Genomic DNA, 72089 nt, shown 5'->3' on the forward strand with positions numbered 1-72089 from the left:
CGTATGTTCCAGTCCAAAAAAGCGTGTGAGAAACCTGTGCAATTCATCCATCAAGACCAAAAGAAAACCCCCCGCTGTTAATTTAGCATCGCATTGTAAACAGCTGTGCCTCGTTATAGCCACACACGTTTCTAACTTGCGGTCACAGTCGCGATACTTTTCAGTTGTGTGGTACTTTTATATGGATTTAACTGTAACAGAAAGTTCTATCCAGACTATCCACAGTCCCATCTCCCACTCCCAGTCATGGAGCTGGGACTGACACACAAAGAGACGAGTCCCAGACGAGAACCCAGACAAGACTGAGCTTCTTGAACCCAGACAAGACTGAGCTTCTCTTCTTCCCAGCTATGTCCTGCCCTATGCGGGAACTAACTATTTCCGTAGACAACGCCCTGGTAACGTCTGTCCCAACAGCCAGGAATCTTGGTGTTGTCCTGGACAGTCAGCTCTCGTTCAAAACTCACATCACAGCTGTCACTCGATCCTGTAGGTTCACACTCTATAACATACGACGAATTAGACCGTTCCTCACCCAGGAATCAGCCCAGCTCCTAATCCAGACAACAGTCTTGTCAAAACTCGACTATTGTAACTCCCTCCTTACTGGCCTACCAGCATGTGCACTTAAGCCTCTCCAGCTGATCCAAAATGCCGCAGCTCGCTTGGTCTTCAACCAGCCAAAATTCTCACATGTCTCCCCCCTGCTCCGCTCCCTCCACTGGCTCCCGGTCGCTGCCCGCACAGAATACAAAATTCTGATGCTGGCATTCAAAGCAACCAAAGGTATGGCTCCCCCATATCTTGCAAGTATGATCGAACCCTACAAACCCTCCCGCTCACTCAGATCAGCCAACGCAGGGAAGCTGGAAGTACCCTCACTAAAAACACCGGGACAACGCTCCACACGTCCCAAACTCTTCTCCCTTCTGGCTCCAAAACTGTGGAATGCACTTCCCATCGCAGTCAGAACTGCAGCATCACTCCCAATCTTCTGCCGTAGTTTGAAAACCCACCTTTTCAGACTCCATCATGGCCCATAGCACTTACCCCACCCCCTTAGATAGCAATTCTGTAGACTTAGATAGTATTTGATACAGACTTATAGCATGTTATGTAAACAGCATAAGTGCATTGTATGTAGTCATAGCACGTCATAGTACATAATGTATATCATAGTAGTATAGATGTATAGCTTATATGTATAGTTTCATTATAGATATTCCACTGTTACTTTCTTAGCTTACGCATGTTTCATGATAAATGTTTTTATGTGATGTATTCCCCATGCTTTTTGGTCGCTCTGGATTAAGAGCGTCTGCTAAATGCCTAAATTGTAAATTGTAAATTGAGTCCACATATCCAGACAAGCTAGAAGCCAGAGGTGTTGCCAGTATAACTCTATGGCAGAAACAAGCCACCCAGGTCTAAAATAAGACAAAAAGAAGCATCACTGGACCTTTCTGGCCAGTGTTGCCAAATAAGTGATTAATAAGTAGTTTAATTTAATTTTTAAGCTATTTTGGGATTATTTTTGTAGATTGAAAGAATATTGGGGGTCCTTTGCTCTTGGCATGAAAATGTTTGAGAACCACTGCTCTAAAACAATATTAGACAAAGTTTGAGCCACAAACACATTGCTCTCTCTCTCTTATCCTTTTGTATAAATTAAATAGGCCTATTCATGATTCTGCTTATAGAGAAGTAGCCTATGTTAGGTTGTTTTATGGAAACAGTTGTTTGTGTTGAATGTGCTAATTACACAGCATTATTCAAAAGAGAGAAAATGGGCAAGCCATAAAATAATGCACATTGCACTCGTCTTTTCATACGTCATGTGGAAAAAAAGGTAAATATTGTTTTGTATCAACCGGCCCCTGGCCCCTTGCCATTTTCATAATGTGGCCCACATGTTCAGCTATTTGAGTATCCCATGGTTTACTGTGTCAGAAAAGGACACCAAACTCGCAGTTTGCAAGGTGTGTGATTTCACGACGCTGTGATCGGTATCGGCAATATCGGTATCGGCCTATACTGTTTCCAGTGATCGGTGATCGGCCCCAAAGAACATGATCGGAGCATCTCTAATATATATATATATATATATATATATATATATTTCAAATATTATCTTTTCGTTTCAGCTGTTCCCTTCAGGGGTCGCCACAGCAAATCATTTGCCTTATATCTCAACCCTGCCTGCAGCCTCTTCTTTCACACCAACTAAGTTCATGTCTACATCCATACATACATCTTTGGTCTTCCTCTATAGGCCTCCTGACTGGTAGTTCCAACCTCAACATCCTTCCACCGATATACTCAGTGCACCGTGCTCACTACCCTACGTAACATATATCCAAAGTTCCAAACCATCTCAGTCTGGCCTCTGTGGCTTTTATCTCCAAAACATCTAACATGCGCTGTCCCTCTGATGTACTTGTTCCTGATCCCATCACATCCTTGTTACTCCCAGAGAGAACACATTTTAGTCTCCGCTGCCTCCAGCTCTGCTTCCTGTCTTTTCCTCAGTGCCACTGCATGTCTCTATAGTCTAAAACCTCAAATGCACTGATGTTAGATTTTTGAACGTCATTTTTTCTCCAAATGTTGCTTTTGGATGACCAAACCGACAGTCCAATCTCCACTCGTCAAAATGCAGCAGCTTCATTAAAGGCCCGAGGAGTCACTTTCGGCACCCTCCGTGGCTCTCTCTTGCGGTCCATAATTTCCCAGACACACCAAACAGGTTTGCCTTTGAAGCCAATGGCATTATGTAAATGTTTTTACATTGTCACAGTATTGGCACCAAAGATCAGTGACTGTGTCAGTCTCAAAGGAACAGTAAAATCACAGAGGCCATTACATTATGGTTTGTAGCACTGAAGAACAATCGGCAACAAAAGCCTTCATAAATAAATTCAGCCTTATTTTATGCTCTCTTTTACGAATACTAAAATTGTCAGATCATCATAACACCAAAGGTGAACATCACAAGAACACAGTAGGGTCGACCCTAACAGTGAATCAACTCATTTAGGCATAAGCATAATCATAAGAAATTAGGATAAAACAGCTTGTCCAAAATGCAGCAGCCAGAGTTTTAACTAGAACTAAGATGAGAGAACATATTACTTCAGTTTTGGCTTCACTGCACTGGCTTCCGGTTGTTTTTAGGATTGATTTTAAAATTATTTTACACGTGTATAAAGCTCTCAATGGTCTCGCACCTTCCTACCTACATGACTGCCTGCCTAAATATGTCCCAAACCGCCCCCCTAAGGTCTTCCACTGCTGGCCTGCTCGCTTTGCCTAAAGAAATGGCAACTAAAAAATACGGGGAAGCAGCTTTTTGCTTCTACGGGCCGTCGGCATGGAACAAGCTCCCACTGTATACCTTCGTCAGGCAGCCTCTGTAGACATTTTTAAAGCTCAGCTCAAGACCCACTTCTACAACATTGCTTTTAATTGATCTTTTATTTTTTGTTATTCATGTATCACTCACTGTATTGCATTACTGCTTGTTTTTTAATGTCGTTGCCTTGCTTTTCTTTTTTATTCTCCATTGTTCTGTAAAGCACTTTGAGCTGCATTTCATGTCATGAAAGGTGCTATATACAAATAAAGTTTTATTATTATTATTATAAAATCTGAAGGACTAATATAAAAAAAGAGTGTTGGACATGAATGGGCCTCCTGGTGGTGGTCGAAAAGGCAGAATTGAAAAATGTAGGCCAGATGTTTTTCCTAGCGAGTGTGCACACGTTTTGTGCATACAAAGTTGTATGCAGATCGGTAGATGTAAAGACGTGACTTGGCATACTATAGCGCCACCATGAGGCTGATTTAAATAATGTCAAGTGGCATTGCTTCCTCGGCCTATAGAGCGTCGCAGTCCCTCCCCCTTTCAGAACGACGAGTGGCCCAGGAAATGATTCTCCGTTCATTTTCTCCATAGGCTTTTCCTAAAGTATTTATTTAAAGACGGTTACGCCGTGGACAAAGCCAACTCGGATCGTGACAAATCATGACAACTGAACACAATGTTTTGGGCCGATCAAAACATTTATAAGAAGAAAACAAAAAAAGTGTTGTAAACTGCCTGCAATCTTATAGCCAATCAGTGTAGAATCTGAGAAATCAATCAGATTCGTCTTGATCACATGACTACAGAGATCATGTGTACCAATTTGCATGAAATTTGGATGAAATCTGTGCGACTAATATATAAACAAATGTGTTTTACAGAAACGGTTGAGAAATGACAGAGTTACCGTGTGGGGGTCCCTCTACTGTAGCCTCTACTGTACTGTACTGTCACTGTACTGTACCGGCACACCCAAAATCACCATAGTTAATAAGTGCGTGTGTGTGTTTGTGTGTGTGTTAGGTTGCACCTAACGCACACACAAACACTCAGACCCAGCACCCACCCAGCTACCCACACACATAGCTCCGTAAGGGAGTGGTTGCACCACTCAATAAGTTGCCACTGTATCCACTATGCCATCATCACTAATGTTTAGCTCCATCCATGCAGATGCACGCTTGTCAGGGGATATACCATCATTTGTATGTGTATATTTGTATGTCTTTAAATGTTTTGATGAATCGAAAATGGGAGGATCCTGACGTAAACAAGACTTATAGTGCTTTTTCTGGTTTTATATAGTTTTTGTATTGACCTGCTGAACTCAGCCTATACCCATTCTGCAATCTGTTAATACAATTTTCAATAAATCAATCAATCCAGGGAGTCCTGCAGGGTCCAGTAGTGTTGGCAGCCCTGGCTTTTTCAATAATAATAATAATAATAATAATAATAATAATAATAATAATAATAATAATAATAATAATAATAATAATAATAATAATAATAATAATAACACCCTTGGGGGCGCGTGTGGGGGTCCTTGCATTTCAAAAGGTTGAAAATCAGTGGGTTTGGTTATATAACCAACAACACTGGCTGGATTGGTCCACGAGCCTCTCTACGCGGTTAAGCCGAGCAATGAGCATGCGCGCTGGCCAGACCAGCACAAAGCAACACATAACACCAAGAGATATGTTTACTGATTTTTAAACAGCCTAAATAGAAAAGCACCGTTGTTTCACCTAGGGGGGATATATTCGCCATAAAAAGGTGAGTTTTTCTTTATTTCTGGTTATTTCCCCACGAACTGCGGTTCCCTTCTATGCGCGGAAAGGTTTGGTTTGTTTTCATTTGCGCCTTCTGTGGATTCCCATTTCCAAGCAGAAAGAGTTAAGGACGCAAACGCAGGAGAAAGTACACACCGACGCGCGGATTATAGAGATTGGATGAACCAATGACTATTCTGTCATTTAACATTGCAGTCCGAGGCTTTATTTGGAACAACAGCATCCCGTCCACGGCGGTTTGGGACGTTTGAGAGCAAATCTACAATGTTGCATATGCCTGGAACAAAATGTTCTTAACTGCCCAACGTTGGAACCTGCCGACTTTATATGGGTACGATTTGCGCGCCCATGCAATTCAGTTCCATCATAATTATAAGGCAATGCCTGGGGAAATTAAAATGCAGAAATCTAATGTTTTATAAACCAGAGCAATGGTCCTGGATTGGAAATCGTTCACTATTTTGATTGTTTAAATAAAAAAACCGTTTCCGATCTTCAGTGTGGCACCTATAAAGCTTATTAGTCAAATAAATAAATGAAAACAATGTAATTGCGTATATATCTCTTATAATAGACTCCTTTGTCTACTTGTGTATTGCCTTTATTGACTTGCATTTATTCTCCGTTTTGTGATAGGCCTATAAATATACCCTATAGCCTACAAAGTTGAAAACAAAACAATATAGCTTTTTTTTTTAAAGCGTGCGTTTTTTGTTCAGCTAATGTCACTGAACAAAAGGATGCGTTCTGCAGTCTTATAGCAGCCTTCCAAAGAAAAGGGGTACATTGTTATTGTGCGCTAAGAGGGGCCCACTTCTCTCCGGGGCCCACTTGTTTGTTTTGGTTGGGTTGATGTCCGCGTGGATTCATCTCCTTGACCTTATAATGTATCGATTAAATCAATCACAGACAGATATTATCCCGTCCGTCGACTGCAGCTTCGATCGACATTGTCAGCCGACATATTGTCGGCAAGCGACAGAATCATAGCTTGCGATGGAATAGGCTATCATATCTTTCATGTTGATGTTTTTTCTTTTTTTTTTGCATTCTTTTGGTTTCAGGTCTTGGAGCGCTCTCCCGCTCGCTCCTCCTTTGTGCGAGTGCACGCACGCGCGCGTACACACACACACACACACACACACACACACACACACACACACTCGCTCGCGCACACACAGACAGGCGGCCCATCCCCCTTCACTCACTCTCACACACACACACACACACACACACACACGCACGCACGCGGGGCGGACCTCCCCCCTCTCTCTCTCTCTCTCTCTCCAAGGCGCTTTCCGCGAATTGAGAACTTTTTGTACCCGAGCACAAAATAGTAGCGCCAGTTTTGAGTAGGCACTGGCACTGGGGCGTATACTTGCAGAATGATGGTGGTGTCTTTAAGAAGTCCTTCAGGTTGTAAACAAACGTCTGAAGACTGACGACAGACGAGAACGTGCATGCTGTTGCGCGCACATCGCCCCGTCAATATGGCATAAATGCGCACTCAGCACATTTCTGCAGAAATGTATAGCCTAGACACAGATTTATTCTGGGGGGGAATTTGATTAATATATAAGTGTATTTTAATTAAATTAAAAGCACCGTTTTACTTTGTTTGATACGTGCTCTATGAATAAAGATTAGGCCTATTATTATTATTATTATTATTATTATTATTGTTGTTGTTGTGTTATTTATCCCACTGTGGTGGAGGCTTAGGGCCGATTCATACTCCTGTTTCGGCGCTGTAGTGCCGAAATGATTTCGGCTCGTCAGAAAATTTCAGTAGCACCGAAGAGCCGACTTTAGGACGGTACCCCCCCCCCCCCCCGAACCTCAAATGACGTCAAATTGTAGGCTCTACAGCGCCGAACCGACTTTTATTCGGCTCTAAAATAGGAGTATGAATCGACCCTTAGCCCCCCACCCCCCCCCCCCACCCCTCCAATAGCCAGCACCCCTATAGCACCCCCAGTCAAAACATTCTGGAGCCGAAAATAGCAGATCTACAAGCCGCGCTACTACGAGCTTGTAGATCTGCTATTTCCCAATAGCTAAAGCATAACATACTGCTTAAAAAATATTTCCCCCCAAAAATCTGAAAACTTTTAGACAATCTTGAGTACCGGTATTTTTACATTGGCAGTCTGATGCCAACACTCTTGTACGTTTTTAAATACAACCTTTTTGTTGTTGTTATTGTAACATTCCTGGTTTTACACTCGAGTAACAAAAAGAAAGAAAAAACCATTGACTTGAGTATAGCCTACACTTCTTCCTTCCAACCACTATAACTGTCGAACAGATTGCGTTTCTATGTCATGCTGTGTTGTCACTTGTCACATGCAAGTCGCATGTGCACATGCGACCACACGCATGTGCACATGCAACCGCATCCACGTGCTATATCTGTGTGCGCCTGCAGAGCGGCCTGTAAACCTATACGTTCCTGTTGAGTATAAATGTGTCAAACTGCTGCAAGCTATTTCTGGACAAAAAGCCTAGTGTTTTCTTCTGCTTTTCTTTTCTTTCCTTTTTGGGGAACAGGAACAACATATAATTTAAACCAGTTTACAGACACAGGCGTGGAGAGGGAACTGAACCATTATACGTCCCTAGAGTACATGCGGCCATGATTGTGGACATTCTTACTCGGTTATTCATTAGCCATTGTTTCACTATACACGGGTTGGTTCTCAACGTCTGGCTCGGGGGCCATCCAGCGTCCAAATGGACGCTTAACGGGGGTCTGTGACTCTGAGATTTTTTAACCCCTTTTGGTGTTTTTTAAAGCATTATGTTATAGCTTTTAGCTATTGGAAAATAGCAGATCTGCAAGCTCATAGTACCCTGTGCCGTGCTACGAGCGTGTAGATCTGCTATGTCTTTTAAATTGTGAAAATGTGGCGCGAGTCTTTGAATATATTCTTTCAGAGCGGACGTTTTTAACTCAAATCTTTGCTTCTGGGAGGTCAGGTCACTACTATGGAACAAGATATTTTCAGATGGGGATCGGCGGCCAAATATCATTCTGGGGGTCCTTGACATGAAAAACGATGAGCACCGACTGACATAGAAACATGGGTTTTTTCAGAAAACTGCGAGAGGCGCTCTAGTGTCCTGCTCACGCCTGTAATCTCATGCTAAACCTGCCATTGAGTTCACACGGGGGGATGACCGCATCCAAAATAGAGCTGTAATCTGGTGGGATTATAACCACTTTAACCCCCTGGCAGTGTCCCAATATTGGGGATGTCGCTATACAGACAAGCCCATATAGCTGAAGTGCATGAGTCCGATACAGGGAAGGTCCCCAGTTCGCTTCCCGGGGGGGGGCTTTAGCTATACGAGTTTGTAGATCTGCTATTTTTCAACATACATATGTCTAAATGCTTAAAAACACCAAAAAGGGTTCCCGCCCTGAATGAATGGGTCAAATAGCCGCAGTGTACCATATCTCCCAGTATAGTATAGTTGCAGTCTAGAGTTGTTTCTCAACGCGCTTTCACAATGACACCTTCACTCAAGTCTGTGCAAACAGAACTGCTCTGTTTGTATATACTGTGACATCACGTGAGCCGCTGGTTGAGAAACAGTGTAGTAGCTGCAGAAAGTAGGTGGGGTATGGCAAAATGTAGGCCAGCGCGCGGCGAGTGTATATCTGAGAAGAATGTATAGAGGTATTCACTATACTCTCCCTGCCCTGGGGTTGTTGTTGTGCTGCTGAGAAAAAGAACAGGAGTCGTTTTCAAGAGAGCTCTGCACTGTATGCATTTGGCGCAAATAAATACACAGTAGTACATGCATATACGCAGATTATACGCACACTCAGGCGCACGCGCGCACCCACACGCAAACTGGGGTGCGGTACTTATTTTAGACAGTTTTTGGTTTAGACTAGTCATTGGTTAGACCAGTCATTAGTCCTATACAACTACAACCTATCTCAAACCCTCACCCTAAACCTATAACCTCCCACGGGGGGCAGCACACCTAAACCATATAACCTTAACCCATGTCTAACCAATGACTAGTCTAAACTAAGTATATATGCACCCCGCAAACTGTCCCTTTCAGAATTAATCCAGAGAGGTTTTTTGTGAATGGATCTCCTTTTACATAATTATTCTCTCATACACCCATATCCCCCCCCCCCTCTCTCTCTCTCTGTCTCTCTCTCTCTCTCACTCTCCCTCGCTTTCCCCTCCCCCACTCATACATAAAACAAACAGAAACCAGACACTGTGCATGGCTGCTGATGCTCAGTGACAGAGGTGTTTGTCTGTGTGAGTGCGTGCGTGCGTGCGTGCGTGCGTGCGAGGCAGAGGGAAACGATTGCGGTGCGATATAGGCAGGGGATGTTCCAGAGCAGAAGTGGTCTGCATTTTATCTAGTGGCGTTATCTGAAGTCTATATACACCGACCGTATACACACGATACAATAACATGCTGTATGTACAGTATATGTACAGTACTCCGCTCGTATGGACACGCATGGCCCGGGGGGGCATGCGGGGCGTCGCCCTCACCGCCCGGGAGCAGTTATAGGGGGTCCGCGGGCTTGTGCGAGAGATAACACAGATTGGGATCTGATGACAGTTCCAGCAGCTGCACCCCAAACAGTTGTCGACTCCCAATGTATGGAGCTATACGCAGTTACGCACAGTCGCGCACGCACACACACACACACACACACACACACACACACACAACGACACACATGCACACACACACATGCGCCACACACACTCGATAAGGTTCAATACGTTTACAGTGTAAACGTATTGAACCTTATTGAGTGTGTGTGCTGCAACCTTTTTTGAACTGTGTAAACTTTACACGGTTCAAAAAAGGTTGCAGCTGCCTCAAGCAGTCACACACTTAACCTTTTTTCATACTGTAGAATAGATAGATAGATAGATAGATAGATAGATAGATAGATAGATAGATAGATAGATAGATAGATAGATAGATAGATAGATAGATAGATAGATAGATAGAAAGAGTTCAGTGAAAACGAATGGTTTTAGAGTGGAGGTAACGGGGGTTTCCAGTGAGAAAACCAGTCTGTCGGCTCGTTGGGAGTGGTGGGGGGGCAGGGGCGAGGAAGCCATGGAATCTGTACCACTGACGTGTGTGTTGTTGGCCTTAGAATGTGTCCAGCGTCTATATGTGTACACTGTAGGCTACTAACTCTGAGAGTGTAGAAACAGAAGAACAGTTTCTGTACGGGTGACCCGTTTGGTTCCACACGTCTTGCGTCAAGCGGCTGGTGACGAGTTGGGGCAGGATTTAAGCACATGGCACCGTTTGACGCAACGGGGCTCCCCCAATGCGTCAGACACGTTGGTTGTGACAGGACCTGGTCCCGTTGCGTTGCGTTGCGTTGCATGCCGATCAGGATGGATGACTGACTGATCCTCTGCCTGTCAGAGTATACGCAACTCGAGAGGCGCCGAGTCGACTGAAGCGGACACCGCTTCGGGTGCGGGGGCTCACTCTGCTCAAGTTGCTTTTCGATGTTTTTCCAGCGGAAGCGGCGGCATCAACCCGTTCCAAATTCCGCCGCGCGCGGCACGGCCCGAGAGTGTTGGAAAAAGGGTCCCGTCGCGTCAAACCTGGCGATGCGTGGTCAGATTTGACCCCAACCCACCACTATAGTTTGGCTCAGTAGTAGAGAATAAAGTAGTAGACTTTGTATTGGTCCACTACCTGAAACCTTCAGTTTCTGAAACTATAAACATTCAGTTTCAGCTTCACCCAGCGGATGGCTGCTCAGATGTCCGATGTTGGCATGCGTGCATACATTCACATATACTGTCTGATACACCCATACAGAAACTGCATGGATGTGAGTGAGTGGGTGTGAGTGAATGGGTGTACACCAACATGGGTGTACACATACCGTACTCCGTAATGTATGTGGATGACTTATATTGTATACAGTATGTGCATACATACATACATACATACATACATACATACATACATACATACATTATGTATGTGTGTATAAAGAGGAACTGTGCAGACAACCAACTGCACTGGGAACAATTGTCAATAGATTCATGTGTCAGGGAACACGGGGGAGGGAAGAACAACGCGTGTGTTTTCAAACACACGTGTCCTGGCCTCTCCCCCCCATGGCTCAATTCAATTCAAAGGATCTTCATTGGCATAAGAAAACATGTATTGCAAACAAAACGTACAGTGTTTGTAATCTGCAGGAAGTGTACTCTATAGTGTCTATGATCATGTCTCGATATAATGGTGCAGGTGGTTAGAAAGTGTAGCTTGGTTTGTGCAGTGGGTGGGTCGCAGAGAGTCTCGCTCTGGCAAACCAGGTCTACCTGTGGTGGCCTTTCTCTGTTGCAAGGCAGTCAAAGCTATGCATATATTATAGTCAAAACAGTCACCGTGCTCAGGTATTCTGCCACTGTATAGCCTACGCTCTTTTTGGGGCCAAATAGCATTCCATTTTGCTCTGGTTTTGGATTGACTTTCAAAGTGTCATAGGTAGATTTCTGTTTTGTTTTCTTATCTTAGACATGAGACCTTGTATTGAACTGTACTTTCCTGTTTTTTTTCTCCTTTTCTTCCTGGCTAACCATTGTTCAATCAATCAATCTGGTTTAGTCCAGTGGGTTTACTGTCTTGTGGCTGTGCTTCTTGTGATTGAATCCCCAAACCAGCTGACTATATACAGGGGTATCCCTGTATGTTTTCACTGTAAGTGAGGGCATGTCTGGGTAGGGTCGCTTTATTCTAGCTGGTTATAACATTTAAATGCCGTCTTCTTAATTTTGATAATGAGTGGGTATCGTCCTAATTCTGCTCTGCGTGCACCATTTGTTATTTTCCGTTGGGGACGCGCAGAATGAAATTGCAGGGTTCTGCATGCAGACTGTGGAGTCTCAACTTTGGTGTTTGTACCATCTGTAAGTTATTGGTTGGCAAAGGGGGACCCCAGACTTCACGACCATAAAGGCTCCCTCACAGACCTTGGGGCCCATGGGGTCCCATGCAGGGGCCAGAGCCAGGGGGGGGGGGGGGGGCTCATGGTTTACTAGATCTGGGAAGATTAACTCCGGACCAGAGGGCTTCCTGTCAGTGCTACTTGTACAGAGACCTATACAGACTGCACTTATTATGTAACTCTGCCTTGCCGCCAAGCGGGGAACGCTTACAAAACTTGTTAGGGTGCTTTTACGGGTTGGCTCCAACGACTTGAGGGGTAGAAGCAATATTATAGCCGGGCCTGGGGCGCTGGTTTGCATTTTCACTAGTTCTAGGATTCTTTTTTTTTTTTTTACTTACCGTAAGTAAGAGTATAGCATGGACTCATTATGACCCGAGGCCAATTCTACTTTGCATTCTAAATCAGTTATAGTTCTCAAACCTTTTCATAATTCAAAATTATTCAAGATGTTTTATTATTTATTAAAAAATTGCAGATGTAATGGCCAACGCACACAAAAAAAAAAAAAAAGTAAAATGACACAGATGCTTTCCTGGTTTTAATGGGTTAACACAATGTAGAAATAATAGTCACTGTGCAGAATGTTTGTTTTTCAAACTAACTAAAAAAATAGCAGATCTACAGATAGATTGACTATTTTCAAAAGAAAAAAAAAAGAGACATATTATACAACAGTGCTCAGGCCAATTGGATATTGTTTTGTAATTATATTCGGAATCTACAAAGACATCACTTGTAAGTAAAGTGTTCAAACTATTTTAGTGGACTTAGTTTACTGCATGTCCACCTCTGCAAACACAGTTACAGATCTTAACGTGTTCATGCACATGGCTCCAATCAGGTTAGATACAATTATGTGCCAAACACACCACCCCTAAAACCCACTAAACCAAACCACAAGCTGGGAGCTGGCCATGTGCATACCAGACGTGGTATAAATTGGCATATTATAGATACAGGTATGTCCAATTGTCCATATAAGAAACTAAGAATTGTATGCACACTTTGCATGTATGTACTGTGTTACGTGTCACCAGTGCTGCCCACATGTCACACCCTCACGCCACGGCCACAATGGGCCAAACAACCCCCCCCCCCCCCCCACACACACACACACACACATAACCCTAAAACCCATGCAGTGAGCCAAGCCACACAGTGAGACACACACACACACACACACACACACACACACACACACACACACACACACACACACACACACACACACACACACACACACACACATACATGCAGTGAGACATGCCCCCTTGGAGGCACAACCCCTACTTTTATTGAAACTTTTACACTTGCAAGCACGCACGCACGCACAGTCGCACACACACACGCACACACACACACACACACACACACACACACACACACACACACACACACACACACACACACACACACACACACACACACACACACATACATGCAGTGAGACATGCCCCCTTGGAGGCACAACCCCTACTTTTATTGAAACTTTTACACTTGCAAGCACGCACGCACAGTCGCACACACACACGCACACACACACACACACACACACACACACACACACACACACACACACACACACCTTGAGTCATCGAAATATGACTTGTATCATAATGACTTATACACTTACCGCAATGAGAGTGGAAATATAGATAATGCGCATGTGACATCTTGTTTAAAAGGAGGGAAACACTCATGGTTCGCACACAACCTGTTGCACAATGACACACATTGATTCAGCGAGATCCACGAGCTATAACGACGTGTCGCACGACAACACGCCCGGCGTACGACAGAGTATATAAGGTGTTTAACCCATTCTGACCTGAGATCAGATTCATACGAGGTTTCCACTGGACACACACTGGTCTGATGAACCCATTCTGACCGGAGATCAGATTCTAAAAATGTCAGTCGTTCTTCGATTTTTTTCAAAAAATAGCAGACCTACAAGCTCGTAGCGCGCCACTCGGTGGCGCGCTATGAGCTTGTAGATCTGCTATTTTTCAATAGCTATAAAGCATAACATGATGCTAACACAGATTTAGCAGAGTGAGAGCCTCAGCATGGGGACTTCATGCTGACTCGCTACTTTCACTGTCTTGGCAGAACTCAGAGCAGTTTTGGGAAAGGCAAGGTTTTAAAGTATAACCACTTTAACCCCAGCATCTGTATTGTGGGGGAAAGTTTTCCCATATACAATAACACGCATATCACATTCTGAAAACGCATTTTGCTTTATCTGAAAATGACACATTTGTCGCAGCAACGCGTCATTTTCATGCTATAAAGCTTTCTGGACAATAACAGAAAACGGAGAATATACGCTAGTATAGTGTATAGACTCCGGTCAAGCGCATATAGGCAGGGTTTGAGTGGTTGTATTGTGTCTCCCTGCTCTTCTATTTCTATTTAGATCATGTCAAAGGTCATGACATGGAGTTTGACCTGATGGTCAAGATTCAATTTGTCTCCTGAGAGACCAATGGGACATGTCAGCACTTGTCAGCGCAGGAAACCAGGTTCAAATCCGCGGTAGAAGAGGAAAGTTACATACTAGTACTTAAACTTATATCCCCCCCCCCCACACACACACACACACACAAACACACACACACACACACACACACACACACACACACACACACACACACACACACACACACACACACACACACACACACACACACACACTAGTACTCACACTGTCACACACTCTCTGTTGACCGAGTCAAAAGCATGCATGAGCTTTCACATAGGCCTATTGGTAATTTTTTTTACAGCCTCAGGATGTTAGTGTGTTAATGTCACCGTGACGACATATTCTGGGCTTAACGTGGTGTGGTAGCGTCATAAAGATGAGGCTCGAGGGCTCAAATTACATCTCAGAATATATGTATGTGTCTCACATTATTGGCAGAAGCTCAGAAAACCTTGGTCCATAATGTCAATATTGTCACTGATTACACCACCATTGTACTAAGTTGTACTAAGTATTAATACGAGGTAAATAAGACTAATCGATTTGTATGGCTCCTATAGCAGTGATTCTCAACCCGTTTCATTTCAAGTTTCCCAGAGTCCGAGAGAAAGCGTTAATTAATATAATTGCACAGAATAATGACATGAAAGGAATGCTAAATCTTAGTGGATATAATTGGTTGAAGCAAACGCACAGAACCAACACAAATTAAGACAGGCCCGTCAAGTGTAAAAAAAAATCAATGTTAATTTAATTTGGTCAGAGTTCCATTTGTGCACTCTCAGAGTCCATTTTGGTTCCTAACTATCATAACCGGGTGACCCCCTGTAACTCCCTTAAGGACCCCTGGGGGTACCCGGACGGACCCCACTCTGGGAACCACTGCTCTAACCACCCATGCAGCAGCCCCCCCCCCCCCCCCCCCATGCAGAAAGTCAGCGGGATTATGGGGATGAATGGCGGTGGAGGTGGAACGCCATCTGTATACTGTATATACGTGCTCGGCTCGCCGCCTGCCTGTTTGTTTGCTCATTGACTCGTCATGTTCAATCTCCTCATATCCGCCGCTGACCTACATGCAGCATGATGCAGTCTGGGCTCTGTGAAGTTGTTCTCCGCCTGCACTGCTTCCCAAACTTTGTTTGTTTGTTTGTTTGTTTGAGAAGAAGTGGTTCTCAAACGAACAAGCTGGGTTACAAGCTCACAACGTATTGCGGTGCGGCTCGATGTGAGCTGGTAGATTGCCAATTTGAGCAAGCGCAGGTTTTTAACTCTGTGTCTCTCTCTCTCACACACACACACACACACACACACACACACACACACACGCACACACACGTGCACGCGTGCCGTGTGTGTGTGTGTGAAGCCTGACAGTCCTTGCATTGTAAATCGCCATCTTTCTATCTATCCGTTTGGGCCCAGCTGGTCATTGGCTGACTTTAAACTAGTGACTGGAAGCAGAAAGTATTCATTGATGGAGGGGAAAGGAACTGGTTAAGAATAACGTGTTCCTTCCAGGCTTCCACGCGCTATACGTCCAACCAGGGAAACCCCCCCCCCCCCCTGTCAGGTGTAAAAGGAGCAACTTGGACACTCAGGCATGAAGGAAGCATGAGTTCAAGTCCGTTGCTCTCCCCTTGTCCCCCATATATTGGGGACTAGGTTGGTGGAGGGTGTGTAGAGCCCAGGATCACATTACACAGGGGTGAAAAATGAAAAATGGGTTACAAAATCGTGGGATAAAAAAAATATATATATAAAAAAAGCAGAAAGTATTCATGACCATGTTTATTAAGGTAATACAGTCTAGGTGAAGTTGGGCCCAAATACATGGACCTCTGGAGCTATGGGATTTTTGCGCCCAATGTCAGCGCCACAACAGGCCATTATATGAACTTTCAGGAAGTCAGGATTTCCTGCTGGCTTCAGACACTATTGGCTTCACTGCCCCCCTGGGCACTACACTGTCCCTCTGCAATTGGTGTTTGCGTGTACTATACCTATGCCTAAATTGTAACTTGTGTCTCCATTTTGTTTTGTAGGGATGGAGTTCCCTGTGGACCTTCTGGCTGACTTCAGCCAGGGCGAGCAGGAGCGCTTGTCCGAGGAGTACATGAAAAGCATCCTCTGCACCAACCCAGACGCACTGCAGAAAGTCACCCTGGCCAACCGAACACAGGTGACAAATGACACTCCTAATAAAGTAGAACCCGACCCGTAAAACAGAACTTTGCGTCCGACGCCGATCCTGATTTATCATTTTGGGGAGGCCTAGTGGTTCCTGGGCTGTGAGCCTGTGAGGATAGTGGGCCCCAGAAATGATTGGCAAAACTATTTCAGATTTAGAATGACAATTATAAAACATGATGCCAGTAAATGAGAACTTAAAGTGTGGAACGCAATCGATTGTTTGATCGCTATACGCGTGATTCTCGGAAGAGGCGCGCGGCCCACCCATCTGACCGAAGATGAAGACGACTGTGCTAAGTGGTCAGTCGGGTCCAATGGGCAAGTGCATGGTTCCAGGTGTGCACTTATTTGACTGTGAATTGTTGTCTTCATCAACCCATTAAGACCTGGAATGCGACCACTTTAAACCATTATTTTAAACTTTATCTGGAAAATAATAGCTGATATACTTAAGCTCATAGCACGGCACTGCTACGAGCTTGCAGATCTGCTATTTTTGGAAAATTTGTAAAAAATGTGTGCAAATCTTTGAATATAATATATTCTTTTAACTCAAATCTTTGCTTCTGGGGGAGTCCCTGGAAATATGATACATGACACCACTGAAAACGTATAGGCTTTTCAGAAAACTGTCATGATTTAGAAAACATTTATAGAATCTGGTCTCAGGTCTCAATGCGTTAAAGTTTTCTTGGGTTCTCCCCTTCCCGTCAAACCCCAGGTGTCCATAGGTCTTACCAACGTGGGCTTCGTCCCTCTGTACGGGTCCAACGACAAGCAGAAGGTCCTGGCCCTCTTCTGCCCGTCGGACCAGCTGACGGCCGTGGCTCTCTACCTGAGGAACCGATGGTGGACCGTCGACGAAATTCTCAAGACGGGGAACGCTGCCAGAGACGGAATTCTGCAAGTATGACGAGAGACGTTTCACCAACATTTAGGGTTCTGTTTATTAAACCACTTGGGGAGTCATTAGCCCAGGATAGCCTATCTGCAGCATGTTGCGCTTGTAGATCGGCTATTTACATTAATTTGGGTCCCGGGGAGACCTCCTTTTTCTCTTTTGGGTCTCGAGCTAAAACGTTTGGGAATAACTGGTCTAAAGTGGTTAAAGCGGCTTTAAGTGATATATCTGTTTGTTGAACAAAAACATTTTTTTCATAGATTTCCAGTTCCAATTTGGTCTTATTTATTTGCTTCGTCACTTCATCCACCAGTATGAGTTCTCTCTCTCTTGATAGATGAAATTACATTAGTATGTATCCCAACCTGAAAAGGTATTCACTATTGAGCTGGAGAGACAAGGGAGACCACTTTTACTGAACAAACATTCTATAGCAATGATTACTATCAGAATACATAACTATTTAACACTTATAATGTGAGCATTTGTTTATAACGCTAAACGATAATAGCGATTATGGTCCCGTCCCTAATGTCCTTATACGATACAATGTGTGTGTGTGTGTGTGTGTGTGTGTGTGTGTGTGTGTGTGTGTGTGTGTGCGTGTGTGTGTGTGCGCGTGCGTGCGCTCCAGGTGCAGACGGTTGGCGAGCGAATCGTCCTGTACACCCTGAACCGGGTCGTGTACAGGGCCCACGAGATGAGCTCTGAGGAGCTGCCGTTCCTCTGCCACACGGAGACCGACTACGCCAAGGTCCTCTGGAAGAACGGAGAGGCCGTGGGCTTCTACTCCGTCAAGCCTCCCGGTAAACATCCCCCTTTATAACAGTGGGGGGGGCATCAAAAGTAATCAAAAAACTCATCAAACATAGGCCAAACTAAAGTGTCAAATCACCGCGCGATCTAAAAGCTCACGTCGCTTGGATTTGCGTTGGAGGGCGTTTTTTTGATTTTCACAATACTTGGCTCGCAGTTTTATAACTGTCACATTCCTATATGTGCAGCTTTTCACAGGTCTTTTTTGGTGGAGTAAGTTTTCTTTTATTGAACACTTTTTTTTTAATTATCCTGTGGGGGAAATTCAGTAAACCGCACGTGGTACTGTAAAAGACATTAAGGCTAAAAATGATAACACAAAAACGTCCATTACCCATTGTGGGCCTATATATTGAATTCATTAACATAGAATAAAAAAAAACTACACGATAATACATGTCATCAATAAATACAAACACTATAGCAAAAGCAATGGTAGTGAATGACACCTCCTTTTGATGGAAATTTACATTTACCTCCCCTTGTGGTCTCCTGATAGGCCTATATATCATATCATATAAATCTTTTCAGGCCAGTTTTGAAATAACTCTGCTCACTGTGTGCCTCTTGGTAAACTCTTCAACACGGACCCGGCCATAAATCGATCAATAAGCTGCATCGTATCGCATCGCATGTAATAATAATAATATCCTTACCATGTGTAAGAGCCATGAATTGGAAATGATGTTCGATGGTGAAATGAGTGGGCTGTCACGGGTGATTAATGTGGATGATTGACAGGCAGGGGCGGACCTGTTTCCTTGAATACTTGAATACCCATAGTTCACCTGTTTCACACACAGTGAGAGAGAGAGGGGTGTGTGGGAAGCCGCACTTTTGTTGACCGCTTTATTTGCTTTATTTATTTACTTTATCTAAGTTGGAGATCGCTGTGACTTATTTTCTTTATGTTTGAGCACCGTTTCAGTTATGTACCTACCTTCAATAAAACACCCTTAAAGGGACACTTCACCCTTTTTGCCAAAAAATATATGTTAATGACGTTTAGGAGCTTTAGAACACTTTCGTGGGGGTCTTTATGTGTGTAATATGTGGTTTTAGATATTTTAGATTGTAGCAGTGAGCCCGGTGTCTCTGATGTCATGGACACTGGGCTCACTTCCTTCCTGGACTACATGTTGTCTCAGAAGGACAGCCCTCCCCCTATCAACAAGGAGGAGCAGTGCACCAAAGTATTATGGGAATTGTAGTCCAGGAAGGAAGTGAGCCCAGTGTCCATGACATCAGAGACAACAGGCTCACTGCTACAATCTAAAATATCTAAAACCACATATTACACACACAAAGAACCCCAGGAAAGTGTTCTAAAGCTTCTGAACGTCATTAACATATATTCTTTTGCAAAAAGGGTGAAGTGTCCCTTTAACGCATTATTTTGGACCCAGCGAGATCCTTTTGTTTGGAGCGCGTCTGACAACCCGGCCCATCCCATCGCCTAGTCTCAGCGACTTATTTATACATCTATATCTCTCATAGTCGCTCAACAGCATGGCTGATCATATCATGCCGACCCTTCGTTACAATGGCAAGCTTTTCTTGAAGTCCTTCCTTTCTTCTCGACTGGCATTGGTCGTATTGACTGTAAATCCAATCCGCATTGACTGTAAATCCACCACCACAGTTTGTTCTCCTAGTCCAGTCATTGGTTGGTGTTCTCAATCAACCCACAGATGGGAACTCGCACAGAAAGTTTCAAACACCCAGTACTCTTTTCTCATTGGACAATATTTTCAGCAGATGGGATCCAAGCAAGACGTTAACGTCACCAAAGGCCAGCTATAGCTGGCCCTGGTTACTTGAAAGAAAACGCCCAGCAGGGCAAACTCGAAATCTGATTGGCTAAGGAACCTGTCAATCTCTATATTGCTCCCATTCACTGGATTTTCTGCAGGCCTCACGGTTAGAGAATTTTACCCGGAGACAACACAAGGAAATAATCTCATTGGTTAAAAAAATACAAGCGCTGTTGTACCTCCACAGAATGGAATGGAGGACCCAGAGCACCCAGCCTGTCTGAGTGAGAAACAGTGCAGTGGCAGCGAAATAAATACCAGATATAATATTTGTTAAAAAGAAAGACTTATTATAAAATATAAATTTCTGCATCAGGCAAGTGCAGGGCCAGCAGAGAAGGCCTTGCTGGCCCTGACGGCCCACCACTGCCCTCTTGTGGCTTAAATGAGTATGTTGGACCACAGCTGCCAATATTAGACTGTGAAAAAGGAGATTTTCTGGCTGGGGGGGGGGGGGCAGACTTTGTATTCACTTAGTATTCACTGATGTTTTATCCCCGTTTCTGGTCAGACTGAATAAAATACATGCATTGCCTTCTTGGATATGTTCTGATGTGTTTGATAATATATATATTTTTTTGTTCCTTTTCGCAGGAAGCTTATGTAGTGTGTTCTCAACTCAACGCTATCAGCTTCCCGTGATGGACTCCATATTTGTCCGAAAATGTCACCGCGGAAACGGCTTCGGCGTGCAGATGCTGGAGGACTTTGTGAGCAGTTTCAGAGATGACTGCCTGGGTGTGAGATACCCCGTCTCCAAAGCCATGTTCAAAGGTACACACACACACACACACACACACACACACACACACACACACACACACACACACACACACACACACACACACACACACACACACACACACACACACACACGCTTTATACACTAAGCAAAATGACACTTTGGTAGAGGTGTGGGTTCTTGTGTAGTTATCTTACCATGATGTACAATAGAGCGCCGCAGTCCCGCCCCCTTTCAGAAAAGCGAGTGGTCCAGGAAGTGGAAGCCCCATGCATTCTCCCATCGGCACTTTTAATTTAAAGACGGTTACGCCGCGGACAAAGCCAATTCGGATCGTGACGAATCATGACAATGAACACAATGTTTTGGGGCCGATCAAATCATTAGAAAGAAGAAAAGAAAGTCAGGAGACAACACTATTTGTTTTATTTTTCGTCTTATAAATTATTTGATCGGCCCAAAATATTGTGTTCATTGTCATGATTCGTCACGATCCGAATTGGCTTTGTCCGCGGGGTAACCGTCTTTAAATAAATTATATTAAAAGTGCCGATGGGAGAATGCATGGGGCTTCCACTTCCTGGGCCACTCGCTTTTCTGAAAGGGGGCGGGACTGCGGCGCTCAATTGGTGAGATACCTTGAGTAGTTGGGGGACGGGATGTTAGTCAGACCCGCGTGGCCGGACGGCCGGTTACAACTCATCCGTGCCGCGTAGGGGTGCACGATTACGAAATTATGACCGATAATCCGATTATTTGCAGGGTTCGTGTCTGCCGACACCGATTCTGACCATTATTAAAGATCTAGGTTAGGTTTTGAGACCCACTGGTGTAGCAGAGTGTTTCCAATGAGCCAGCATGGCAGAATAGCAGCACCCTGACTCTGTTTGACCAGAATGGAAGCCTTAACTCGTATCGGGTAACACCTAAATGAAATCGGAAGAAGCCCTGAAGTAGGAAGAGTTATTTCCAATATATTTTGCTCCTCTACATTTTGAATTAAGAAATATAATAAGTAAAGTCTCTCTAGTAAGAGCGTCTGCTAAATGCCTAAATTGTAATTACTTGCGCAAGCAGAGCGCACAAGTAATAATTTCGCTTGGTCTCTTCAAAGTGACAGCCAGTTTTTTTTCAACCACATTACGTCATCACATACATATACACACCATGTACTCTGGTCCCAGCTCTCAACGATGACGTAATGTGGTATCTGGTGGGATACAGTATCTGGTGGGATACTTTTCTACAGTTCGGGGGCGACCGAGCAGAAAGCCCGGTCACCCATGGTGCGTATCTAGGTTGGTCTTTGTGGGTTTGAGGAGGTTGGTGTTTGAGGAGCGGAGGGAGCGGGTTGAGGATTGAAGGGTGACAAGTTCCCTGAGGTAGGGGGGGGGGGGGATGAGATGGGGAGCCAGTGGAGTGAGCGGAGGATGGGTGTGATGTAAGGCTGTATTTTCGAGCGAACATCCGAACCATTTGTTTCTATATAAAATAATAATAATAATAATAATAACGAATGGTTCAAGGCCATGAATTAAGATTTGAATGCCAACCTCAACGAGAGAACATTCGAACCCTGAATGTTCGGGGACAGCCTTATAGTGTGAGATGTGCTCGTGTTTACGCACTCATCAGGACCCTAGCAGTGCTGTTCTGAATGTATTGGAGCCTTTGAAGGCTCTTGCTAGGGACCCTGATGAGAAGTGCAGTGCAGTAGTCCAACCTGGAGGAGACAAAGGTGTGGACCAACTTTTCAGCATCAGGTAGAGTGAGGGTGGGACGGAGTTTGGCGATGTTCTTGAGACGGAAAGATGATGTTTTGCAGATGTGTTTGATGTGGGGGGTCCATTTTGACACCCAGGTTTGTGACAACAGATGAGAGTGGAATGTCCTGGCCATGAGACGGTGATGCTTGTGATGGGTTAACCTGGTGTGGGGGTGCCGATGAGAATGGCTTCTGTTTTGGAGCTGTTTAGTTGTGTTTCATCCAAGCCTGTATCTCCTCCAGGCAGATGGTGAGTGTGGACGAAGGTGATGAAGGTGGTGACGGGGAGGACAGTGGGGCAGCAGAGCGGGGAGGGGTTGGGTCTAGTTTTATGTACAGTTGTGTGTCATAAAGCATAGCAATGGAAGGATAATCCATGCCTGCTGATGACACGGCCGAGGGGAAGCAGGTAGGGAAGTAGGAAGGTTTTGATTCACGCTGGGGGCGTGTTCTCTCATTCGCATCATCAGCGCCCATACCCTAGGTGGGGTTGTCCCTATAGGGTAGGCAGTAGGTATCCTCACAAAGAACATGCAGTAATCCTGGTCTTTATACTGCCTCCCCCTGGTCGGCCTGATGGAGGGGAAAGGAACTAGTTGGAAACGCGTTCCTGCCACGCCCTATGTCCAACCGGGGAAACTCACCCCCCACCAGGTGAAAAGAAGCGGCCTCCTCACTCCTCATGCATTGAAGGCAGCATGAGCTCTGTTCGGGTCTCTCCATAGGTTGGCAGAGGGAGAGTAGCGCCCAAGATTTCTGCATAGGCAATTGGCACCGGGTGAAAAATGGGTTACAAAACTCATTGGATAAAAAAATAAAAGAAATGCATGGAACTTATGATTGGTTGTGTGTCCACAGTGTGTGAGATGTACCTCAGTCAGTATCCAGGTGACAAAGACGTGCTGTGGGAGGTGGAGGGTGTCGGCAGTCCCAAACAGAGGACCAACATAGCCAACAAGATCCACACCATGAACATGAGTGGTAAGACCCCCTCAGGCAACATTGTAATAGATGGTATATTGTTGCTGTCAGGCAGAAATCTAGTATGTCCACATTCTAACTAGCCTTTTCGTAAACTAACGCCCTACTTGAGCGTACTTCAGCGTCACACACAAGCATAAAAAGTAGATCCACTAGCTTGAAACTGCTACTTTTGGATTATTCAGAACACACGTTAATGTCAGGTGGAAACGGAACCAACAACAATTGTTTAGGCCTCACTAATATATCAAATGTGACTACAATTATGACTGGGGAATAGGAAAAGCTTATGTACTTTCCCCTTTATTTCTTCCTCAGCAGTATCGAGGAATTTATCATTTACAGAAAAGTCTGTCGTGTCGAGTGAAGTGATTGAAACAGATGTGGTGATGGAGGAAATCACCTCTCACAACAAGAACAACGAATCTGTGGAATACACCATTCAAATCTCGGTACGTTTTGTTTCCTGTGTTCAACATTATCTTGCAGACAATATATAATTAGCAATTATGAAATAATAAATAACAATCCTTGTCATTTTTTAGGAGGAAGTGACCACGGTTAGAGTAGCAAAAGGTAAGGTCTTCAACGTACTTTTTTCTTTTACATGCTTCATTGTGTGGACTTTAAAAATGAATGCTCATATCTACACATATTCTTTTCACAACAGTTTCAGAGATTGACGAGATTCCTGTGACAACCAGAGTTAGAAGTTCTGGCTTAAAGCAACGGAAGATGAGAGAGGAAACTGAAGAAGTGTCCTCTACACCCACCCCGGACACAGCTGTACTTGCATCCAGTGAATTGCCAGAGAAAATTGAAGCCGACATGAAACAGACACTTCTAGATGAGGAACCTCAGACACCGGAGATCCCCAAGCTCCAGAGATCCATGGTGGTCATAGTGGACCTGAAAGCATCTTGCCATGAGCCTCAAGTGGAGGAGATGGAAGAAATGACACATATTAAGCAAAATATTCCTGCCAAAAAGATGGATGACCAGGTTACATCTCCAACCGTTGAAACTCGAGCTCTGCGGAGCAAAGCAAAAGCTGTTGCAGATATTCCTCAAAAACGCAGACCCTTGCGGGAAAACCCTGAGGTGGACTACGCGGAAGCCATCGATGATGAGATTGGGGTGAGCTCAAGTGAGGAAGCGGAAGCACCAGTTGCTGAAACAAGAAAGAGAGGCAGGCCTAAGAAGACAGTTGTATCTACACCAACACAGACATCCACTAGACACAAACAGGTTGAAGAAAAGAAAGACGAGGAAGAGACAGCTGTAGAAAGTAGCAATGACATGGCAGAACATGTTGTCGACACCAGAGTTCTAAGGGGAAGGAAGCCAGAAGCACCCAGACGTGAGTCCAAAAGAGTCCACAACCAACAAAAAGAAGCAGAGGTTGAGGAAAAAGAGGAATCTACAACAGCTGAGGACATTAAAGTACAGGAAGAAGGTGAAATAGTGGAAAAACCTGCGGAAACAGATGAGCCCAAGACAGATAAGGAGGCAGAAAACACTGAACAGGAATCTGGAACTCCTGAAGATGAAAGTGAACGGCCAGAAATTGAGGCGGAAAAAGAACATATCAAAGAGAATGAAGAGGAGACAGAGAAAGGGGCGGGAGTTGAAGCAGAAACACCTGCAGTCGAACCTGCACCTGTATCTGTAGAAGGAGAAGAAAGGGCAGAAGGAGTGACACAAGAACCCCCACCGGCAGAACCTGCAACAGAGGAAAGCCAGGACGTTGCTGCAGTGGAGATGGTAGAAGATATAACCGTACCCAGTGAGGAAGCTGAAGAAGTGTTACCCACACCCAGCTCAGACTTAGCTATTGATACACCCAGTGAACCTGCCCCTGTATCTGTAGAAGAGGAAGAAAAAGTAGGAGTGACACAAGACACCCCACTTGCAGAACCTGCAACAGAGGAAGGCCAAGAGGTTGCTGCAGTGCAGACAGTTGAAGATGAAATTGAAAACAATGATGAAACTGAAGTGTCTTCCACACCCACCCCAGACAAAGCTTTGGATACACCAAACGAAGTACCAGAGAAGATTGAGGACAGTATGATACAACCACCTGCAGATGAAGAACCCCAGAAAGAGGTTACATCTCAAATCCCCAAACTCCAGAGAGCTTCTGTGGTCTTAGTGGACCTTAAAGCAACTTGCCATGATCCTCAAATAGAGGAGATAGAAGAAACACCTATTCAACAAAGTGTTTCTGCAGAAAAGACTGATGAAGAAGCTGCACCTTCAGTCATAGAAGAGGAAGTGCAAATGGAAGCAGCAGTGACAGAGGAACCTATGGCAGAGACCAATACAGATCAAAGCCAATTGACAGCTGTAGTAGAGACTTGTGAAAATGAAACTGTGCAAAATGAGGATGATGGAGTGTCAACCAACCTCACCTCTGACTCAGCTGTGACAACACTGACTGAAGTCCCAGAGCAGGCTAAAATGGAGGTGAACTCAAGTGAGGAAGCGGAATCACCAGTTACTGCAACAAGAACTTTAGGAGGAAGGAAAAAATCAGTTGAAGCAACACCAACACGCAAATCCACAAGACACAAACAGCAGGATGAGGACAAGCAAGAACCAGTTGTCAAAACCAGAGTTCTAAGGGGAAGGAAGTCAGCCCCAGCTGAAGCAACACCAAGCCCCAAATACACTAGAAGCAAACAGCAGGCTGAAAAGAAAGGCAAGGGAGCGGCAGCTGTGGAAACTAACAATGACGAGGAAGAACCAGTTGTAGAAACCAGCGTTCTAAGAAGGGGAAGGAAGTCAGCCCCCGTAGCACCCAGACGTGAATCCAAAAGATTAGCAAAAGTACAGAAAGACGATGTAACAGTGGAACCACCTGAGGAAACAGATGAGCCCAAGACAGATAAGGAGGCAGAAAACACTGAACAGGAATCTGGAACTCCTGAAGATGAAAGTGAACGGCCAGAAATCGAGGCGGAGAAAGAACATATCAAAGAGAATGAAGAGGAGACAGAGAAAGGGGAGGGAGTTGAAGCAGAAACACCTGCAGTCGAACCTGCACCTGTATCTGTAGAAGGAGAAGAAAGAGCAAAAGGAGTGACACAAGAACCCCCACCGGCAGAACCTGCAACAGAGGAAAGCCAGGACGTTGCTGCAGTGGAGATGGTAGAAAATATAACCGTACCCAGTGAGGAAGCTGAAGAAGTGTTACCCACACCCAGCTCAGACTTAGCTATTGATACACCCAGTGAACCTGCCCCTGTATCTGTAGAAGAGGAAGAAAAATTAGGAGTGACACAAGACACCCCACTTGCTGAACCTGCAACAGAGGAAGGCCAAGAGGTTGCTGCAGTGCAGACAGTTGAAGATGAAATTGAAAACGATGAAACTGAAGTGTCTTCCACACCCACCCCAGACAAAGCTTTGGTTACACCAAACGAAGTACCAGAGAAGATTGAGGACAGTATGATACAACCACCTGCAGATGAAGAACCCCAGAAAGAGGTTACATCTCAAATCCCCAAACTCCAGAGAGCTTCTGGGGTCTTAGTGGACAATAAAGCAACTTGCCATGATCCTCAAATAGAGGAGATAGAAAAAACACCTATTCAACAAAGTGTTTCTGCAGAAAAGACTGATGAAGAAGCTGCACCTTCAGTCATAGAAGAGGAAGTGCAAATGGAAGCAGCAGTGACAGAGGAACCTATGGCAGAGACCAATACAGATCAAAACCAATTGACAGCTGTAGTAGAGACACTGACTGAAGTCCCAGAGCAGGCTAAAATTGAGGTGAACTCAATTGAGGAAGCGGAAACACCAGTTGCTGCAACAAGAACTTTAGAAGGAAGGAAAAAATCAGTTGAAGCAACACCAACACGCAAATCCACAAGACACAAACAGCAGGATGAGGACAAGCAAGAACCCGTTGTCAAAACCAGAGTTCTAAGGGGAAGGAAGTCAGCCCCAGCTGAAGCAACACCAAGCCCCAAATCCACTAGAAGCAAACAGCAGGCTGAAAAGAAAGGCAAGGAAGCGGCAGCTGTGGAAACTAACAATGACGAGGAAGAACCAGTTGTAGAAACCAGCGTTCTAAGAAGGGGAAGGAAGTCAGCCCCCGTAGCACCCAGACGTGAATCCAAAAGATTAGCAAAAGTACAGAAAGACGATGTAACAGTGGAAACACCTGAGCAAAGAACCGAGCCCAAGACAGATAAGGAGGCAGAAGGGGAAAACATTGATCACGAATCTGGAACTCCTGAAGATGAAAGTGAAGAGCCAGAGATTAAGGACATCAAAGTACAGGAAGAATATGCTACAGTGGAAACACCTGAGGAAACAAAAGAGCCCATGGCAGATAAAAAGACAGGAGAAAACACTGAGCAAGAATCTGAAACTCCTGAAGGTGGAAGTGAAGTGCCAGAAATTGAGGCAGAGAAAGAACATACAGAAGAAAATGAATTGGAGACAGAGAAAGGAGAGGGTGTTGAAGCAGAAACACCTGAAACTGAACCGGTACCTGTAGAAGAGGAAGAACAGGGAGAAGGAGTGACACACAAAACCCCACTAGCAGAACCTGCAACAGAGGAAAGCCAGAAGGTATCCTTGGTGGAGAGGGTTGAAGATGAAATCGTACCCATTGTGGAAGCTGAAGAACTTTCACCCACACCCACACCTGACTCATCTATGGTTACACTCAGTGAACCTGCACCTGTATCTGTAGAAGAGGAAGAACAGGTGAGCGTGACACAAGAAACTCCACTGGCAGAACCTGCATCAAAGGAAATCCAAGAGGTGGCTGCTGTGGAGAGTGTTGAAGATGAACTTGCAAACAATGAGGAAACTGGAGAAGTGGGTTCCACACCAGCTCCTGACGCAGCTGTGGTTGCACCTATTGAAGTGCCAGAGAATATTGAGGACAGTATGACACAAACACCTGCAGATGAAGAGCCTCAGAAAGAGGTTACATGTCAAATCCCCAAGCTCTGTGCAAATGAGATTGTACAAATTGAGGAAATAAATGAAGTGTCAACCGACCTCAACATTGACCCTATTGTGACGACACTCAGTGAAGTCCCAGAGCAGGCTGAAGAAGTCGCTGTGGAAAGTAGCAATGATGACGAAGAAGCAGTTGTCGAAACCAGAGTTCTAAGAAGGGGAAGGAAGTCAGCTCCAGTCAAATCAACACCAAGCCGCAAGTCCACAAAAGGCAACCCGGAAGAAAATAAAGACAAGGACGAACCAGATGTGGAAACCAGAGTTCTAAGAAGGGGGAGGTCGTCAGCCCCAGTTGCACCCAGACGTGAGTCCAAAAGAGCCCGCAAACAACTAAAGGAATCAGAGGATGAGGAACAAGAGGAACCTATAACAAAAGTACAGAAAGACGATGTAACAGTGGAAACACCTGAGACAGATAAGGAGGCAGAAGGGGAAAACAATGAACAGGAATCTGGAACTCCTGAAGATGAAAGTGAAGAGCCAGAGATGGAGGACATCAAAGTACAGGAAGGAGATGCAACAGTGGAAACACCTGAGGAAACAAAAGAGCCCATGACAGATACGGAGACAGGAGGAGGAAACACTGAGCAAGAATCTGGAACTCATGAAGATGAAAGTGAAGTGCCAGAAATTGATGCGGAGAAAGAACATACAGAAGAGAATGAATTGGAGACAGATAATGGAGAGGGGGTTGAAGCAGAAACACCTGAACTTGAACCTGTACCTGTATCTGCAGAAGAGGAAGAACAGGTAGAAGGAGTGATACAAGAATCTCCACTGGCAGAACCCACAACAGATGAAAGCCAGGAGGTTGCTGTGGGTGAGAGGTTAGACGATGAAATGAAGCAACAGCAAGGCGAAGAGAAAGAGGAGGAGCCTGTTGAAGCAGAAAGTCAAGAAGAAGAGGCTCCAGTTGTTGAAACCCAAGCACCACCCAGTGATGTGCCAGAGAAGACTGAGCCCAGTGTGCCACAAACACCTGCAGATGAAGAGCCCCAGACGGAGCTTACATCTCAGATCCCCATGCTCCAGAGAACCACTGTGGTCTTAGTGGACTTGAATTCAGCTTGCAATAAGCCTCACATGGAAAACATAGATGAAACGACACCTGAAACAACGCGCAGATCCATGCGGCAAAGACCCGAGGTTGATTACGATGACAACAGTAATGATGACATTAAGGCAGTTCCAGCAGAAGCAGTAATTGATTCTAATGATGAGGAGGACAATGCTACTGAACAAACTGCAAATGAAGAAATGGAGAAACCAGTCGATGAAGACACTCCAAAACGCAGATCCACGCGGCAAAGACCTGAGGTTGATTACGATGAAAACAGTAATGAAGACAAAGTCTCTGAACTGACTGCAAGTGAGGAAACAGAGAAACCAGAGCAGGACGAGGCAGCCAAAGGAATAGATGTGACTAACAGCATCTCAGGGGAAAGTGAGGAGGATAATGTCATACAATTAGCATTGGAAGAAGATGAGGAAGAAGAGACCGCAGAAACAGCAGAGGAGGAAGGAAGAGATGAGCTTGCCATCTCAAAAGAGTCTCCGAAAGTTGAAACCAGAGCTCTCCGGAACAGAACAAAAGCTGAAGCAGTCACCCCTAAGTCCAAACGACGCCATCACGATGAGGAGGAAGTCGAGGAAGTAGTAGAGCCTCCAAAGCGCAGACCCACACGGAACAGACCTGAGGTCGATTACACCGAAGACGGTGATATAATAAGTCCTCCAGTTACACTCTCGTCCGGTGCTAAACCTAGAAGACAAAGCACTAAAGGGAAAAGGCCTGCTCGGGAACGTGAGGAATCCTCATCTGATGAGGAGCAAGAAAAGATCAGCCTAAAAGTTAAAACATGGGCTCTCCGGAACAGAACAAAAGCTGAAGCAGACACTCCTAAGATGATGTCCAAACGACGCCATCGCGATGAGGAGGAAGTCGAGGAAGTAGAGCCTCCAAAGCGCAGATCCATGCGGCAAAGACCTGAGGTCGATTACAGCGAAGATGACAAGATATTAAGTCCTTCAGTTACACTCTCGTCCGGTGCTAAACCTAGAAGACAAAGCACTAAAGGGAAAAGGGCTGCTCGGGAACGCGATGAGTCCTCATCTGATGAGGAGCAAGAAAAGATCAGCCTTTCAGATAAGAAGAGAATCCTACGGAAGAGAACGAGCACTGAGCCAACGCCAGTTCGCAGATCCAAACGCGCCGCCAACATTTCTGAATAGTTTGAATAACCCAAACATATTACAATTACTGCTAAAGGGGACCACAAACATGTTTCTATTCACGATAATACCTGATTTACATTTGGTTGCATATTGTGCAAAAACCTGCAGGTGCACGATCCCGGGATCGTGCACGAGCCGGCTCGCCACCAAGTATACACCAGGTCTTAGTTTTGCAAAGAGCCAAGGGTTGCATATTTATGTATATATATATATTTTTTACTAGTTGGATACCTGCTATATTTTGATAAGTGTATATATTTTACTATGGCTATGTGTGTGCCATTTGTTTTTGTTTTTAGATTTCCATTTGGCATTTTATGGCAAAATGGAGATTTGGCATTCAGACCGTAGGACGTGTGGAAACGTTCTATGAAATACAACCGATGGATCCAGAAGACGTAGCGCTTTTTCATTGATATCAAACAAAAAAAAATAAGATAGTTTTCTTTTTTGGGGGTGTTGGCACACACACAAATAAAACCCAAAATGAAATATATTCCCCATAATTACCACAAATCTTTCCACGTGATGTGTTGTATCCATTCACTAGTCAATAACATTGTAGCCTGCTTTTAGCTATGTTTAGTTGAATGCTTTAAGCATATTTTGAAAGTGATTCTCTATTTTTTCTTCGCCATGTTTCTAACAAAAGTATATGGTTTCCCAGTGTTTTCACTTTAAACATAAGAGCAAATTGTGGCTGAATTTGGACCCTAAACACTTTCCTGTGTAGCTTAATTAAAACTGTGAACTTTCTCTCAAGCTAAAAGAATATATTTCACTGAGAAATGTCCTTGTGTGAATTCACAAACTTCAAGTTCTTCATTGTAAATTAAAAAGAAAAAGAAAAAAAGTGTAAAAGCAGCTTATCTTTATTATTTTATCACACCTCTCATTGCTTACTTTTAAGAGAAAATAACTGTGATTTGTAATTCTTTGGTGGTAAATAAAGCTTTTTAATCTTATTGTTTATTGTTGAATCTATTGTCAGTTCTTGTATGGTTTCATCTTAAAATGGAGAATGTCGTATTTATGTCACTGGTTAAAAGTAACTAAACACTAAAATATTCAAAAGGTATTTTATTATTTTTAAGCACATTCATTAAGCTGGCATGCCATAACCATTTGAACCTAGCATCCCTATTCTGGGGGGAATATTCACATTGTGTGTGTGTGTGTGTGTGTGTGTGTGTGTGTGTGTGTGTGTGTGTGTGTGTGGCCCTGAGGCTGTAACATTGTAACACCATGTTAGTTCAGTTCTACTGAACTTGAGTGGGTTTCGTGGGTTCCCCAAAATCTTGAAACTAAAATGAAACATTCAAAACCGTTTTGAAATACTTTTTCAACACAAATCTTGTATGGGGGTCCCTCCCTATAGTAAAAAATATTCTGAGATGGGGGTCCACGGCCAAATACATAATATTAGGCTAATGTGGGGGTCCTTGACATGAAAAAGAAAGAGGAAGGCCTAAACAAAGAAAATGTCGTTTTGTGTGGACACTTTTCTCCCATGGAAGGACTGGCCTTGCTTTCTATTAGAGATCATTGCTGCCATCTACTGGTATAACCATGTAGTTACAACTTAGACTGCATTTTCACAGTAGTAATACTAATGGTCTTATATTCAGGTCCGTTCTTTATGCAATTCATAATCTATGTCTATCTTTTATAGATAAGCTATGGAGTGGAGGCTAAAACTATTCATATTTTATATCAATGGTGTTTTCTACTACGCAGTAGCGGGGATTGAACCCGGGGCTCCCACTCGCCAGTCCAACACACAACCTACCGTGCCAATAGGGCTGAGCCCGTTTGGCAACAAGGGCTATTGTGGACTGGGTCTTGGCTGAGGAAAATATTGCAGTTTTTACTCCAATACATTTATTTGCCAGATTTATTTACTTTTATGGATTTAGATTATTAATATGAAAGCTATTTCAGCAGCCATCCCCATTGATGATGTCATTGGTAGGCAGGTTTCTGAACTGTCCACAGCCCACCAACTAAAAAAAAAAAAAAAAGAATTCTACATTGAATTATGTGTACTCATATCATTCAGTTGTGAAAACAGACACTAGGAAAAGAGTATATGCTATTTATTTATTTATTGATTGAATACTTTTTAACAGGCTTTGGGCCAAGAAGACCTAGGCTTGTTTCCATGGTGGTCCTCTGTATAATATCTAAATCGGTCAGAATCGGAAGATATGACCCTGCAAATAATCAGAGATCGGTCATCATTTCATAATGGTGCACCCCTAGTCTCACACTGTGAGTGTCAGGGGGTGACAAAAACATACAGCGCCATAACAATCTAGCATTACCCAGAAGACCAATAGGGTGCCATGAAAAAACATGTAACATTACCCAGAATGCAGTGCAGGGGGTGTTGAAACCTAGGGTGCGTTCGGAAATTGTGCCCTGAACGCACCGGTGTGCTCTCTTGTCGTTCGTTTATTCAGTGCACTCGGTGCGTTGTCGTTCAAAAATCCCAGTGCGCTGCGCACCGGGTGTGCCGAGTGCCCGCACTGAGCGACCCTAACCCTGAAGCTGGGGTCGTCCACTGAGCGACCCTACCCTAAAGCTGGGGTCGTCCACTGAGAGACCCTACCCTGAAGCTGGGGTCGTCCACTGAGAGACCCTACCCTGAAGCTGGGGTCGTCCACTGAGAGACCCTACCCTGAAGCTGGGGTAGTCCACTGAGAGACCCTACCCTGAAGCTGGGGTCGTCCACTGAGCGACCCTACCCTGAAGCTACACACTAAGAGGACTTTGAGAGCGGTTTTGAAGGAGTCAAGGGATTTGCATGTCTTAATGACTGTTGGTAGGGCGTATGTAGTCCAAACATGACTAATTAACCCATGAATTGAACAACACAGATCGAAACACAACACATCCATAAGTAAATATGATTTGTTCATATCGTTACACAATGCACACCATTAACTTCTAGTCTATTCCAAGTCCAGTCCTGTAAAATCACTTTATTTGGCATTATTGTGAGTTACAGTTTGTGTGAAATGTCACAAATCAAACATCCATGAATGCATCCGACAGTGATATTTAATAATGATCTACATTACATTACATTTACATACATGTATCTGTACAGCACTTTTCATGACATGAAGTTCAGCTCAAAGAGCTTTACAGAGCAATAAAAATCACACCTGTGTGAAGTGAGGGGCGCTCTCGTCGTCATACTGTACACCATCTCATTCCGGCCATTCACAATGTGCGTGCGTCCCCCCCCACCCAAATCCCATGAATGACAAAGGCTGAGACACAGGCAATATGGACACGACGGCGAAAGGGGACATCTGGTGGCCACGCAGGGAAGCACAGCACTCCTGGTCCATCAACAGCATCACTTACTTCCTAACAGGAGAAGAAGAACAACACCGCTGCTGTGAATAACCATATCTGTGCAGAAACACACATTCAGATTTTACGGGGGCCAGTTTCAAATTGCAGCCGTCGGTAGGTGCCCTTTGAGGGCAGTTTTGAAGGAGTCAAGGGATTTGCATGTCTTAATGACCGTTGGTAGGGCGTCCCACATTTTGGTGGCATAGGAGCGAAAATAATTGTGCCGAATCTGGGTTGCACATGGTTTGTTGAACTCCCTCTGGTGTTGTGGGTGTGGACTTCATTGACATTAAGGAAGTATTTAGACAGGTACGTGAGTATCTTAGTGAAGTATTTAGACAGGTACATGGGTATCTTAGTGAAGTATTTAGACAGGTACATGGGTATCTTAGTGAAATATTTAGACAGGTACATGGGTATCTTAGTGAAGTATTTAGACGGGTACATGGGTATCTTAGTGAAGTATTTAGACAGGTACATGGGTATCTTAGTGAAGTATTTAGACAGGTACATGGGTATCTTAGTGAAGTATTTAGACAGGTACATGGGTATCTTAGTGAAGTTTTTAGACAGGTACATGGGTATCTTAGTGAAGTATTTAGACAGGTACATGGGTATCTTAGTGAAGTTTTTAGACAGGTACATGGGTATCTTAGTGAAGTATTTAGACAGGTACATGGGTATCTTAGTCCATTGCAAGATGTTGTACTATGTCATCAACCCAAAGCCATTCCAGCCTGTCAAAGTGGGCAGGGGTGAGGTGGGTTCGGGTAGTGAGGCCAAGTAGTAGCCTGACCAGTTTGTTTTGGGAAGTCTGGAGCCTTGTTTTAAGGGCTGATCGTACATTAATAAATATGTACAGGTTCACAAAGGTTCTCATCAATCTGTAGATTACATTACATTGTAATGAAAGTGTGGGGCTCTTGGGAATCAAGAGGATGAATTATAATGATTCAAATAACACGGCCCGAAAAGCTCCATTCTCTTGTAACTTGTAACTTCTCTAAAAACAATTTAACCCATTTAGGCCTGACGTCGAAATTTATAAAAGGTCTTCTAAATTCTGACAGTTTTCTGAAATACCTATAATGTTTCTGTATCAGTGGTGCTCAATATTTCATGTCAAGGACCCCAACAATTATATGTAATTGGCCATCGACCCCCATCTGAAAATAATATGTTGTTCCAGGGACCTCCCCAGAAGTTAAAATGTTCACTCTGTAATAATATATATTCAAAGATTCGAGGCACATTCTCACGATTTTTCAAAAAAGACCTACAAGTTCGTAGCTTGTAGATCTGCCATTTTTCAACAGCTAAAGTATACAGTAACATAATGCTTTAAAACACCACAAGGGGTTCCCGCCCCCGCCACAACATGGGTTAACTAAATGCAAATGACTTACAGATCTTCAAGGAGAGAAGGCTCGTATTCCTGGAGAGCTTTGTGCAAAGTGTCTCTGCCTCTGCTGGAGGTCAGGAGAGCATAGATTGCCCTCATCATGCCCTGAGTGTTGGGCTTGGACTCCACATTGCTGTAGCCCTCATTGTTTATGATGTCCTTCTCAAAGAGTACATCTAGGATGGGACCCACGTTCCTCACCTTGTCAACCAGGAAACGCCGATGTTGGTCCACAAAGTGTTTCGCTGAAGTTAAGGAGGATTGAACGTTGAGTTGTTGGTTTTCATTTGACATTGTTTTAAAATGGAAAGTGCCATGTAGGAGCTAACAATTCTTATTCTAAAAATTGCAATAAAGTGATACAGTTTGTGCTGGTAGTGTATATATATATATATATATATATATATATATATATATACACACACACACACACACACACACACACACACACAGTGTGTGTGCGTTATAGATATCGTTATAGATCGTTGCTGCAGAAATCTCTTATCTCCTTATTTAAACGTGTTTGTTCATGAATGAACGTCCAACTTGACCTCACTACAGCGTCACGCTAAAACATCCAAAGTAACAACAGATCTACAAGCTAGAGACTCACCTGGTATGGAAGTAACAACAGATCTACAAGCTAGAGACTCACCTGGTATGGAAGTAACAACAGATCTACAAGCTAGAGACTCACCTGGTATGGAAGTAACAACAGATCTACAAGCTAGAGACTCACCTGGTATGGAAGCAGCCGCTCCTGTAGATTGTGCTGCAAGAAATAAAAGTGTTCAAATTATGAACAGAAAGGAAGCATCGAGGCCCATCTCACCACGGTGAAATAGCACGGACTGTTTAAGTCCCTACATAAACCCCCACAATCCCTACATGTTACACTACTAAGTCCCTACATAAACCCCCACAATCCCTACATGTTACACTACTAAGTCCCTACATAAACCCCCACAATCCCTACATGTTACACTACTACTGTTTAAGTCCCTAAATAAACCCCCACAATCCCTACATGTTACACTACTACTGTTTAAGTCCCTACATAAACCCCCACAATCCCTACATGTTACACTACTACTGTTTTATACATAAACCCCCACAATCCCTACATGTTACACTACTACTGTTTTGACCGCGACAGATTGCTATTTCACCGCGTGAGGGAGAGTGAGATCGGGTGTTTTCTAGGTGTGTATATTTGAATTGCCAATCTGTGCCATTTCACCGTATTTGGGTGAGAGGGTGTCTTCTGCTGCGAGACTCGCTGTGCGCTGAACGCGTTGGCTCTGTTGTATTCTCACAGCAGGAGCTGAAAAGTCAACGCAGCTTTCCCACGCACAGACAGAGGTGTCGCAGTCCCTTAGAAGCAGCTCGACCATCTTCATCCTTTTCTTTAAAGTCACTTGAAACGTGGAGATGTAATTGTGATAGCACGATTCGTCGACTTCAAAGCCTGCTCTGTGTGGTTCAATGACGACGGCATCATCCCGATGCGAGGTGGAGAGGGTATATTTCTTCTTTGGGATTAGTTCGCAGGGAGGCTTTTCGATGTAACTCTCTTCTCCGTGCATCTCCTTCCTTTCCTTCTTCACGTCACTCAGCACCACATTGCTGGGTAGCAGCAGTACATTCAGCGTTGACATGGGGTCATCATCATGCTCAATCGGTGGCATATAAAACAGTGACACCAGTGCCCGGATAGGCCTGGGCCCGAACAGCTTCTCCATGATGAGACCAAATAAAGACAACCCGGTTACATCTATGATAACATGAGTTTCTGTGACCACACAGGGTTTGATCAGCTCAACGCCGTCATCATCCACCACGTGGACAACAGACAAGGACTTGCCTCTACCCGTGGAGAGGATCTCACAGTGTGGAAATTGCAACTGACACACGGACCCCTGAGGACCTTTGATGTCAAACAGTGGTCCCGCGGGCCTCTTGCTCAGCTGGGACAGAAGGCCCCGGTGCCACGGGACTGTCCCGTAAGTCACCTCTCCCTCTGTCTCCATCTTCAACCCCAGGCCGGTCACGCTGCATTGGAACAGTCCAGCGTGGGTGCAGTGGAACCTGTAGCGTTCCTTGTTTTCCACAAGAACGATGTCGGGTGTAAATGTCTGTGTATTGTCCAGTAGTAGTGTGACATCGTTTACACTGCGGGAGCGCTTTGCTCTGAAAGCCGTCTTGTTCTCTAGACGTGGGATTTGGCTCAGTGACGGTAAGCTGTGAGAACCAGGCAGGGAGACGGATTCTTCTATCCTCAAACCACTGGAGCGTGAAATAAGCTCAGTTTCATCTTGGATGTCCAGATAGGACAGTGAATCTGTAACAGCATGAACTTCCAGAGAGGACAGTGACTCTGTAACAGCATGAACTTCCAGAGAGGACAGTGACTCTGTAACAGCATGAACTTCCAGAGAGGACAGTGACTCTGTAACAGCATGAATTTCCAGAGAGGACAGTGACTCTGTAACAGGACATTCTTCCATCTCGCCATGCAAAGGCATCGTACCCTACAGAGAATATAGAGAAAGGGAAAATAAAATCAGTAATTAGACAAAGATGAACCCAAGACTTTTCCACAGCGTCAGCTCATACAGATGTAATATCCTTGCTAACTGACTGCTGGCTGAGTCCTGACTCTTTGGCCGATGTTATAACATGCGTTGCCAGTAGAGTTGTCAATTTCTGCCCGAACCCGACCCAACCCGACGTTTTTGGGCAGGGCCTAGCCTAAAATGGCTCTGAACGACACAACAAAGCAGACAGGAAACGATCAGTGTCTTTCCTTCAGTCACTGTGATTATTGTGCAGAGCAGATGGTTCTGTCCTCACTATGTCCATGTTGGAATGATGGAGTCTAGAGGGTTCTGTCCTCACTGTGTCCATGTTGGAATGATGGAGTCTAGAGGGTTCTGTCCTCACTGTGTCCATGTTGGAATGATGGAGTCTAGAGGGGTCGGTACTCACTATGTCCATGTTGGAATGATGGAGTCTAGAGGGTTCTGTACTCACTATGTCCATGTTGGAATGATGGAGTCTAGAGGGTTCTGTCCTCACGATGTCCATGTTGGAATGATGGAGTCTAGAGGGTTCTGTCCTCACTATGTCCATGTTGGAATGATGGAGTCTAGAGGGTTCTGTCCTCACTGTGTCCATGTTGGAATGATGGAGTCTAGAGGGTTCTGTACTCACTATGTCCATGTTGGAATGATGGAGTCTAGAGGGTTCTGTACTCACTGTGTCCATGTTGGAATGATGGAGTCTAGAGGGTTCTGTCCTCACTGTGTCCATGTTGGAATGATGGAGTCTAGAGACACGCGCACACGCACACACACACACACAACACACACACACACACACACACACACACACACACACACACACACACACACACACACACACACACACACACACACAATCAATAAAATTATAGATTCCAATGTTAACTTTGAGTGACATAATGCTGTGTGTGTGTGTGTGGGGGGGGGGGGGACATATTATGATTACTTTGGGGGTCCTCAATTCAAATATGACTATTTTGGGGGTCCCCAGTTCAAATATGATTATTTTGGGTACAAAGGGAGTCTACCAACGCGCCTCAAGCCTAAAACGGCTGATCCGGTGCTTCACAGGTGCAGGGACATCAAAGTTGCAAAAGGAGAGGAGACTGGAGCAACACGGACATTTGGAGCCTTTTATTAAGGTGCTGAGGGCTAGATTTTGAAGGTGCGTTTTACCTATTACAGTAATATGAGCTGGGGGCGTGAGGTATGTCATATTGCAATTTTAAGCATGTTAAGAAGCGCTTTCGACACCCCGTGGAGTGCGCAAAACGGCCTTGAATTAGTCATGGGAGTGTTTAAGGCGTGTTTGAGAGTTACCCAATCAACATGTCCGTACTATTTTCTTTACCAGTCAGCTGATGTCACATACGGAATGCGCACTTTGGGGATCGTTATTATTACATTTCTTCAGGCTGGCACCATAGAAGACATGACATATGACTTTGTCACATTTGGGTTAATTATTCCTATTGCACTGCATGCTGTCACCTTTATGCCTCAAAATAAGTTGTTTCTATTGAGAAACACCAGTAAAATTATATTTTAATTTAAATTATAATTGTATTATATTTGAAATGAGTAATGAGTTGAATGCGTGGTGCGTATGCCCGTGATGGTATGGTCTTCGCTCGTAGCATTTTATTGAAGAAGACTTGGATCGAGTGTGATACAGCGTATGAAAGCAAACCTCTCAAGGATTATGGAGATGTTTTTATTTATTTTTAAGGTTGAGAAATGAAATAATTATGGTCGTTTCTAATCTCAACCTTTCAAAAAGAATGGATGCGTCTTTTGCTGGCTGTTGCCATGTCTCATAGAAACAAGTAAATAGGTCTATAAAAATAATCCCAAAATAAGCGCATATAACAGGGGTCTGTAACCTATTTTAAATGAAGTGCCATGTTTTTATTTTCTAGATAGTGAGTCTGCTATATCCAGATTAATTTTAATGACACCACATTAAAATAAAAAACATATTTTGATTGTCCACAAATATAAAGTCCTTCCATCTTTTTAAATATTTTCTTGCACATTGTTATAATGATCATTATATATCCGCCTGCAGTCAGAGTTCATAGTTTTAATGAATGAATGTGATTCATTGTGAGCTGGTAGATCTGCTATTTTCAAAAGTAACATTTTAATTACATTTTTGTATTAGCCGTCCTTAAGTTGGGCAAATGCATTAATCTGGGGATCCTTGACATGGGAATGTGCTGTGTGAGGATCACTGGTTTAAACAACATTAGGAGAAACCTTTAGAAACAAGAAAAGCAACCACAACTACCAATATTTACAAGCAACTTTACAGAAAAAGAAGCCGCTTATAATAAACAGACTTGGCAACACTCCAGCAGCGTCCCAGAGCCGCTCAAGTGTAAAATCAAACAGTGCTTTAAATTCTTTTTGCGTTTATGAGGTGCCTAGACCCACGTCTAATCGTTATGCGCAGGTCAAGGGGCTTAATAGCAAATTGCGCAAAGCGAAAATAATTAACATATGGACACTCCCACAATGCTAAAATATTCAGCAACGTCGTATTCCATATGTGTGTGCGTTCAACACGGGACGATAAGGCTTTCATAATACGATTGTGCGCAGAGCGAGGCCAATTTATGTATTACCACATGGTAAAACGCACCTTCAAAATCCAGCCCTGAGTATACAAAACGACTAACGTTTTGACCTTGCGGTCTTCATCAGAGTCAGGTACTCTCATGAAGACCGCAAGGTCGAAACGTTAGTCGTTTTGTATACTCAGCACCTTAATAAAAGGCTCCAAATGTCCGTGTTGCTCCAGTCTCCTCTCCTTTTGCATGATTATTTTGGGGTTCCTCAATTCAAATATGATTATTTTGGGTTTCCTCAATTAAATTCATTAATAAATATGTACAGGTTCACAAAGGTTCTCATTAATCTGTAGATTAACATTGGAGGATGAATTATAGTGATTCAAATGGCCCGGAAAGCTCCATTCTCTTGTAACTTGTTAAAAAAATTAACCCATTTAGGCCTGACGTCGAAATGTATAAAATGTCTTCTAAATTCTGACAGTTTTCTGAAATACCTATATGTTTCTGTATCAGTGGTGCTCAATATTTCATGTCAAGGACCCCAACAATTATATGTAATTGGCCGCCGACCCCCATCTGAAAATAATATGTTGTTCCAGCTCGTGCTCTGTACATCCGATAGCGTTATTATTAACTCATTCTGACTTGAGATCAGATTCTAAAAATGTCTTCTATATCCTGACAGTTTTCCATTCTGACCTGAGATCAGATTAAAAAAATGTCTTCTATATCCTGACAGTTTTCCATTCTGACCTGAGATCAGATTCTAAAAATGTCTTCTATATCCTGACAGTTTTCCATTCTGACCTGAGATCAGATTCTAAAAATGTCTTCTATATCCTGACAGTTTTCCATTCTGACCTGAGATCAGATTCTAAAAATGTCTTCTATGTCAGTTGCTCTTCGCTCTTTCAAAAATAGCAGACCTACAAGCTCGTAGCGCGCCACTCGGTGGTGCGCTATGAGCTTGTAGGTCTGCTATTTTTCAATAGCTAAAGCACGACATGATGCACCAAAAACACCAAAATGGGTTCCCGCCCAAAATGGGTTAAAGTAAGTGCGTATGATAGCATACATTCAAATATGATTATTATGGCAGGTCCTCAGTTCAAATATGATTATTTTGGGGGTCCTCAGTTCAAATATGATTATTTTGGGGGTCCTCAGTTCAAATATGATTATTTTGGGGGTCCTCAGTTCAAATATGATTATTTTGGGGGTCCTCAGTTGAAATTAAATCACACTGTGGAGACTTTAAGACATTCTGCCCCCTGGTGGTTGGACTCTAACACTTCACCCAACAGTGACGATCTTCTTTATTACATTTTAATTGTATTGAGTCTTAATTTAGTCGACTAAGACTAGACTAAGACTAAATAATGTACAAATGACTGAAATAGGACTACAATTAAATGTGTGTCCATTATACTTACTGCTCACACAGACACGCTGAGGAGGAGCAGAGGGAGGACCAGAACCAGAACCCAGCATAGAGAGGTCCAGTGGACCTGGTCTGGAATTACGTGTGTGTGTGTGTGTGTGTGTGTGTGTGTGTCGTGTGTGTGTGTGTGTGTGTGTGTGTGTGTGTGTGTGTGTGTGTGTGTGTGTGTGTGTGTGTGTGTGTGTGTGTGGACATGTTACGTGTGTGTGTGTGTGTGTGTGTGTGTGTGTGTGGACATGTTACGCGTGTGTGTGTGTGTGTGTGTGTGTGTGTGTGTGTGTGTGTGTGTGTGTGTGTGTGTGGACGTGGTCTGGAATTAAATGTGTGTGTGTCCATTATACTTACTGCTCACACAGACACGCTGAGGAGGAGGAGGAGAGGGAAGTCCATAACCAGAACCCAGCATAGAGAGGTCCAGTGGACCTGGTCTGGAAGGTGTACAGGTGTCTCAGTGAGTCAGAGCACACTGTGTAGAAGGACAGAGTCCCAGCGGGACGGTCCACATACACCGATACTCTGTTGGAGCCTCTAGAGGGACTGACAGGGAGGTCAGTCAGCTGTCCGTTGTGGTAGACAGAGTAACTGGAACCATATTCACCATTACAGATCAGACGCCAGGATTGATCATTCCCTCCAAACAAACAGTCAGCACCATCTCCTTTCCTGCCGATTGTTCCGTCAGCCACTGCTATCTGAACCTCTCCACTGCACTCTACCTCCCAGGAACAGCGTCCAGTCACACTCTGTGAACTCAGAACTTGTTCATGGTAATCAAACCTGTCTGGGTGATCAGGAGGACGCTGACCCCCTGACCTCCGTGACCCCAGTGTGACCTTCCTGTTGTCCTCAGACAGAGAGAGGTTACGGTGTGCTGTGTTTGAGTCCAGTGTGAGACGCTGGAAATCTGATGAGAAAACAACACAGTAAACATTATATACATCATTCACTGACTGACACTAGCATGTACGCACACACACACACACACACACACACACACACACACACACACACACATACAAACTCACTGCAGTGTTAACAGTTTTAGTCCCCCCAAAATAATCATATTTTAACTGGGGACCCAACATTGACAAGCACTTGGAGTTGTTGGCATTCCATTTAGTTTGAGGCATTGTGAGCTTGTAGATCTGCTATTTTCACAATATTTTCCACTTTCTTACACTATTTAACCCCCCCCCAATCATCTGGGGACCCCCCCCCCAATCACCTGTCTGTCTCTATGTGTACCTGTCTCTCTGTATACCTGTCTGTCTCTCTGTATACCTGTCTGTCTCTATATGTACCCGTCTGTCTCTCTATGTACCTGTCTGTCTCTATGTGTCTGTCTCTCTGTGTACCTGTCTGTCTCTCTGTGTGCCTGTCTGTCTCTCTGTGTACCTGTCTGTCTCTCTGTGTACCTGTCTGTCTCTCTGTGTACCTGTCTGTCTCTCTGTGTACCCGTCTGTCTCTATGTGTACCTGTCTGTCTCTCTGTGTACCTGTCTGTCTCTCTGTGTACCCGTCTGTCTCTATGTGTACCTGTCTGTCTCTCTGTGTACCTGTCTGTCTCTGTGTGTACCTGTCTGTCTCTCTGTGTACCCGTCTGTCTCTATGTGTACCGGTCTGTCTCTCTGTGTACCTGTCTGTCTCTCTGTGTACCTGTCTGTCTCTGTGTGTACCTGTCTGTCTCTCTGTGTACCCGTCTGTCTCTCTGTGTACCTGTCTGTCTCTCTGTGTACCTGTCTGTCTCTCTGTGTACCTGTCTGTCTCTATATCTCTGTGTACCTGTCTGTCTCTCTGTATACCTGTCTGTCTCTCTGTATACCTGTCTGTCTCTCTGTGTACCCGTCTGTCTCTCTGTGTTACCGTGTACCTGTGTGTCTCTCTGTGTACCGGTCTGTCTCTCTGTGTACCTGTCTGTCTCTCTGTGTACCGGTCTGTCTCTCTGTGTACCTGTCTGTCTCTCTGTGTGCCTGTCTGTATCTCTGTGTACCAGTCTGTCTCTCTGTGTACCTGTCTGTCTCTCTGTGTACCTGTCTGTCTCTCTGTGTACCTGTCTGTCTCTCTGTGTACCGGTCTGTCTCTCTGTGTACCTGTCTGTCTCTCTGTGTACCTGTCTGTATCTCTGTGTACCGGTCTGTCTCTCTGTGTACCTGTCTGTCTCTCTGTGTACCTGTCTGTATCTCTGTGTATCCGTCTGTCTCTCTGTGTTACCGTGTACCTGCCTGTCTCTCTGTGTACCTGTCTGTCTCTCTGTGTTACTGTGTACCTGTCTGTCTCTCTGTGTACATGTCGTCTAACACACGGTAACTAACTATTTTTTCCCCCAAATAATCAAAGTACAGCATAGAGCACAGTACACTACAATACAGTACAGAGCACAGTACACTACAATACAGTACAGAGCACAGTACACTACAATACAGTACAGAGCACAGTGCAGTACAATACAGTACAGAGCACAGTGCAGTACAATACAGTACAGAGCACAGTGCAGTACAATACAGTACAGAGCACAGTGCAGTACAGTAACTATAACAGTAAATGTATAGTTGCACCGCTCAGTTCACATGATTTATATTTCCGGTCGTCTTGTAATTGTTAAATGGAGCGTGGAACCATGCCAATGATCGACACGGGAGATCACCTGTGACTTTCAAACCAAAACGAGATCCACCTGTGATCTGCACACATCACGGCTCTGCACCACCTTTCATGCATGAACTTATGCCAATATAGACGAAATACATGTTGTTTACGACCAGGTTAGTGAATGAGGCCCATTGTTTCTGTCAAACCACATGACATCATCTTGATGTGTTAAGGACCAGGCCAAGAGCAGAGAGTAGAGAGCACAAGAGTTTTCAGGACAACATCAACCAAGTATACAGTGTATAAAATGTTAATGTAGACACAGATACTCACGTTTTGAAATGAGTGTAGAATTAAACCTATCTTCTCCTCCATGTTTCACTCTGTAGGAAGTAGAACAACAATGCATCAATGTCTGACTGTCTAACACGTATCCACTAGCTCACACTAGTGTTTCACTCTGTAGGAAGTAGAACAACAATGCATCAATGTCTGACTGTCTAACACAACGTCTCCACTAGCTGACACTACAGTGTTTCACTCTGTAGGAAGTAGAACAACAATGCATCAATGTCTGACTGTCTAACACAACGTCTCCATTAGCTGACACTACAGTGTTTCACTCCGTATGAAGTAGTAGAACAACAATGCATCAATGTCTAACTGTCTAACACAACGTCTCCACTAGCTGACACTACAGTGTTTCACTCTGTAGGAAGTAGAACAACAATGCATCAATGTCTGACTGTCTAACACAACGTCTCCACTAGCTGACACTACAGTGTTTCACTCTGTAGGAAGTAGAACAACAATGCATCAATGTCTAACTGTCTAACACAACGTCTCCACTAGCTGACACTACAGTGTTTCTCCTGTCATTATCTTGGCCCTGCAGCTCATCCAGACATACTCACTGCTGCCCAGTTTGGATCTCATCACCTTCTCAGACTCCACCTATCCACCTACCCCTATAGCACTCCACTGTCCTTTTATACCTTCGTGATGCACATTATATTGTTGTTTAGACAGATGTTCATTGTTTACGTCTGCTATCCTAGAGTTTCTTTGAGGCACTGCATTGTGTTGTTGTTCTTCTCATGATTTGTGACTTTGGGCTGTATCGTATCCCATGCCTTACCCGCAAGCATTAAACACTTTAAGTGAATTACTCATTTAGGAGCTTCCACTATGCGTAAATGTTATCTTGTGGCCACACAACCCACTATACATGTTTGTGGCTGGAGGTGTGTCTGTACGCGTGTTGATACGCTTTCCCTATATTTGCTATCTTATGCACACAGGTTTAGGACAACGGAAATCGTGTCTTCAAACCACCCGTAATGTGAACACACACAACAACCCTCTGTATCTAATTTAAATGTATTCCAAGGCAGCACGCATTGCTCTTCCATAAGGTTCACTCCAGGTATAATGGATTATGGTACCTGGCACACTGATTGGTTTAAGTTGCGTAACGCCCAAACCACACCTATGCATAATGTAACGGGTAGCGGAGGTGTTTTAAGGATTTAGACATTCATAAGATAGCTAATTTAATGGGGGAACGCCTCTTACACAATGCTAAATCCCCAAATTACGGAGAAAGTGCCCCTGACGCAAGATAGGTCCCTTTGTGTCAGAGATATAACTGTTAAGGGAAACACTGCACTGTCCAACATGGACACAGCCCAAGTCTACTCACTTGCAGTTGTCCAGAACTGAATCATTCACCATGTTGAGGCTCAGGTCCAACTCTCTTAGGGAGGGATTAGAGTTTACAGCTGAGGCCAGAGCTTCACAGCATCTCTCTGACAGGCCGCAGTGAGCCAGTCTGAAACACCAGATTAAAACATACATAAATAAATTAATGAATTCATTAATAAATGTTTAATTCGCCGTTTTTTTATAATTATAAAATATCGGATTTGTCGTGGACATATTATTAAGAAACTTGATAACTGTGGCGTAGCTACAGCGGGTCGCAAGACAAAAATAGCAGATCTACAAACTCCTCAACGCGTTGTGAGAAACGCTGTTATATGATGAAGTAGCCGATACCTTCGCCTTAAAGAGATTTTACACTTTGAAACATGCTTGGGGTAATCTTAACGTCTACTCAGACACATAGGCTTGGGTTTGGCATGATATCAAGCTTATTAATACATTCTTACCACAGCATTCATATTATATTAACATAATACAGTACACAATAAAACAGTGATAATTGTCTTTGTCTCTAATATGTCAACAAAATGAAACCATACTTTTGAACCTGGCTTTATCTTATCTTCAGATTTATAGTCCCGGAATGTATGCAAATTAGCACATAGAATGCCTAATTTGCATGTTTAAACATATCATTTCAGAAAACTTGTAATACAAAAGATGTTAGTCTTAATATAATTAATCAACTGCAGAAGTTTCATTGTGATAGCTATTAGTTAACTTTTTCCCCCTATTCACCTACCATGTCTCACCATCAAGCTTATGAATACATTCAGCATTCATATTATATTCATATAATACAGTACATAATAAAACAGAAGTGATCATAATAAAAGTGGTAAATGTATCTTACTTTAGAACTTCCAGTCTACAGTGTGGGCTCTTCAGTGAAGCACAGAGCAGCTCCACTAGTCCTGAGTCCCGCAGGTCGTTTTCACTGAGGTCCAGTTCTCTCAAATGGGAAGGATTAGAGCTGAGAGCTGAAGACACAACAGCTTCAACACATGTCTTTCTGAGTTTACAGCCAGCAAGTCTGTAAATGCAGGTTAAATAAGAGATTATCAATACAAAATGAATGATACCTATAGTTCACTGTCATGGAAGTCAACTGGAACAAATCTAGTTATCTAGTATTTAGGAGTGTGGAATAGACAACACCATGACAGCACAGAATGACAGGAAGATAACAATTTAGATATCAAAGACTATGAAGACTGAATGTTAGTTTGATTTCCCCCAATATTATGAAAAAGAAGATCATAACCTCTCAGATGTTATTTTTTTTAGCGGCCAACTAAGAACATAAGTGACGGGTTGGAAGAAGCATTTAAGGCGAGACATGGCAAGTGAATTCATGATTTTTCAATTTTGTGCTATTTTGCTTCCTAAACATGTTTTCTTTCAAACTAAAGCAAAATAAACGTTCAAAATACAGATTTAGATTTTAGTAGTTTATTTTAGCCAATGACAGCTCGTTTTGCTGGGTGAAAATCCACCCTCTCTATTTTCATGATTGGTTGTTGGTACAAAGGAAGTGACCATATTTGGATCCAACCACAGTCAGCTCGAGGTCCAGACCTTTCTAATGATATATGGCATAATACGTTGATGCCAAGGTTTGGATGAGATATTTTGTCTCATAATAGTGGCTTCAAATAAAACGTTTTGGAATTTTACAATACAAATCTTTAAAGGCCGTTTTCTGAAAATGAGTTTTCCTCATACCTGGGACAAATAATCTCCATTTCAGTTGCACTCACATACACCTACACAGTCACATGCACACAACTTTACAGTCTTATTCATAACTATATTCTGCAGGAACTTACAGAAGGGTCCGTTGATTTATCATTCACAGCCTGATTTACATCACATTATATTCGTAAAACATGGCAAAAAAAAGTTTTTTTTATGCCTGTTGACACTATTTTTTGATTTGTGGAGTGATAATTAGAGATATCGAAAATCCCCTAATTGTCTTTGTCTCTAATATGTCAACAAAATTAAACCATACTTTTGAACCTGGCTTTATCCGATCTTCAGATTTATCGTCCCGGAATGTATGCAAATTAGTGCATATAATGCCTAATTTGCATATTTAAACATATCATTTCAGTAATACAAAAAATCTTAGTCTTAATATAATTAATCAACTGGAGAAGTTTCATTGTGATAGCTATTAGTTAACTTTTTTCTCCTATTCGCCTACCATGTCTCACCATCAAGCTTATTTTGACCCGAGATCAGATTGTAAAAATGTCTTCTACATCCCGACAGCTTTCTGAAAAAGCTATGTTTCTATGTCAGTCGTTCTTCGATTTTTCAAAAATAGCAGACCTACAAGCTCGTAGCGCGACACTCGGTGGCGCGCTACGAGCTTGTAGATCTGCTATTTTTCAATAGCTAAAGCATAACATAATGCTAACACCAAAAAGGGTTCCCGCCCAAAATGGGTTAATACATTCTCACCACAGCATTCATATTATATTCACATAATACAGTACATAATAAAACAGAAGTGATCATAATAAAAGTGGTAAATGTATCTTACTTTAGAACTTCCAGTCTACAGTGTGGGCTCTTCAGTGAAGCACAGAGCGGCTCCACTAGTCGTGAGTTCTGCAGGTCGTTTTCACTGAGATCCAGTTCTCTCAAATGGGAAGGATTAGAGCTGAGAGCTGAAGACACAGCTTCAACACCTGTGTCACTGAGATCACAGCCAACAAGTCTGTAAATGCAGATTAAATAAGAGATTATCAATACAAATGATACCTAGTTCACTGTCATGGAAGTTGACTAAAACATCTCCTATCTAGTTATCCAGACATAAACAGTATTGTGGAATAGACCAGGGGTTCTCAACCTTTTTGGCCGGGGATCCCCAGGGATGCTTTGGCCACTTTTATCCAAAGCACATTTCTGTTTAAATTGAGGCGGACGTGAGGCAGACTTTCACTTCTGGTTCATTTCTGGTTTTATCTGTTGCCTAGCAACCTAGCATCATTCATACAGTACGTTGATGAAGAGCGCCATCTATACTAATCCACTGAAAAGACCATAAGACACTACTGCGTGCTTGGCAGTCAAGCCATGGATTCGATGCGACGTAACATGACGTGATTGGCAGTCAAGTCAATGTGTTGACTACTAACCGAGCCTTTCTGCAGTTCCTCACAGCTGGGACCAGTCTCCTTCGCCCCCCCTTTGATGCGTTGTATTTGTCCAGGTCCAACTCCTCCAAAACCTCCTCTGACATCTGCAGCATGACGGCCAGAGCTGAACACTGGGTCTCAGACAGTTTCTCTGATCTGTTCTCTGACTTCAGGAACTGTTGGATCTCCTGATGTAATGAGTGGTCGTTCATCTCCATCAGACAGTGGAAGATGTTGATACATCTGTCAGGAGAGGCATCAAAATCAGTTAACATCCACTTCAGGGTCCGGATGGCTTGCTGGATCTCCTCTGGACTGTTCTCTGTCTGACCCAGCAGGTCTCCTAACAGACTCTGGTTGGACTCCAGTGAGAGGCCATAAAGGAAGCGGACTAAGAGGTCCAGGTGGCCATTTTTACTCTCCAGGGATTTATTGATAGCAGCTTTCAGGAAGTCTGAGAGGGAGCTGTTACTGTTGTATTTATCTCCCAGGAATGTGTTCAGGACCTCCATGTTCTTCTGTGTGAAACAGTGGAACAGGTAGACTGCAGCCAGAAACTCCTGGATGATCAGATGAACAAAGCTGTAGACCGTTTTCTGGAACAGCACACTCTCTGTTTTGAAGATCTGTGTGCACACTCCTGAGTACAGCGCGGCGTCTTTCACATCAAGACCACACTCTTCCAGGTCTTCTTGGTCGAACACGATGCTACTTTTCTTCAGGTGTTGAAACGCCAGCTTGCCCAGCTTCAGAAGAACATCCCTGTCAGTCTTAGTGAGCTGCTGTTGATTCTCTCTCTTTTTTTTCTTTTTTCTTTTTTCCCCCTCATGAGTCTCGTCATACTTCTGCTTCTTCGTGTTTGTCTGAACCAACAGGAAGTGGCAGCACATTTCAGTCAGGGTCTTGGGCAGCTGTCCTATCGTGGTGTGTGTCCTCAACATGTCCAGCAGAACGGTAGCAATGATCCAACAGAAGAGTGGGATGTAACACATGATGTGGAGGCTCCTCCATGTCTTCAAGTGTGAGAGGACTCTGTCAGCCAGCTTCTCTTCACTGAATCTCTTCCTGAAGTACTTCTCCTTCTGGGGGTCTGTGAACCCTCGCACTTCTGTCACCATGTCAACACATGCAGGAGGGATCCGATTGGCTGCTGCGGGTCTGGTGGTTATCCAGAGGAGGGCCGAGGGGAGCAGATTCCTCTTGATGAGGTTTGTCAACAGAGCATCCACCGATGATGTCACTGTGACATCAGAGATGATTTCATTTTTGTCGAAGTGCAACGGAGACCTGCTTTCATCAAGGCCATCGAGGATGAAGCAAACTTTCCAGGCAGCGAGATGCTCTGCTGTGACCTTCTTTAACGTTGGGTGGAAATCATGGATCAGGTTGAGAAGACTGTACCGCTTATCTCTGACCAAGTTCAGCTCCCGGAATGAAAAGGGAACCAGGAGATCTATATCTTGATTCTCCAAACCTCTTGCCCAGTCCAGAGCAAACTTGCGCGCAGAGAATGTTTTTCCGATGCCAGCGATGCCATTGGTCAGAACTGTTTGGCTGGGTTTCTCTCTGCCAGGGAGGATGATCTTAAAGACTTTACAGCAGTCGATTGCATCGTCATGGAAGGTCTTCATGTTGGAAGTTCTCTCAAGCTGTATCACCTCATGTTGGCTATTAACCCCTTCACTCTGTCCCGCTGAGATGTAGAGCTCTGAGTAGGTGCTGGTGACGGAGTCTCCAGACTCTTCCGTCATGTTTTTTTTCACTCCATCAAGACTGTCCAAACTGACCTTCAAACTGACCTTATAATCATTCAAATCATCTGAAATGAGAAGAACATTTATGTTTTATTATAACTATACACCTTTACGGCACAATTTGTTAAGAACAACAGCCAAAAATAACAACACAATAGGCTTCCAGTTAGGGATGTCAGGGGTTAACCGGCTAACCGTTAAGAAACATCCGGATATTTTTATCAGCTTAAACGGTTAATTTGCATAATAATAAATACGTGTTCTGATCTTAAATCCCTTTATTTTAGATCGTTTTTAGTAATAGTACAACATAAACATTACAGAGACTGTACTTGTCACTGTACAATACTTTAAAACAGTTGTCATGTTGCAAACATGCCTAAAATTGTTCTTATTTGCGCCGCCCAGCTTGTCACACTCCAGGCTGCATGAACAGCGCTTGGGCTCGGTTTTCTGCCCCCTCAATGTCCCAAAGTTCTCTGTTGTACTTCTGGCTAGTTGGCTACAAGGGTAGCTTTGCGGAAATTGCGGTAGTCGAAATGTAAGCGAGTGACAGCGAGACGAGATGAACACATGTCGACTGTATAAATGCAGAGACCTACTTGGCATTATAAATTCCATTATTGGCCATTTGGCCTGGAGGGAGAACGTTTACAGCCGCTGCCGCTTCCTCCTCCTCCTCCTATCCGTCTCCCCACACTGGGCACTGGCACGGCTTACGGCTATCAAGTTAGCCATGTGCTATCGATGTTTGAGGGTTTTCTCGTCAGCGAAAAGTCAACAAACAGTACACGGTGACATGCTTGCTGATCTTCCTTAATAATAAAAAGGCTTAGCCCATGCGTCCATGCAGTGGCTTTATAGGTATAGGTTGCTCAGATCTGGACTGGATTTATTTATGTTTTGGACTAGAACCGGCGGACCTCTGTACTGTAGACGCGCAGATGCATGCATCATGCAGATGCGAATATGCGATGCGTTGTTTATTGATGATTAAGCCTACAACAATTTATTTATATTGTTAAATGTTGCTTTTTAGTTTGTCTTTTAAAAAGGAGCATAAATAAATGTATACCATTCGTCTACCAACTTTAATTATGTAGCCTATACATGCATATTACATTTGGGGTAGCCTATTAAAAAAAAGAAAAAAAATCAACCACTATCCGTTAATGACCCGGTTAATCCTGTCGGCTAACCGGCTGGGAAACTATCTGTTACTGACATCCCTACTACCAGTTGATTTTTTCCCAGAGTTTAAAGTTGTTTAGCTTCATTATTTGCACTTGAAGATAATTGTTGATACAGACTATAGAGCGCCGCAGTCCCCGCCCCCTTTCAGAAAGCGAGTGGCCCAGGAAGTGAAAGCCCCATGCATTCTGCCATCGGCACTTTTAATATAATTTATTTAAAGACGGTTACGCCGCGGACAAAGCCAATTTGGATCGTGACGAATCATGACAATGAACACAATATTTTGGGCCGATCAAATAATTTATAAGACGAAAAATAAAACAAATAGTGTTGTCTCCTGACTTTCTTTTCTTCTTTCTAATGATTTGATCGTCCCAAAATATTGTGTTCATTGTCATGATTCGTCACGATCCGAATTGGCTTTGTCCGCGGCGTAACCGTCTTTAAATAAATTATATTAAAAGTGCCGATGGCAGAATGCATGGGGCTTTCACTTCCTGGGCCACTCGCTTTTCTGAAAGGGGGCGGGGACTGCGGCGCTCTATAGTTAGAACATCCAATGTATTAGCATATTTTACCTTGTCCAGGTGTGGTTTGACTGGGTGTCTTCAGTCCAGGTGTGGTTTGACTGGGTGTCTTCAGTCCAGGTGTGGTTTGACTGGGTGTCTTCAGTCCAGGTGTGGTTTGACTGGGTGTCTTCAGTCCAAGTGTGGTTTGACTGGGCCTGGCTGTAAACAAGTTCTTGAGCTTAGTCCAGTTACCCTGGGTAAACACAGTACCTTTCCTTTCCTTATTGGGTGTCTTCAGTCCAGGTGTGGTTTGACTGGGTGTCTTCAGTCCAGGTGTGGTTTGACTGGGTGTCTTCAGTCCAGGTGTGGTTTGACTGGGTGTCTTCAGTCCAGGTGTGGCTTGACTGGGTGTCTTCAGTCCAGGTGTGGTTTGACTGGGTGTCTTCAGTCCAGGTGTGGTTTGACTGGGTGTCTTCAGTCCAGGGTTCTGCTCAGTCACAACGCTGTGGACATGAACACAATATTTATTATATGTACCTACATGTAGCCCAGTGGCAAATATGCCTGCAGTTCTATGTAAATCTGTTACTTTAAGAGTGCCATTTTCTGGGGGTCAAGGGTTACACTGTGTTTGTGGGGTTTCTTTAAAGAGATCTTGATGGTAAAAATGCTTTACTTTCATTGTATATTTTCAGATACACATATGAGCACATTGTTGATGCAGTATATATATTCTTTCATGAGTTTATGTCAAGATAATTAAGAATACATGTTGATGGTTGCAGATTGTAAACAAGAAGCTGTGAATAGTCGTGCTTAAAACTTGGCTGTGTTTCTTTGTAAGTCCTGCTTCTTTGTGTTGTTGTGTCAACATCTCATGCATCATTTATTTTATTATGATGTAAGGAAATTGAAAGTTTGTTGATAATGTTGCTAATGTGTTTCTCAGTGGAAAGGGATGAAGCTTTTGAGTTTAATGTATATACTGTATATTTTTTATCGTAAGGGATTGTGATATCTTTCCTCTTTGTTTGTTTTCCCTAGAAAGAGCCTCTACCGTATGTTGTGGGTTTTGAATGATTGATCTACACACATTCATAAAGTGTAGTGCATAGTGTATGCAGATTATACTGCCAATTATCCTGTGTGTGTGTGTGTGTGTGTGTGTGTGGTAAATATATTCAACACTTGCCTGCTGAATAGAAAAGTGCCGGACTCATGGGCAGGTGCATTAATACACAGAATCCCTAAAAAAGGCAATATTCCTGACGACCCTTCTACGTGGAGGGACATTTCACTTTTACCGACAATATATAAAGTATTCATGAAATGCATATTGGCCCGTATTCTGCCCTGGCTCACAGACACTGGCATTCTGTCATCTGAACAAAAGGCGTATATTGCCCGTCAAGGAATGAATGAGCATGTTTTCTGTCTGAAGACAGGGATCGACAACTTTAAACATGACTCTGCAAAGTTCTATTCTGTTTTCTTAGATTTCCGTGATGCATTCGGCACATTGCCTCATAATGTTATGATTTATGCTCTTAGTGAAATCCAGCTGCCACAACTGTACATAGATATAGTGACGAATGTCTATGAAAAATCCTACATTCAGGTTATATGTGGGAATACTCTGACTGATCCAATCAAGCTTGGTATAGGTATTAAAACAGGGTGTCCCTGGAGTGCGGTGAATTTTGTTCTTTCAATTAACCACTGGCTCAAATGGATGCGCCAGTGCGCACCTGAGGGAATAAGATCACCAAACCCTGTCCAGGGGTACGCCGATGATGTGCAAATTGCGTCACATCAAGAGAACGTAATTATAGCTATGCTCTCCCGTACTGAGGAGTTTCTGCTGTGGTCAAGGTTGGAGGCTAAACAAACCAAATGTGCTGCGTTTTATGAAAGGCGCAGCGGTGGTAATCGGTGGTATAAATCTAAAACTGACAAGCCCCCATCCTTTTCACTCATGCAAAAACCCATCAGAGTGTATTCAAGACATGAAACTTATCAATACCTGGGGCATAAATTTAATGTTGCAGGCGACTGGGAAGAGCAAGTCAGAGAACTGTATGATGACTACTCTGTCAGACTGGACTTGATCGACTCCTCCCCCCTCCCTATCCGAATGAAATTGCAGGCAATCAGAGAATTGGCACTCGCCAAAATTCAACATCTATTCTCGAATTTGCCACAGAACACCCTTACAGAACTGAATAACAAGGCAGTGCGCTTGGTGAGGGGCTGGTTCTGTCTTAATACTCACTCCACCCGTGCCATACTGTTTCAGCCCATCAGAGATGGTGGTCTGGGTGTACCGAATATTGAGTGGGTTTACACCGCCACCAGAACCAGTCACCTTATAAATATGCTCAACAGCGACGACCCCACGGTCAGGGAAATGGCTCGTGAGTCACTCATTCAACATATGCAGCGACGTAAAGTACCACCCGCGCTGGAGAATGAGACGCAGTTCCTTGGATTCAAGACTAAGGCGAATGGTAAATTGGACATTAAAGCCGCTGGATTCGGTGTGCGGTCCGACTGGATGGATCTTAATGATCTATGCCAGCGATCAGGATTACAGTTAAAGTGGGTGGCGCCTGATACAACAATTGCTGCGCTCAACAACAGCATCATCATAGATCCGCGTGTCCGTGCATGTGCGACCTACGAGCAAGACGGTGCGCACCATGAACTGTCAATCAAATCTGCGACCGCAAGAGCCACCATTCTAGGAATGAAGCGATCAGAAAGTGCACAACACTGGACCAGTCTGAGGCTGCAGGGAAAACTGGCTCTTCTTCCCTTTGCAAACCACTCATTATCACACTCTATACTGTCAAATAACACCATAGGTGAGGACATTCTCATTTTCACTATTAAAGCCCGTTTACAGGTGTTGCCGACCAAGTTCAACTTGGCAACCTGGTACCCATCAGCACACGACCCACACTGCATCCTACATCCAGTACCACATGACAAAGAAACAGTCGCACACATCTTAAATGGTTGCAGCCACTATAAAGGACTGTACATTGCCAGACATGACCGTCTGGTGGACCTGGTCTCAGACAAGATCAGAGGAGTACAGGACAGGACAACAAGAATGTATAAACACAGCACTGTAAAAATAGACTGGTTTGATCACAATGACACGCATGTCAATTCACTACAAAATATTCCAAATACCCCAGATATTGTGTTCATCAATGAAATTAGAAAAACTGTCACTATATTTGAAATAGGCTGCCCATTTGATTTGTATATGGACACTTGTTTTACATCCAAACTTATGAAATATCAGCTTCTGGTGGAACGTATTATGGCCTTGGGATATAACTGTCAACTTATTGTCCTTGTATTTGGAAGTCTGGGCCATGTCCATAAACTTGTGCTCAGGGGTTTGCAATTGGGTGGATTGCTAAAAACAAATGCAAAAAAGCTGGCTAAATACTGTTCTGTCTCAGCTACTATGGGCAGTCTGTCTGTCTGGAGAAGGCGTTGTTTCATTTATCCCTAGGAGGCTTAAAAAACCCCAAAACAAACATCCTGTCTAGTAGTATCAAGTATATAGTATGTCAACAATGTGCTGTATATATATATATATATATTTTTTTTTTTAATATATACTTTCTCTTCTTTTCCCTCTGTGTGTTAAGCGCATGTGCAGCAGCTTGGTTGGACCATGTAATGTATAACCTTATTCTGACCAGTGTTTGGGTCTATTCTGTATACGCCTCTTGTGCAGATCCAAATAAAAGAAATCAAATGTGTGTGTGTGTGTGTGTGTGTCTCATATCTTCACTATATATAGTAACTAGGCTATGTAAGTTTGGCCACCATGCTAATTTGATGGTTAGTGGGGTGAGAGACACATTGTCTAATCAGAGGGGCTGGTCTGAGAATCTTCCTTCACCTCAGAGGATCTCAGCCCAGTACCCTGTATAGAAAGCCATTGTCCAAGTCCTTCTGAAGCTTGGTGTGGTGTTGAGACAACATTACTATAGTCTATTCTCTGCTGTGTTGGAGAGGTGTTGAGACAACATTACTATAGTCTATTCTCTGCTGTGTTGGAGAGGTGTTGAGACAACATTACTATAGTCCGTTCTCTGCTGTGTTGGAGAGGTGTTGAGACAACATTACTATAGTCTATTCTCTGCTGTGTTGAGACAACATTACTATTAGTCTATTCTCTGCTGTGTGTTGGAGAGGTGTTGAGACAACATTACTATAGTCTATTCTCTGCTGTGTTGAGACAACATTACTATTAGTCTATTCTCTGCTGTGTGTTGGAGAGGTGTTGAGACAACATTACTATAGTCTATTCTCTGCTGTGTTGGAGAGGTGTTGAGACAACATTACTATAGTCTATTCTCTGCTCTGTGTTGGAGAGGTGTTGAGACAACATTAATATAGTCTATTCTCTGCTGTGTTGAGACAACATTACTATAGTCTATTCTCTGCTGTGTTGGAGAGGTGTTGAGACAACATTACTATAGTCTATTCTCTGCTGTGTTGAGACAACATTACTATTAGTCTATTCTCTGCTGTGTTGGAGAGGTGTTGAGACAACATTACTATAGTCTATTCTCTGCTGTGTTGAGACAATATTACTACTATAGTCTATTCTCTGCTGTGTTGGAGAGGTGTTGAGACAACATTACTATAGTCTATTCTCTGCTGTGTTGAGACAACATTACTATTAGTCTATTCTCTGCTGTGTTGGAGAGGTGTTGAGACAACATTACTATAGTCTATTCTCTGCTGTGTTGGAGAGGTGTTGAGACAACATTACTATAGTCTATTCTCTGCTGTGTTGGAGAGGTGTTGAGACAACATTACTATAGTCTATTCTCTGCTGTGTTGGAGAGGTGTTGAGACAACATTACTATAGTCTATTCTCTGCTGTGTTGGAGAGGTGTTGAGACAACATTACTATAGTCTATTCTCTGCTGTGTTGCTCTAGTTTACTTTTAAAGCTTCATCACTAACTTTAAAAATGTAGGCCTATAGGAGAACCGGAGAAATATCAGGAGCACCCACCAAATTGTAAGTAGCATCATTTTTTTATTCATAAGGAAAAATAAATAATAATGTAACAGTGCAGTTTAAGTAAAATAATATGTATAGCAGGATTAAAATACTTTAGCAGAACATAATAATGTAACACTGTGGTTTATACTAGGAATGGAGGATTAACATACTTTGTATGTGGAGACTCTGCTCTGTGGACGAGATGTTTGTCAGCTCCCTCCTCCTCTCTCTCCTCACGGAGACTCATCTCTGCTCTGTGGACGAGATGTTTGTCAGCTCCCTCCTCCTCTCTCTCCTCACACTGACTCATCTCTGCTCTGTGGACGAGATGTTTCTCAGCTCCCTCCTCCTCTCTCTCCTCACACTGACTCATCTCTGCTCTGTGGACGAGATGTTTGTCAGCTCCCTCCTCCTCTCTCTCCTCACACTGACTCATCTCTGCTCTGTGGACGAGATGTTTGTCAGCTCCCTCCTCCTCTCTCTCCTCACGGAGACTCATCTCTGCTCTGTGGACGAGATGTTTGATCACATTGTCACAATACACCAGACAACAGTCAATGTTTGCTGTATATCCCTGTAAAGCCTGGATTAATTTCTACTTGCAAAAAAATAGATACTTTTTAAGAGAAAACTACTTTTTACTACTAGGACTTATCAGAGGAAATTTTATGCACATTTATAATAATTATTAAAATAATAATAAATAATTTACATCTTTCACTATAATAAATATAACATGTTTCAGAGATGTCCAGAGATTTTTAATTTGTGTGAATTTCAGCCTCTGTGGGGGGGGGGGGTATTTATGTGCAAATATCATGACCAATGGCATTGCTATGAACATCAATGATGATGTTTAGGTGAAAAAAATAACCTACATTAAATATATTAATTAATTAAAATATGTTGCATTATTGTAACGCTCGGTGTTACAGGGATATACACAATGTGCGCACACGCCCACACGCCCACACACACGCACGCACACACGCCCACACGCACAGCCGGAGCAGGGGTGGTGTTGTGTTACAGCCGGTTTCCAACTTAAAAAGTTGAGAAGACGACATACTGTCTGTGCCGCCCATCCATCGCACGAGACTCGGAGTTCTTTTTACTGCTGTTTATTAAACACCGTAGAACTGACATACAAAAACAAGACAACAAAACATTAACTTGGGACATATTGTTACATTCACAAGAATACATAAACAATAAAAGTCACAAACAAATATACAGTACTGACCACTTTGCCTGCTTGCACATGAATGGGGGGGGGGTCGACTTGGATCCGTCAGTCTTTTCTCTTATTTTCTCGATTTTACTTTACTTCATTTCTTGTACTTAATTTACTTATTATGGTCTAATTTGCTTTCTTCCTTCTGCACAGAACTCTCTCTCAGCGAAGCTGACAGTGCATTTTCCTTCCGCGCAAAGATACCTTTGACCTCTCTCACTCACAAACCAACGACACACAACGACACGCAACAAGAAACCCCAACACATTGAACACACCTAGAGCGCCCCCAAGAGGACAAAACACAGAAATCAAACCTTGACATGGCAGCAGTAACACTCCCACCAATCACACTTGTGTGATTCTTGAAAAAACTCAAAAATAAATGGTACATTGTATTCAACAAAACGTAGTTACATAATTCACTCAGCCTCGAGCAACAGGACTGTCTTGTGTATGGGCCTTTCTACATGCTTTGTTGTGCGTGTGCCCTCACTGTCTTGTGCTGTGTTACTAATCAGTAGTTTGAGTCTTCTGACCCTTCCATCCGCTCCTGGGAAGACTTCCGCCACTTTAGCCATCTTCCACTGATTCCTTGGTGTGGCATCATCTAGCAATAGGACAATGTCATTCACTTTAGCGTTTCTCTTGTCCTTGTTCCATTTACGTCTTTGTTGCAGATTGAGCAAATACTCTTTCCTCCACCTAGTCCAGAACTCATTGGACAGGAACTGAACTCTCTTCCATCTCTTACGAAGATAGAGATCTTCTTTTGCAAACTCTCCTGGTGGCGGAGCAATAATTGACGATTTCATCGTCAGTATATGGTTCGGAGTTAGAGGGTCTAGCCCTAACGGATCATTGAGATGTTCTGTGGTTAAAGGTCGACTATTCACTATAGCCATCACTTCATACAAGAAAGTCCTTAAGGAAGAACTGTCCAATCTTCCAGGAGATTGGTCCAGGATGGATGTGAGGACACTTCTGATCGTACGGATCTGTCTTTCCCAGACACCGCCCATGTGACTGGAATGAGGTGGGTTCATGACAAAGCTGCATCCCAGTTCTTTCACACGTTCTTGATCTATTCCTTTCATCAGTTCTTGGAACTCGTTTCGTGCACCTACAAAATTTGTGCCTTGGTCACTTTGGAGCTGAGCCACGTTGCCTCTTATAGAAATAAAGCAACGCATCGCGTTGAGGAATGCGTCAGTTGTAAGGTCATCCAATACCTCTATGTGTATGGCTCTTGAACACATGCAGGTAAACAGAAGCCCATATCTCTTCTGTTCTTTCCTTCCATCCTTAACATAAAATGGTCCGAAGCAGTCCATGCCACTGTACGTGAATGGAGGAGTAGATTCTATCCGCTCTGGTGGAAGGTCGGCCATTTTTTGTTCTTGAGTACACCTCCTAAACTTCTTGCATTTAACACATTTGAAGATGAGAGATGCAACTTCCCTACTACATCCCAGAATCCAAATTCCATTGGAACGTAATGCGTTGATAGTCATTCCACGACCCTGATGTCGCACCTTCTCGTGGTAGTACTTAACTAATAGACGAGACACATGATGCCCTTTCGGGAGGATGACTGGGTGTTTGACATGGGGATGGAGTGCAGACTGTGTTAATCTTCCTCCCACCCTCAGGATATCCTGATCATCAATGAATGGGTCCAACCTGTGTAGATCAGTTGAACTGTCCTTATTCAACTCCTTTTCTCGACTTATAGAATTGATTTCTTCCCTGAATGATTCTTGTTGGACGACATGAATTATGAATTGTTCAGCATCCTTTCTTTCTTTAAGCGTTGTGGCTGTATTTGATCTTGGCATCAGACCCTTTGTCTCTCTTGCCCGTCGCTTGAGTCGCGCTATGGCCTTCACTAGTCTACTCCAATCAGAAAACTTCTGCAGACGATCTGACAGAGACCTCTCCTCTTCTGCTTTGGTAGTATTAACTTGAACTCTTTTGAACTCTGGGTCTTCATCATCGATCTCTCCCACCTTGATCTCTTCTCTTATAGGGAGATCCTTTTGCCATAGGAAACTAGGCCCTGTAAACCAGTTTGACGCTACAAGTTCCTTTGCTGTGAGCCCACGCGAGGCATGGTCAGCTGGGTTAAGTTCTGAGGCAACATGTTGCCATTGGCTCGGCTCTGTGCTTGATTTGATCCGCTGAACTCGGTTGGCCACAAATACATGGAACCGCTTGGCATCGTTATTAATGTAACCAAGGACAACCTTAGAGTCTGTCCAAAAGTATTCCTGTAGACCTTCCAATTCCAATTCGCTTTTAAGCAGATCACTTAATCTTGTGGCTACTACTGCTGCTGAGAGCTCTAACCTTGGGATTGTTGTTACCTTCGTTGGTGCAACTCTTGCTTTTCCCATAACAAGTGTGCAATGGACCTCTCCGGACTTGGCTATAGCTCTGAGGTAAGAGCATGCCCCATAGCCAGACTGACTGGCATCTGAAAAGGTGTGTAGTTCATACTGCTGAACTTCTTTGAATGTTGAAGGTATGTAGCACCGTGGTGTCTCTACTGAAGACAGGTTATTGAGGTCTCGCAACCAGGCTTCCCAAAGCGTCTTGAGGTCATCAGGAAGTGACTCATCCCAGTCCATCTTATCTTGACACATTCGTTGCAGAATCTTCTTGCCTGTCAAGATGAAGGGAGCAACGAATCCAAGAGGATCGAAAATCGAGGCCACTGTTGACAGCACTCCTCTTCTGGTAAAGGGATTTTCCTTTACCACCACTCTAAACTGGAATGTATCTGAACTGATGCACCATTGTACTCCAAGTGCCCTTTCCATCTTGGGTTCACCTAGAGCCATGTCCAGTTCAGTTGCGCCTTTAGCGCATTCTTCCGTTGGGATTGTAGCAATCACATTCTTGCTGTTGGTTATGAATTTGTGTAAGCGAAGCCTACCAGTGCGGCAGAGATCTCTTGCTTCTCTAACAAGCTGGATAGCTTCTGCTTCATTGTCCAAGCTTGTCAGTCCATCATCGACGTAAAAATTGCGTTGTATAAACCTCACTGTAGCTTCATCAAACTTGCCTTCTCCTTCTGCAGCTAGGTGCTTAAGCCCAAAGTTTGCACACCCAGGAGAGGATGCAGCACCAAACAGATGAACCTTCATGCGATACACTGATGGAAGAGCTTCCATGTTGCCTTCATCCCACCACAGGAATCTGAGGTAGTCTTGGTCACTCGGCGCAACATGAAACTGGTGAAACATACGCTCCACATCACACATGATGGCTTCTTGTCCCTTTCGGAAACGACATAAAACCCCTACAAGGGTATTTGTGAGGTCAGGTCCGGTCAACAGATGTTCGTTCAGCGACGTATTCTGAAACTTTGCTGAACAGTCGAAGACGATACGAATTTTCCCTGGCTTTTGGGGGTGGTAGACCCCGTGGTGAGGGATATACCATGTCTGGTGATTGCTTATTTCCGTCTCTGGAACCCTTTCTGCATCACCTCTTGCTATCATGTCCTTCATGAAGGCCACATAATCTTTGTGGTATTGTTCATCTCTTCTCAGACGTTTCTCCAAGCATTTGAGTCGATGTTCAGCACAGGCTTTGTTATTAGGTAAACATGGCCTCCCCTTCTTGAAAGGTAATGGCATCTCGTAGTGCCCATCTGGCTTTTGCTTGATGCCTTCTTTCAATATTTCCAAAAAACGTATGTCTTCTTGTGACAATGGAGCTTCCTCATTGCTCTTATCAGTGAAATCAGACTCAAACACTTTTATTATGTCAGAAGGAGCAATTATTTCTTTGACTTTGGTTCTACAAACAAAGTGGACTTCGGACTTGAGCTCAAAAGAAGGCTTGATAACTGGCCTGACTTGTTTTGTGATGATTCGGTGACTTACACCTAGTTCATCTTCATAGTTAGAGCTGGCATTGCTGTAGCCTACAATGCTCCAACCTAACACAGACTTCTGTGCGAAAGGCTGATCTTCATTACCACTGATGACATCTCTGGGATGTAAGGCTTGAGGGCAGTTATAGCCGATTAGCAGTCCTACTTCGCAATCAAGCTCAGGAGACATTTCATCTTCCAGATGTGCCAAGTGAGGCCAAGATTTTGCGGTTTTGCTTGTGGGTATATGGGATCTATTTGATGGGATATAATCCCTAGTATATGTTGTCGGAAGGTTGATTCTAGTGTTAGACTTGATGCCTCGTACTTGTAGATCAATCACTTTTTGGCTAGGCACAACCTTTGCCTTTGACGTTATTGTGGATACTTTGAGTTTGACTGACTCCTTCTTGACGTTCAGTAGCTCAGCAGTATTCTTAAGGATGAAGGTAGTGTCGCTCTGAGTGTCTAGTAAAGCATACACTAGAACTTCTTTGTCTGGTTCAGTGGTTGTGGAGACGTAGACTGGAACAATAGGTGAAGAACGAGTACTGTTACTCTCTTGAATGACTCTGTTGGTAACAGTATGTATTGGTTCAGACTCTTCACCTGAGACTCTCTTTCTTTCATTCGACTGTACTTGGTTTTCTCTTCTTCTTTGTTCTTGGTCCTTCTCACGATCTTGATGTAAGCACGTTGGATGAGACTTTCCACATGAGGCGCACACATTTTTGGATGTACATTGTCTGGAGTAGTGGCCAGTATTAAGGCAACCTAAACATAACTTCTCCAGTTGCACAAACTTCACTCTTTCTTCGATAGACTTTTCCATTATCTTGCGACAAATATCCAGAGTGTGGCCTTGCTTCTTACAAAACATGCACATGCTACTTGTCTTCTCACTTGAGCTAGTAGTGAAAGTGTTAACATGATACTTGCGCTCCTGTTGAGATGTAAAGTCTCTTTCCGTTGGCTTAGATCTTCCTTGTTCTGCTGGCTTTAATGCTTGTAATGACGTAATGGGGTTGCATGCAATTCGAGCTTCAAGTTTAAGAAACTGTATGAAGTAACTGAAATCAGGGAACATTTGGTGTTCATCTTGAAACATTGTGACTCTTCTATTCCAACCTGAGCTCAACCAGTCAGGTAATTTGGCAGCCATCTTTTGGTTCTCCATGCAGTCGTTGAGTGCTTGTAAACTTTGAACATAGGGCATGGCTGATTCGACGCTGCTCAGGAAATCCACAAAATCACGAAGATCTTCGCTGTCTTTGGTGCCGATTTTGGGCCATGAGTGGATCTTGTCACGGTATGATTTGCCAATTATGAATGGATTACCAAATCTGTCTTCAAGTGTATTCCATGCAGCAAGATAAGCAGCTTCTGTTCCTGCTAGGAAATGTCCTTCAATGGCTCTCTTGGCCGAGCCACCAACATACTTGCGCAGGAAGAATAGTCTCTCTTGTGTTGGCAGGTTCTTGCGATCGATCAACGTTGCAAAAGACAGTTTCCAATCGGTATATTTGAGGGGATCTCCTGTGAAGACAACCGGTTCTGGTATTGGAATCCGATTTGCTGTGATAGCTTCAGCCAGCGTTCTCACAAGGTCATTGGAAATTTCATTAGAGGTAGTGGTTGTGGCTGATTGAGTGATTGGAGCTTGGTTAACATGTGATTTTGGTGTGGGAGGTTGAATCGGGTTGGCTTGATGACTTGCAGTAACTTTACCAAAGGTGACTGGTGGGTTGGAAACTGAGGTGAACACGGAAAGACCTGGGGGAGGGGCTGTGGTGACTTTAACTTGACTTGGGAGCTGGACTTGAGTGGCTGCTGCTTGTTGAGCAGAGTGTGTTTGGGAAAGCTGTACTTGTTGCGGGGGATGAAGAGGTTGACTTAAAGGGTTGAGTGTGAGTGATAGATAGGGAGAAACTCTTGGCTGGCTATGGCCTCGTTGAGGGGAAGCAGTTGACATGTACTCTTCTTCATCACTGTAATCGTCGTCTATATACACTTGCAGTCTTGCTTGTGCTGCGTTGTGCTTTTTTAGTTCCTCCAACCGTTCCACTTCTTTCCTTTTCTTTTCCAGCTTCATCCGTATGGCAGCAGTTTCTGAAACAAATGTAACTCTTTTTCTATCATTTTCTGCTTCGAGTATTTGTATTTCTTCCTCTTGTTGATGTTGTGTCTCCATTATTTTGAGTACTTCCTTTGAAGCTGCAACTTCTGCTGCTGCTTGCTGTTTGTCGTGCTTTGAACTCTTAGAAGAGGTTTTTGACTTGCATGTACTAGCCGAGGCAACGCTGGACACATCAAAAACAGACTCGTGGTCAGGCCAGTGTATGGCTCCATCATTACTTCCAAGGTAGTGTTGAGCATTTAAATTTGCAGTTTTAGTGAGTGCATGGCATGTGTCATTCATTCTCCAGATTGCAGGGTCCGGAGTTGAGATGGACATCATCTGTAGATAAATACCGTCAACATCAGCTTGACTGGCATTGATTGTACTCATCACTTCTTCAATCAAGTCAGTAGCCTCATGGCTCTTAATGGATCGTTTCAAGCCATTGATGTAGAACTTCCATCTTGTATACACCTTTACAAGATCCATTCTCAAATTGTTCAATTTATCTTCTAGTAGAGCCTTTCCCTTCTCAGAGGGGGTTCTTACACGCTGGCTTTTCCTTCTGACTGCATCTGCACCAGTCGGAGGTTGTATGTTTTGTGGTGTCGCTTTGTCTTGCTCATCAGTGTCAGTTTGCTGTGGTGGAGTAATCTTCTCTGCTCCACCATCTTCTGCAAGGCTGATTTCTTCAGCTGGCAGTGCAGCATTTTCATTTGTGTGTGACATGTTAAGTGCTTATGTAGTGAAATGTAAATAAGTATAGGCTAAATATGAAATGTAAAAGTGCAACTTTTAGTAGTATTCAACCTTGCAAAAAATGCACATCATAAACAGTGTAGCATCAATCAATTAAATCCAAAATTAATTATAGAAATGAAAAAATAATTAAACTCTAGAACTGCTGTTACATAGTTTAAATATTCGAAGAATACACATATGAGCCTGAACCCAGTAATGCAAATAAAATAAAAATAAAATGTCTCTTAGACCTTTAGTTAACCTCAAAGGTGTTTTCACTTGAGTCTCTTCATTCAGACTATATTCATTGTTCCTTTTGTCTCAATTCAATTGCCAAGAAGAAAATGTCTGCACTGTTGCTTTAAGGAGAAACACAGATTAAACTTTGGTGTGATAGCAACTCAAAAGGCAGTGAACCCTTGTGCTAATTTCTTCAACGAGCTTGATTGTTTAGCACTGTCCACTTGCTCCTTAACTGGCTTGTACTATCGCAACCAGTCCAAACAGTACCTCCTCATTCACAGCGTGTGCTGTGTAGCTTTGTCTTCTAGGGCCGGCGTTCTGTCGACGTCACGGAGCCTTCACCATCGCAGATACACAGTGCTCGGAGCCTTCACCAACGCAGTGTAGTGTTCTACTGTGCCGCCCATCCATCGCACGAGACTCGGAGTTCTTTTTACTGCTGTTTATTAAACACCGTAGAACTGACATACAAAAACAAGACAACAAAACATTAACTTGGGACATATTGTTACATTCACAAGAATACATAAACAATAAAAGTCACAAACAAATATACAGTACTGACCACTTTGCCTGCTTGCACATGAATGGGGGGGGGGGTCGACTTGGATCCGTCAGTCTTTTCTCTTATTTTCTCGATTTTACTTTACTTCATTTCTTGTACTTAATTTACTTATTATGGTCTAATTTGCTTTCTTCCTTCTGCACAGAACTCTCTCTCAGCGAAGCTGACAGTGCATTTTCCTTCCGCGCAAAGATACCTTTGACCTCTCTCACTCACAAACCAACGACACACAACGACACGCAACAAGAAACCCCAACACATTGAACACACCTAGAGCGCCCCCAAGAGGACAAAACACAGAAATCAAACCTTGACATGGCAGCAGTAACACTGTCCACTGTAGGCTACCAAGACATCAGAGACACGTACTGTCCACTGTAGGCGACCAAGACATCAGAGACGCATACTGTCCACTGTAGGCTACCAAGACATCAGAGACACATACTGTCCACTGTAGGCTACCAAGACATCAGAGACACATACTGTCCACTGTAGGCTACCAAGACATCAGAGACACATACTGTCCACTGTAGGCTACCAAGACATCAGAGACACATACTGTCCACTGTAGGCTACCAAGACATCAGAGACACATACTGTCCACTGTAGGCTACCAAGACATCAGAGACACATACTGTCCACTGTAGGCTACCAAGACATCAGAGACACATACTGTCCCTTTTTGTTCTATTAAAAAAATTCCCAGGTAGGCATTCTTTTGGCATAGCCTATGCCTTTTCATTTTGGCATTAAAGGCAAAAAGTGGCACCGTCGCCATCCAATCAATGTTAAATGAGCCAATAGTCTTTCATATTCATACAGGAGAAACTGAGTCGTTGTCGACGTCCAAGTGGAAAGTGGTTCGTCCAGAATAAAGTAGCGCAGACAGTGCTCACACACATAATTATAGGTTCTACAAGCTCACGAGCAGATATTTTGGGCGTGCGGTAGGCCGGTAGCCTACCACTGCAACGTAGTCTAGGCACAATCTAGCCCTGGTCCAGCGTCTCTCTCTGACGCCCTGTGGAAGTCCCTTCCGCAGCCCTCTAGCGATTCTCTCACTCCCGTGCGAGTGTTTACAATTCCCATCTAATAAACAAAACGGGACGTAACTACTCACCGAAACAAAGCCTGCTAGACCTTAAGGTAAAAGTCTATTCTCGGAGCTGGGAAGCGTCTCAGGTCCCCAGCTTCTCTCTAAAATGCACTATTTTAATCATTAAATAAAATGAATCCAACCAGATCGGCGCAGGCAAAACCCGGAAATGCCGTAGTAGAAGAAATGACTGCCCGGTAAATTCAGGGTACATTGTGTTATTAAAATGGCACAAAGTGCATTTTTAGAGAGAAGCTGGGGACCTGAGATGCTTCCCAGCTCCGAGAATAGACTTTTACCATAAGGTCTAGAAGGCTTTGTTTCGGTGAGTAGTTACGTCGTTTAGTTTATTTGCTGGGAATTTATAATCCTCGCACAGGAGTGAGAATATCACCAGAGGGCTGCGGAAGGGACTTCCACAGGGCGTCAGAGAGAGACTCGCTGTAAGCACTGGACCAGGGCTAGGAACCTGGACCAGGGCTAGGCACAAATTGCACAATCGAAACTAAAATGAGAACATGCAGACTCAGAGATTCATTCATTCATTTGGCGGCCTATGTCATGTGTCACGTATGTGTATGCGAGTGTTGGGCTTACATTATCTCTCTCTCTCTCTCTCTCTCTCTCTCTCTCTCTCTCTCCCCAATTCAACAGGCTTTATTGGCATGACGTTTTACAAGTGTTGCCAAAGCACAATCACAGATATGACAAACAACAACATATAACATCATAATATCAATGACATGAAAAAATAAATAAGAATTATATATAAAATAAAGCAGGTGGTGCAGAAAATAAAACATGGCATACTGTGTCCTACTGGTTGTCCCTTTTCCTGTGACAGGAATTGACATATTTTGCAGCCAAAACTGCACATTCATTCTGTTCCCCCAGAAGGACTGGTAATCTTTCCCTTTCTGTCATACTTCGGAATTCTGGGAAATTTGTTTCAAATTTCACCGTAACTGGTTGTTCAGGTTTGAGCCGGTGTCACCTATGATGTCACCTGATCGCCTGGAGTCAGAGCCAGAGCCGTTGACACCGAGAGTTACCACACTCCCATATACATACAGTAGATGCTTGTACTTAGTATACATACCAGTGGTTCCCTGCAAAGTGGCGTCCGGGGACCCCCAGGGGTCCATGAGAGAGTTATAGGATGATGATAATTAGGAACCAAATTGACCCTTGGTCCATTTGGTTCCAATGGAACACTCTCTAACGGGTCCATGTGGTTCCATTTGTATACACTCTCAGAGTTAAATTAACTTTGATTTTTACAATATACATCGGGGTCCCAGAGATAGAAATGCCATTCAATTGGGGGACCGTAGCCTAATTCAGGTCAAGCCTCATGGGGCCCTTGAAATGAAAACGTTTGAAAATCACTGGGGGTCCGCGGGCTAATGAGTGTCATTTTGGGGGTCCTTGACACCCAAAAAAAACTGGTTTAAACAGAGAGGATGTTCAGCCAGCCGGGGCGCCTGATGGAGGGGAAAGGAACTGGTTGGAATAACGTGTTCCTACTTCCTTCCTACTTTGTTGATTAATATATTGTTTTGCAAAACAAAAACAAATCAATTGATTTGTTTTGCAAAACAAATCAATTGATTATGTCATTGTATAAACACTGTAAAAACTGTACAGACAGTAGTTCCAGTATAAAGTGATTAAAACACTTACCCGATCGATGAGGCTATAATGGCGTCCAGAGAGTGATCAGTTGTCTCAACTTGCCTGTCTTCGTCTCCGGTGGACAACAATTCCACCGTCAATTCCACGGACGAAATTAATACCTGCGTCGACGCCTATTAACTTTAATACTTTAATATGCTACTCATATTCCCGTTGTGTAATGGTGAATGAACAGGCGTTTCTTCAGGCAGGTACTTTATTTACACTACCAGTGTAATGTATGCTGGGAGACAGACGGGTGGAGTTTTAGTGTTGTTTGAGGAAGAGGAAGTTAACTAAAAACGTGTTTACTCCAGGTTTGACACTCATATTGAGCAGTTGCCTAGCCCTGGGTTGTCCACATGATGGCGCCATTTGACCAGCTATTTTTTTATTGATTGAAATATGTATTAACAGTTGCAGAATTACAGTACATTTCAAGTACAAGTTGTACAACTCAATACAAAGACTGTTAACTGTGAGTGGACGACACCAATAAAGCATTACACTTGTTTACAAGAGGGTCCACCTTGTTCAATTCATCAAAACATTTAGAGACGTACAAATAGACACTTCTATAAAGTCAAGGAACAGAACAGGAATTCATCATAAGGGAGGTAAAAAGGGAAAAGAAACATATACAGTGAGGGAGAGATTTTACGGGGGCCAGCCGTCCGTAGGGGCCCTTTGAGAGCGGTTTGGAAGGAGTCAAAGGATTAGCATATCTAAACGACTGTTCGTAGGGCGTTCCACATTTTGGTGGCATAGGAGCGAAATAAATTTAGTCCCTTGTTTGTGCCGAATCTGTGAGTTTGAAACTATGACCAATGAATTATACCAATGAAAACCAATGAAGTAGACCGCTATAGACCTACTGCTTTGATTGATTGATTGATATATATTATATATAAATATCTATTAAAAGTTTGCAGAATTACAGTACATTTCAAGCACAACTCTTACTGTTAACTGTGAGTGGACGACCCAATAAAGCATTACACTTGTTTACAAGAGGGTCCACCTTGTTCAATTCATCAAAATGCATGCATGTAAACAGAGCTGCTATACCTTTACACATATTAAATCTGAGTTTTTAATAGTCCTGAATCAATGTAATATAATATAATAACAGGTGGTTTCATGGAGGAGGGACAGTGAGGAAGCAACTTAAAGAAGAGGCGATCGTGTCAGACGGTTAAATAATGTGGCGTTTTGACGGGATACACTTTATTTGGGTAATTAATCGTACCCGTTTTGCAAATGCTGCTATAGTTTTCTTATCGTTTACCTTTCTGTGTTTTCCTGTACCGAAGACGGTGTTATGATATTGGATCACTCCAATATATGATAGTTCCGTCCGCAGGCGGAGCGTCGAGCGGACTTACCGATGATCCCGGCGGCCTATGTCATGTGTCACGTATGTGTATGCGAGTGTTGGTCTTACATATGTTCATCCAAGGGTCTGGGTCTCTCTCTCTCTCTCTCTCTCTCTCTCTAATTCAACAGGCTTTATTGGCATGACGTTTTACAAGTGTTGCCAAAGCACAATCACAGATATGACAAACAACAACATATAACATCATAATATCAATGACATGAAAAAATAAATAAAAATTATATATAAAATAAAGCAGGTGGTGCATAAAATAAAACATGGCATACTGTATGTGTGTCCTACTGGTTGTCCCTTTTCCTGTGACAGGAATTGACATATTTTGCAGCCAAAACTGCACATTCATTCTGTTCCCCCAGAAGGACTGGTAATCTTTCCCTTTCTGTCATACTTCGGAATTCTGGGAAATTTGTTTCAAATTTCACCGTAACTGGTTGTTCAGGTTTGAGCCGGTGTCACCTATGATGTCACCTGATCGCCTGGAGTCAGAGCCAGAGCCGTTGACACCGAGAGTTACCACACTCCCATATACATACAGTAGATGCTTGTACTTAGTATACATACCAGTGGTTCCCTGCAAAGTGGCGTCCGGGGACCCACCTTTCTGTGTTTTCCTGTACCGAAGACGGTGTTATGATATTGGATCACTCCAATATATGATAGTTCCGTCCGCAGGCGGAGCGTCGAGCGGACTTACCGATGATCCCGTGCTAACAGCCACGGGAAAATGACGTGTGAGTGAGGCACCGCCTCCCGAG

At 43.5% G+C, this 72089-nt stretch overlaps 2 protein-coding genes across 3 annotated transcripts; one reads left to right on the plus strand and one right to left on the minus strand.

The window, feature by feature from the left end:
* The first annotated feature begins 5009 nt into the window (after window positions 1-5009).
* On the plus strand, window positions 5010-32021 carry LOC308317342 (uncharacterized protein). Of its 2 annotated transcripts, none has more exons than XM_080766281.1 (9): window positions 5010-5140; window positions 16670-16806; window positions 17539-17724; window positions 18353-18524; window positions 20943-21122; window positions 23714-23836; window positions 24155-24288; window positions 24382-24412; window positions 24507-32021. In XM_080766281.1, the coding sequence occupies exons 2-9, from the start codon at window positions 16672-16674 to the stop codon at window positions 31046-31048; spliced, it is 7503 nt and encodes a 2500-aa protein (XP_080622407.1). In that variant the 5' UTR covers window positions 5010-5140; window positions 16670-16671; the 3' UTR covers window positions 31049-32021. The 2 variants fall into 2 exon arrangements, with proteins under 2 accessions (XP_080622407.1, XP_080622408.1); XM_080766282.1 differs by having other exon boundaries at window positions 24158-24288.
* A 4997-nt stretch (window positions 32022-37018) lies between these two features.
* LOC308316860 (protein NLRC3-like) lies at window positions 37019-51634 on the minus strand (the record flags this gene model as incomplete). The annotated part of the gene is made up of 4 exons (XM_080765648.1): window positions 37019-38060; window positions 42842-43000; window positions 46709-46837; window positions 49884-51634. 4 exons carry the CDS (start codon window positions 51632-51634, stop codon window positions 37019-37021), a joined length of 3081 nt encoding a protein of 1026 aa, XP_080621774.1.
* Window positions 51635-72089: the final 20455 nt, after the last annotated feature.

Source organism: Protomyctophum bolini (genome assembly GCF_963924005.1).
Source record: "Protomyctophum bolini genome assembly, chromosome: 6".
In the NCBI taxonomy this organism is placed as follows: Eukaryota; Metazoa; Chordata; class Actinopteri; order Myctophiformes; family Myctophidae; genus Protomyctophum; species Protomyctophum bolini.

Coding starts and splice junctions, on each gene's coding strand:
- LOC308317342 (XM_080766281.1), top strand. CDS start 16,672: ATGGAGTTCCCTGTGGACCTTCTGGCTGACTTCAGCCAGGGCGAGCAG. Junction 16,807..17,538: donor CCCTGGCCAACCGAACACAG/GTGACAAATGAC, acceptor GTCAAACCCCAG/GTGTCCATAGGTCTTACCAA. Junction 24,289..24,381: donor AATACACCATTCAAATCTCG/GTACGTTTTGTT, acceptor GTCATTTTTTAG/GAGGAAGTGACCACGGTTAG.